Genomic DNA, 72,089 nt, shown 5'->3' on the forward strand with positions numbered 1-72,089 from the left:
TTGTACAAATTTTAAGAAGTGTGATCAAAGAACTGAGTGATAGTAAAACAGCAGTGGAGAAATTTGAAGCAGTGTGAGGCAGAACGATTCATTCATATATATATATATATATATATATATATATATATATATGTATATGTATATGTATATGTATATGTATATGTATATGTATATGTATACATACATGCATATACATACACAGACACACACAAACACGTATATGTGAGAGAGAGGAAGACTGAGAGCAAGCAAGCAAGTGAGAGAATGAGCAAGTGAGTGAGAGAGAGAAAGAGGAAGTGGGAAAGGGAGAGGGAGAGGGAGAGGGAGAGGGAGAGGGAGAGGGATAGAAAATGTTTATGAACTTTGACACTTGCTAGCATTGCATAGAAGAATATTTATGAAATGAAACATCTAATAAGAATTTTTATATTCATTTATATTATTTTTATTATTATATTTTAATATTTCTTTTATTTATGTTCAATCCACGGATCCCACAGCTCCACGGATCCCACAGCCAGCGTTAGCTAGCACCCCCCTTCTGCCCATCTCCCGGATCTGAGGCCTAGACTGGACCTCTGCCAAGTCTGCTGTTGTGTGGACCCCGGATTCCGCCTGAGACATACTGGAAGGTCCACTCAACCCAGAACCACAGAGGAACAACTGAACTCAGATCGTCAGACAACATATCCTGAGATATCCTAGAGGAGACACTGCACCCAGAACAGCAGACACCTAGCTGGACTGCTACCTTGGAGGCACCATATGCTGAGGCATCCTAGAGATACCACTGTACTCAGTGCAGCTGGAAAAGATCACAGAGACATCTGGACCCCTAGAAGACCAGACATAAGTGAGATAACTGGAAAGGCAGGCTTCAATCAGAGACAGAAGTACAGGTAGCACTAGATATAACCAGATGGCAAAAGGCAGGCGTAAGATTGTAAGCAACAGAAACCAAAGTTACATGGCATCATCAGAACCCAGTTCCCCCATCAGAGCAAGCCCTGAACACCCCATCACACCAGACAAGCAGGATTCAGAATTAAAATCACTCCCGGCCTGGAACACTGGTTCCTTCTGGTCTGGGCCAGAGCACTGGGCAGATCTTGGGTGGCAGCTCTGCCCCCAACCGCCAAGAACCCAGAGGAGGCAGGGATCCCAAGCGCTCTAACTTGGACAGTGTCTTAGAAACTAGTTCTCAGATCTGAGGCCTAGATCAGACCTCCTCCAGGTCTGCTGTAGTGTGGACCCCGGATTCCACCTGAGACATACTGGAAGGTCCACTCAATCCAGATCCACAGAGGAACAAATGAACTCAGAGCTTCAGACAACATATCCTGAGATATTCTAGAGGAGACACTGCACCCAGAACAGCAGACACCTAGCTGGACTACTACCTTGGAGGCACCATATCCTGAGGCATCCTAGAGGTACCACTGTAATCAGTGCAGCTGGAAAAGATCACAGAGACATCTGGACCCCTAGGAGTTCAGACACAAGCTAGATAACTAGAAAGACAGGCTTCAGTCAGAGACAGCAAGTACAGGCAGCACTAGAGTTAACCAGATGGCAAAAGGCAAGACCAAGAATGTAAGCAACAGAAACCAAAGTTACATGGCATCATCAGAACCCAGCTCCCCAATCAGAGCAAGCCCTGAACACCCCATCACACCAGAAAAGCAGGAATCAGAATTAAAATCACTTCTCATGATGATGATAGAGGGCTTTAAGAAAGACATAAATAACACTCTCAAAGAACTTAAGGAGAGCACTGGTAGACAGATAGAAACCCTCAAAGAGGAAACACAAAAATCCCTTAAGGAATTTGAAGAAAATGCAACCAAACGGGAAAAGGAATTAAACAGAACCATGCAGGATCTAAAAATGGAAGTAGAAACAATAAAGAAATCACAAAGGGACAATACCCTGGAGATAGAAAACCTAAAAAAAAAGATCAGGAGTCATAGACACAAGTATCACCAACAGAATACAAGAGATGGAAGAGAGAATCTCATGTGCAGAAGATACCATGGAAAACATTGACACAACTGTCAAAGAAAATGCAAAATACAAAAAGCTACTAACCCAAAATATACAAGAAATCCAAGACACAATGAGAAGGCCAAACCTAAGGATAATAGGTATAGATGAGGGGGAAGACTCCCAACTAAAAGGACCAGTAAATATCCTCAACAAAATTATAGAGGAAAACTTCCCTAACCTAAAGAAAGAGATGTCCATAAATATACAAGAAGCTTACAGAACTCCAAATAGTTTAGACCAGAAAAGAAATACTTCCCGCCATATAATAGTCAAAACATCAAATGTACAAAACAAAGAAAAAATACTAAAAGCAGTAAGGGAAAAAGGCAAAGTAACATATAAAGGCAGACCTATAAGAATTACACCAGACTTCTCACCAGAGACCATAAAAGCCAGAAGATCCTGGACCGATATCATACAGACCCTAAGAGAATACAAATGCCAGCCCAGACTACTATACCCAGCAAAACTGTCAATCATTATTGATGGAGAAACCAAAATATTCCATGACAAATCCAAATTTACACAGTATCTCAACACAAATCCAGCACTTCAAAGAATAATTGGTGGAAAACTCCAACACAAGGAGGGAAACTACAACCTAGAAAAAGCAAGAAAGTAATCTTCCAAAAACCCCAAAAGAAGATAGTTACACAAACATATCTCAAAGGATGTTAGCCCAAAAGCTTGGATTAGCGAAGACTCAACCCACAGACCACATGAAGCTCATGAAGAAGGACGACCAAGAGGAGATGCCTCAGTTCTACTTAGAACGAGAAATAAAAATGCTCAAGGGAGCAAATAGGGAAACAAAACATGGAACAGAAACTGAAGGAGGGGCCATCAGGAGACCTTTCCACCTGGGTATTCACCCCATGTACAGCCACCTAATCTGTTATTGACCCCAGGTGGAAAGCAACAATACCAAACAACGAGAGCCCCCCAGGGTCTAAACCCCTAGCCTGGGAACACATAGGGAGGGACCCAAGACTCCAGAGGTATATGTAGGGGAGGATGGCCCTGTCCCATAAAAAAAATGAATGAAAAATGAATGAATGAACACACAGTGGGGGGGGATGTGAGGGCGGGGAGGGGATAATGAGGGGGGTAGGCATGGTCACTGCCTCATAGAAGCATGAGGAGGGGGATGGGATAGGTTTCTGGGTGGTGGGAGGAAGTAGGCTAAGGGGATAAAATCTGAAACGTAAATACTACAACCAATTTTAACAAGCGGGAAAAAAAAGTCTTCAGAACCGTCATCTTTAAAAAAAATGTCAGCCCCCTGGGGGTAGGAAATTTTTTTTTTCTTGATACTAAAACTTATTCTGAGAATTGTATATTGCAGAATACACAGCCTTGGTGTATCTACTCATCAAGCATACTGAGCAGACCTGCCCAAACCTCTGATGTCCTGGAATTCCATCTGGATTCAGTGAAGACACAGCATCAGAGGCTTATCAACTTACTCTCCCCCCACCCCTCTTCTAAAATCTCAATGTCCTTAATCAGCTTGAAGAAGTTAAAGAAGAGTCAGCGCCCCTATTCCCTGAGCTTGGGGACTAATGTGATTAATAATGGTCTGTCTTTCTAGGGACAAGTAGTGGTTTTGTTGGAACAGGGGGGATTAGCTAGGACTTACTTCATAGCCATAACCTACTGGTAAAAATCTGTATAATTATAATCAAGATGAAGTTATAATTTCTTAAATGGTACAAAATTTACTTTGATCTCAAATTTAAGGTTTTCATTGGTACGAGCCTCTTATTAATATAAAAATGAGATGAATATTGATACACTCATGGGCATTGTGCCTGTATAACACATTTAGGAATACAATGCCTAGACCCAGCCCTTTTTTAACTTTTTTAACTGATTTGGGACAGTTAACGTATGAGTTAATGGACTATAGCAAATTCATATTTTTGAGTTTATTGTTAGGGTGTTTTCCATATTTTATTTAGAAATAGCTGAGAGGAGTTAATGGAAAACAGTCCAGGTTACCTTACATGGATAGTTGGTTTTCAAAACATCAGAAATCCATAGAACTGATGCTACAAATATTTATATATTAATGTTCATATTGATTAGAGACCTGTCTGCTCCTGACAGCTTCCTGTCGTGGATTCTAAGAAGAAATTGAGCATCCTTGGAGTTACTCCAGTTGTGTGGTAACAGCCACTAGGCAAGAATTGCCTCTCTCCATCTACAGACAAATTACTGTCCAGAAAAGGACACACATGCAGAATAGTCGACTGATTATATCTGCCTAGACAGAGTAATAAGTCCTTAATAATCCTGCATCACCAAGGTCTGTCAGATGATTCTGGGCCAGAAGGCTGAAGATTTAATGCTCCAACGTTCGGTAGTATAGGGGCTTTTCAGGTGTTCAGAGGTCTCTATAAATTGGCTAAGTTTTAGAAGCTATGCTTTGTGCTTCCCACAATTATAGTTAACTCAGTCATTCTGGATTTCTGACGGGGTTGAAAACTTATAGCTATTTACCTTGAGAGAAAAGATTTGAGTGGATGGTCGGCAGCTGACATTCATCCTAAAGCCAGGTTCAGAACTAAATGTTTTAGTTAGGATAGATGACAGAGGTGCTGGTTAGTCAACAAAAGGATGGACTGGGTATTAGGACTATCTTGTACCTCACTTGTACAAATTGGCATAATTATGCTCTAATTGTATTTTGAGAGAAAAGTTTCATTTTAACAGGAAGGGTGATGTGTAGGAGGAGCTAAGGTTGGGGGAGTACTGAGAGGAAGAAAAGGAGTAAGAAGAGGAGGAGAAGAAGGATAGGAGAAGGTAGGTGATGAAAGAGAGAAAGAGGGGGGAGACAGGGAGGCAGATATTCATGTATCTCCACCAGTCAAAGATAGTTGTTATATCTAGGTTGGTCAGTGGGTTACACCTCTGATTGAACAATTCCAAACTTATAACGCTTATGATTAACATTATTTAAAAAAATGTATAAATGCAAAAAGGAAAAGGGGGCATGGGATAGGGGTTTTCTAAGGGGGGGGAATGAGGAAAGGGGATGGCATCTGAAGTGTAAATAAAATATCTAATAAAAAAAAGAAATTATTAAAAAAAATCTTAAAAATGGATAGGTGGTTGTCTTACCTGTAGATGAACAGAATAACAATTACATTGAATTTTTTCTCAGAAAACATGCAACCACAAGGACAGTAGAATAAAATATTTAAACAGTTGAAAAAAATTTCACCAAAACAAGTGCCTGGATATTCCCTCTTAAAAGGTGAAAGAGACATAGAAACTTAATGAGACACAAAGACAAAATGTCATGTGATCTTGATGCCAGTAGACCTGCCCTGTCAGGTCCCTTATCACTGCTTAGCTTTAGCTGACCTTGAGATACTGAGGCAGCAGCTACCTGGCTAATAACTAGGAGAGATCAGGATAAAGAAAGAGGTGTATTGAGACAAGATCTGTCACCTCAGAGGTAGAGTATCAAAAATCCCAAATATTCTAGGGCACTAATCCAGCTGAAGTCTTTGGAAACAACTCTGGAAGTTGTTGGGAGCTGAGAGCTAAAAATTATCTCTCTTTTTTTAGTTGCTGAATAATCAAGAAATAAGTGTATATCAAGAAATATTCCTTTGTTCATGTCTTGGATCCTCAGATAGTCTAATTATATTTAACCTATTGGCCAATACCTTTTAGGAATGTATATTCTTACTTAACATTAAATGAGTGTCACTTCTCCATCAGTATTTCTCTTCATTGTTTTTATAGAGACAAAATATAAATGGAATTCATAATAGTTTATAAGTGCTGGAGATTGTTACTCAAGCTTTCTATTTACTTATGATTTTAATCATAAAGTCCAAGTATCATGGTGCTATACTTAACAAGTCTCTGTAAAATCAAGGCATGTAATGATCAATCTTTTATAATGGTTGATTGAACAATGATTTCTTTTATTTTAAATGGCACATCTTGCTACAGTGTCTTACATAATATGTAAATTATCTTTAACAAAGTACACATTTTCAATAGTGTCCTGATGATTTAACTTTACTCATACTTTTAATATTTAAATATTGTAGCCCTATCATAGGAAGATTCACACCTCATCAGCTAGGTGAAATAAAGCTGTTACAATAAGAACAATGTACCCAAAGAAATATAGTTAATTGGTCAAGTTCAAATTTAAATCCAAATCATGAGATAAAGAAAAATAAATAGATAAGTGTAAGTGAATAAAGTAATATATTGTATAAAATTTATACACACACACACACACACACACACACACACACACACTCACACTCATACACACATACATGAACACACACAATTAAACTGTTTAAAAGCAATAATACCTGACTTGAGAGTTTGGCAGTTAGAATTAAAATGTGGAAAACTGCATGTATCATCTGGCAAGAAAGTAAAGTTAAAGCTAACATTAAATTCTGATAAGCATGTCTGTTCTAATCCATGAGTAAGCTGTTATGAAGAATAAATACCTATAAATAGGGTAACATAAATAACAGCTTTTAAATATGATGGAATAAACCCAAATGTGCTGATTAATTGAATTAAATATGTAAGGATTAAGTGCATTAATGAAGTGTGAAATAGTCATAATAATAAATACATTATTAAATACTAACAGGATGAAATGACTATGTTCAAGACCTGGGGAACAATTGGTCCCAAGTTTTTAAAATTTTCTGAAGTAAAACACTCGATGATGAAAGACTGTCAGAGAGTGACCTCTAAATTAATTCCTTCAGCATTGTCTGAAATATACTTCGAAACTATGAATGGTAAGTAAATAATTTAGTATTAGAGCTCAAAAATTTTGTGGTGAAGATGGTTTTGTTGTCTGTGTAGATGACACTTCTCCAGTTTCTCCTTCATCCATGAAGAATGATTGCTTCTTTACCCACAACTGAAGCCTGAATGTGAGTAGGAAAATGAGGCCCTTAGGGAATCACTTTGTGAGTTTGTTATGTTTTTTCCCAATGTACATGGAACTCCCATATGTGCTACCTTAAAAGTCCAGAAATCTGAGCCCTTCTGATGGCAAAATTCAGTGTCTAGACAGAAAAATGAATATTCTATGCATCAACTGTAGGACACAGCAGATGATATACCAACAGCACATAGTGAAAGCAATTCTACTCAAATGGAATGCTAGGAAATGCAAGGGAATTTCCTCAGTAGTGGACCTCAAGACAACCAGAGACTGAGAATATAGTTCTGAACCTCTGGCTCCAGACAGTATTAGGTGCAGCTGTTAGCCTAGGGACGTTGAAAGTCACTAATACTAGGATGACCTACCACTTGGAATCATCTATACTCAGGGATCATGAGGGTCTGTTTACAAATGTAGTCAAGTAAGTAACCCAACTTACACAGGAATCACTGTCTTTTCTTGGCTTTAACTGAGGCATAGCTCAATGGATAATAGTCATTGGAGAGGATACAGTAGAAGATTTTGGTGAGGTATTTGGTGAATATGCCTAACACAGAAAATTGAATAGGAAAATTTGTGAGGGTCACATGACTATTAGAATAGACTAAACCAGACAACAAAACTGTGGAAGCTGACAGAGAATTAACTTGGTAGATTATGGAATGAAGGCATGATATGAATTAGGAGAGCAGATTTGAAAGAGCCACTTTGTTAAGGAATGGAGTTATGTTCTGCATTGCACAGAATCAAATTAATTCAATAAGCCAATCAGACTCAAGGTAAGACAGAGAGCATCAAGAGTATGTGCAACTTATGTTCTGAAAGGATCTAAGTCTGTAGTAGCCCAGGAGAGCATGCAAATTTTGTACCTAATGTGAAAAATAAAGTCACAGTAACTCTGGGTCTCCTCTACATTGCTTAGACCAATTTTGGCACAAGAAATATGTGTTCCCTTTATAGAATGAGAGTGCCAAAGCCTATTTAAACAGATAATTGTCATTTTATTATTCAGCATCCTTTCCTATGACATTTCTCTATCTGCTAATTATTGCAGTAGAGATAGGCTTGTATTTTTGGCAAAATGACTGAGATTGCTTTTGAGAAACAGCGTCTAAAGGTGTGAATTATTTTTATTTGCTTATTTATCTACCTAGCAATCTGTGCCTAAAATTACTTTGAAGACTGAATTCAATTACTGATATATCACAAAGGATTATATACATCATTCTATGATTGATCCCTAAGAATTAGCACTGTGAGAATCTTTTTTTTTTCTTAATTCTCTGTGGAATAGGTATGGGATAAATACATACTTAGGACCCAAATAATTGTTTTAATACCTAGAGATAATACCATGAAAACCTAGACTGTCCCTATTAGGAATATTTAAGGACATATCTCCATGCTGTCCCATCAGAACTCCATTGTTGGGATCACCTCTCTGCCTGTATTTACCAGGCAGCCTACTACACCAGAAACATACAGGTTAGGCCCTTCCTCCCACCCACAAATCTCTGCCTGTCATGTCTTGTGGCACACCCAGCTGTTCTGAGAGATGCAATGGAAGTTGAGTTCCATTGTCCAGCCCAAGACTGCCCACCTTAGGCCTCCTAGCACCAGAAACACCTAGGGAAAACTAGATGGCTAAAGGCCAGTGTAGGAACACAGTCAACAAGAGTCAGGGCACTATGACATCTTCAGAGCACAGCTACCTTATTACAGCAAGCCTTGGATATCCTTACACAGCCAAAGCTCAGGATAATGACCTTAAATCCAGTCTTATGAAGATGATAGAGGCCATTAAATAGAAAATGAATAAATCCTTAAATAAATACAGAAAAATACAGTCAAACAGGTAGAAGTCCTTAAAGAGAAAGCACATAAATACCTTAGAGATATCTAAAAAAACACCATTACATAAGTGAATGAAGCATAAATAAATAAAACTGTACATGACCTGAAAGTGGAAATATAAGCAATAAAGAAAATACAAACTGAATCAATACTGGAAATAAAAGTCTAGGGATCAGGGTGGTGGTGGTGCATGTCTTTAATCCTAGCACTTGGGAGGCAGAGGCAGGTGGATTTCTGAGTTCGAAGCCAGCCTGGTCTACAGAGTGAGTTCCAGGACAGCCTGGACTACACAGAGAAACCCTGTCTTGAAAAACCAAAAATCTTAAGGAGAGGTTGTATGGAGACCATTCCACCTGGGTATTCATTCCATGTGCAGTCATCAAAAATAGATGCTGATATGGATGACAGGAAGGGAAAGCTGACAGCAGCCTGATAAGGCTGTCTCCTCAGAGGTCCCCCAGAGTCTGACATACCCAGAGGCAGATACTCACAGCTAACCATTAATCTGATCAAAGGTTCCCAATGGAGAAGTTAGAGAGTAAACTGAAGGTGCTGAAAGGGTTGGTGGTCCCATGAGGAGAGCAACAATACCAACCAGCCAGAGCTCCCCAGGGTCTAAACCACCAGCCTAGGAGCAGATATGGAGGGACACATGACTTCAGCTGTATATGTAGGGGAGGATGGCCTTGTTGGGCATAGGTGGGAGAGGAGATCTTTGGTCCCATGAAGGCTGAGTTGGGGGGAGATCTGTAGGTGGATGCACACCCTCATAGAAGCAGGAAGAGGGGGGATAGGATAAGGGGTTCCTGGGTGTTGGGGGGAATGCAGTAAGGGGATAAAATTTGAAATGCAAATATTATATCCAATAAAAGACTGGAAAAAGAAAAGCAGTTGGAACCACTTTATAAATAAAATAAATAAAATGTCAAATAAAATGTCAGCCCTCTTAAAAATTATCTTGATACTAAAATTTGTTTTGAGAATTGTATATTGCAGAATAATCAGCCTTGGTGTATCTACTCATCAAGCAAGCTGAGCAGACCTGCTCAAACCTCTGAGATCCTGGAATTCCATCTGGATGCAGTGAAGACACAGCATCAGAGACTTATCAATTTACTCTTTCCCCCACTCCTCTTCTAATATCTCAATGCCCATAATTGGTTTGAAGAAGCTAATGAAGAGTTAGCACCCCTATTCTCTGGGCTTGGGGACTAAGGTGGTAAATGTTGGGCTGTCTTTCTAGGGAAAAGTAGTGGTTTAGTGGAAATAGAGATGATTAGCTAGAATTTATTGCATATCCATAACCTATTGGTAGAAATCTGTACAATTATTATCAAGATGAAGATATAATTTGTTAAATGGTACCAATTTACTTTGATTACAAATTTTAAGGTTTTCATTGGTACAAGCTTCTTATTGATATAAAAGTGAGATGAATATTGTTACTCTCATAGGCATTGTACCAGTATAACACATTTAGGAATACAAGGCTTAGACCCAGTCCTTCTTTAACTTTTGTAACTGATTTGAGATGGTCAGCCTGTGAGTTAAGGGACTATAGCAAATTCATGGCTTGGAGTTTATTGTTAGGGTGTTTTCAATGTTTTATTTAGAAATAGCTGAGTGGAGTTAACAGACAACAGTCCAGATTACCTTACATGGATAGTTGGTTTTCAAAACATCAGAAGTCCACAGAATTGACGTGACAAACATTTCTGTATTAAAGTTCATTTTGATTAAAGACCTGTCTGCTCCTGACAGCTTCCTGTATTGAATTCTAAAAAGAAATTGAGCAGCATCTTTGGAGTTACTCCAGTTGTTGTGAGACAGCCACTAGACAAGAATTGCCTGTTTCCTTCTACAGACAAATTACTGTCCAGAAAAGGACACACTTGCAGAATAGTTACTGATTATATCTGCCTAGACAGAGTAATCAACCCTTAATAATTCTGCAGCACTAAGGTCTGTCAGATGATCCTGGGCCAGAAGGCAGAAGAACAGATGCTCCAACATTTTGTAGTAGAGGGAGTGTCCAGGTGTTCAGAGGTCTCTATAAATTGGCTAAGTTTTAGAAGCTATGCTTTGTGCTTCCCACAATTATAGTTAACTCAGTCATTCTGGATTTCTGATGGGGTTGAAAAGTTATATCCTCATAGCCAATCCTGGCTATTTACATTGAGAGAAAAGATTTGAGTGGATGGTCTTCAGCTGACATTCATTCTAAAGCCAAGGAAAAAGCCAGGTTCAGAACTAAGTGTTTTAGTTAGGATAGATGTCAGAGGTTCTGGTTAGTCAACAAAAGGATGGACTGGGTATTAGGACTATCTTGTACCTCACTGGTACAAATTGGCATAATTATGCTCTAATTGTATTTTGAGAGAAAAGTTTGATTTTAACAGGAAGGGTGATGTGTAGGAGGAGATAAGGTGGGAGGAGTACTGAGAGGAAGAAAAGGAGTAAGAAGAGGAGGAGGAGAAGGAGAGGAGAAGCTAGGTGATGAAAGAGAGAAAGAGCGGGGAGACAGGGAGGCAGATGTTCATGTATCTCCACCAGTCAAAGATAGTTGATATATCTAGGTTGGGTAGTGGATTACACCTCTGATTGAACAATACCAAACTTATAAAGCCTATGATTAACATTTTTTTAAAAAATGTATAAATGTAAAAAGGAAAAGGGGGCATGGGATAGGGGTTTTCTAAGAGGGGGGAATGGGGAAAGGGGATGGCATCTGAAGTGTAAATGAAAGATCTAATAAATGAAAAAAAAGAAAGAAAAAAAAACAGAAAAAAAAAGAAAAATCAAAAAATGTCTAGGGAAGAAATAAGGAACAACAGATACAAGCATCACCAACAGACATAAAATACAAGACATAGAAGAGAGAATGTCAGGCATTGAAGATGCAATTGAAAAAATTGAGACATCAGTCAAAGAAACTGGTAAATCTAAAAAATTTCTGACACAAAAAATACAGGAAATCTATGATACCATGAGAAGACCTAACTTAAGAATAATAAGCATAGAACGAGGTGAAGAGTTCCAGTACCAAGGCCCAGAAAATATTTTCAAAAAATTATAGAACAAAATCTCCCCAACTTAAAGAAAGAAATTCCTATAACCATACAATAAGCTTAAAGAACATCAATTAGATTTGGCCAGAAAAGAAAACACTGCAGGCATGTAATAATCAAAATACTAAATCTCCAGAACAAAGAAAGACTATGAAAAGCTGCAAAGGGAAAAGGCCAAGTAATATATAGGCAGACTTATCAAAATTACATCCAGCTTCTCTATAGAGACTCTGAAAGCTAAAAGGGCCTTTACCCACAGGTTCCAACCTAGACTACTATACCCAGTAAAGCTTTCAATCATCAAAGATGGAGAAGAGAAGATATTCCAAGACAAAGCTAAATTTAAACGCTTATTCACAAATCCAGTCATACTAGAAGAAAAATTCCAACCCAAGGAGGTAAATTACATGCAAGAAAAATCAGAAAATAAATAGTTATACATCATAAGCTCTCTCTCTCTCTCTCTCTCTCTCTCTCTCTCTCTCTCTCTCTCTCTCTCACACACACACACACACACACATTAACACCACCAATATCAAAATAACAAAAATTTACCATCATTGGTCATTAGTATCTGTCAACATTAATGGACTCAATTCTTCAATAAAAAGACATATGGTAAGAGAATGGATGTGAAAGAAGGATGCATCATTCTGCTGGTTTCAAGAAACACATTTCAGCAGCAAAGATAGACACTACCTCAGAGTAAAGGGCTGGAGAAAAGTTTTCCAAAGAATAAGGGATTAGGAGGTAATTTAATACCATGTTTCTTTAGTAAGAAAATAGTATAGGTTCTTCCTTGGGACCTATGACCTACCTATCCATAGTTCTTGGCCTGATAATGGTGACTGTTATGGGTTTCATATTGAGGAGTAGGACTTAAATACAAATAGAAAGTGATTGGACACTCTTATAATGTTTATGCCACGAATGCATGTGTTATTCCAGGCCAGTTATTATTGAAGTGTGTGGGTTTCATACATGGGTATGACTAATAAGAATTGGAAGTTTTTTTTCCCTTTCAGTGCTATGCAAGGCAACTGTATTAGAGTTCTCTACCATGTGCATGCAATGCCCATAAAGGCCAGAAAGAGGTGTCATATCCTCTGGAACTGGAATTACAGATGTCTGTGAACCACCATGTGGGTACTGGGAACAGTCTTTTCCTTGAAAAGAGCAGCCAGTGTTGTTATCATCTGAACCATCTCTCCATCCCCAAGAGATTATTTTTACAGTAAACCCAGCAATATTAATTTTGGAAGCCTGATTTCTGCTCTTTGGTCTCCCTTATCACTACCAGCTTGATGTTAGATAGTCTGTCTGTTTTAAGAAAAATTTAACATATGGAGATGTCAAATCAATGCAATAGAAAACTCTGGAGCAATTGTAACTTTTGATGATAATTTTAACTCTGTAGTGGCCCTTTAAAAATAATAGCCTTTCCCTTCTGTTCTTCCTTTAAATTGAATTAATTTGTAGAAAGTAAAATGAGCTACAAGCTTTTCTGAATACATTCCTGGTGACAATTCTGGGCTGAGGGCCAGGGCCACTTGTTCGTGCTTCAGGTCAGGCAACCATCTTTGTGTTTGTAAGCTGTGCCTGGAGCTGCTCATTCAGATATGTGAAATGCAGAATTGGACTGAGCTCAAGCTGGCTCCTTGGGGAGACTCCAGAGTCCCTTCTCCCCTGACAGTCAACCTCAGAGACAACTTTATTTCCAACTTTAATATCTTCATTGTGGCTCTTTAAATTCAAGCAGGCTTCTGGCAATGTTTACTGCAAACACACCCATTATGTGTTTGTGGAGACTCATAAGTGGACTCAACCCCTTATCACCTGCACCAGGTGCCACAGATAGCTTTTCATTTACTACCTATTCCAGGAAAGAGTAGTGTCCAAGGACTCCTGAGGGTCAGATGACAGGGAGCCTGTAGGCCAGGGAAGGAGGGATGTGTGGAAGCCTAGAATTGGAAGCAGTGCTGTTAGCCCAGAGCCATTTGTATCTTGGGATCTGTGGCTAAGGTGGCACCAGACCAGGAGGCCCTAAGGAAAAGCTGGAAGAATTTGGGACAAGGACTTTCCTATTTTGTGCAAGATGCTGGGTTCAACCTCCAGTAACAAGGGAAAAGCAAAAAGCCAGCAGCAGAGAGAAAGCATCATTGAACTTTGGAATAGTGCTAGGAGGTAGTGGAATACACTTTTTTTTTCTCTTAAGTGACATTAGATTTTTTAAAAAATTTATTAGATCTTTTATTTACACTTCAGATGCCATCCCCTTTCCCCATTCTCCCCTCCTTAGAAAACCCCTATCCCATGCTCCCTTTTCCTTTTTGCATTTATACATTTTTTTAAAAAAATGTTAATCATAGGCTTTATAAGTTTGGTATTGTTCAATCAGAGGTGTAACCCATTACCAAACCTAGATATAACAACTATCTTTGACTGGTGGAGATACATGAACATCTGCCTCCCTGTCTCCCCCCTCTTTCTCTCTTTCATCACCTAGCTTCTCCTCTCCTTCTCCTCCTCCTCTTCTTACTCCTTTTCTTCCTCTCAGTACTCCTCCCACCTTAGCTCCTCCTCCACATCACCCTTCCTGTTAAAATCAAACTTTTCTCTCAAAATACAATTAGAGCATAATTATGCCAATTTGTACCAGTGAGGTACAAGATAGTCCTAATACCCAGTCCATCCTTTTGTTGACTAACCAGCACCTCTGTCATCTATCCTAACTAAAGCATTTAGTTCTGAACCTGGCTTTAGGATGAATGTCAGCTGCCGACCATCCACTCAAATCTTTTCTCTCAAGGTAAATAGCTATAAGTTTTCAACCCCATCAGAAATCCAGAATGACTGAGTTAACTATAATTGTGGGAAGCACAAAGCATAGCTTCTAAAACTTAGCCAATTTATAGAGACCTCTGAACACCTGGACACTCCCTCTACTACAAAATGTTGGAGCATCTGTTCTTCTGCCTTCTGGCCCAGGATCATCTGACAGACCTTAGTGCTGCAGAATTATTAAGGGCTGATTACTCTGTCTAGGCAGATATAATCAGTCGACTATTCTGCAAGTGTGTCCTTTTCTGGACAGTAATTTGTCTGTAGAAGGAAAGAGGCAATTCTTGCCTAGTGGCTGTCTCACCACAGCTGGAGTAACTCCAAGGATGCTCAATTTCTTCTTAGAATTCAGTACAGGAAGCTGTCTGGGGCAGACAGGTCTCTAATGAAAATGAACATTAATACAGAAATGTTTGTGATGTCAATTCTAAGGATTTCTGATGTTTTGAAAACCAACTCTCCATGTAAGGTAATTTGAACTGTTGTCTGTTAACTCCACTCAGCTATTTCTAAATAAAACATTGAAAACACCCTAACAACAAACTCCAAGCCATGAATTTGCTATAGTCCCTTAACTCACAGGCTGACCTCAAATCAATTTAAAAAAGTTAAAGGACTGGGTCTAAGCTTTGTATTCCTAAATGTGTTATACATGTACAATGCCTATGAGAGTAACAATATTCATCTCACTCTTATATCACTAAGAAGCTCATGTCAATGAAAACCTTAAAATTTGTAATCAAAGTAAATTGGTGTCATTTAAGAATTTATATCTTCATCTTGATACTAATTATACATATTTCTACTAACAGGTACAGCTATGCAATTAACCCCTAGCTAATCCTCTCTGGTGGAATACACTTTTAACTCCAGTAATTGGGAGGCAGAAACAGGCAGATCTCTTTGAGTTCAAGGTCAGCTGGTCTATAGAGTGAGTTCCAGGACAGCTCGGGCTACAAAAAGAAACCCTTTGGAAAAAAAAAAAAAACCAAAATGAAAACAATAAAAAAATGAAGAAGCCAAAGAAGACAGTGTACACTTTTGTTACATTGTTACAAGTACCTGATCAGCATGGTTTTATGTAAGCAATTGTAATTATTTTAATTTATTATTTGATATGTAGTATATTGTGTATTAGTACATTTATGTGTGTGTGTGTGTGTGTGTGTGTGTATACATACATGCACACCCATCACAGCACACAGGTTAAGGTCAGGAGCTTGCTGTTTTCTTTCATCCCCTGTGCTCTGTGTATAACATGTCATCAGGTTTCCAGGAAATGCCTTTCCCTACCCACCAGCCATTTCACCAGCCCAAACACTTCCATTTTATACATCACTTTTAAGTTGATTTAGTTTCCTTTTTTCTTCCCTGTCTTGGGAACTAAACTAGGAGGATTTTGAGCCAAGCTAGAAAGGCTCTCTACCATGAAGCAGCATACCTGGCCCCAGAAATCAATTTACATGAATTGAAAATGTGCAAAGATTTATGTGACACGTGCCACAGGTGAAGAGCAAATGAATAATATTTTCACGTACTCCAGAAAAGGAATTCTGATTTTACCCTCTGAAAATTGATCCCAATTTAAGAATATTTCCACTATCCACCAAAAAAAACCTTATTCTTTTGACAAGAAATGCAGGGATTGTGGGATGGAGCAGAGACTGAGGGAGCGGCCAGCCAATAATGGCCAAACTTGAGATTCTCTGTTATGCTTGCAGGCTTCTTCTCTGAGAGGTTCCACTCACCAATTGACTCCCACAGATGTAGACAGTCAGAGACAAACACTGGATGGAACTTTGGGACTCTAATGGAAGAATAACAGGAAGAATTGCAGCCCCTAAGCAGATAGAAGTTACACAGGAAGACCAACTCAATCAGGTAACCTGGACTCTTGGGGCTCCCAGAGTCTGAACCACCAATCACAGAGCATACACTGTCTGGACCTAGGCTTCCCTGCACATATGTAGCAGATGTGAAGTTTAGTCTTCAGGTTGTTCCCAAACAACTGAAACTGGGGCTATCTGAAAAGTTGTTGCCTGTATGTGGGATATGGTCTCCTCTCTGGGCTGCTTTGTCTGGTGCCAGTGTGAGAGAAACTGCCTAGCCTCTCAGAGACTTGAAGTGCCAGAGTGGGTGGGCACCATTTCAGAACAGAAGGGGAAGGAGAAAGGATTGTGGGAGGGGGTGACCAGTGCAGGGCAGTGAATGGTATGTAAAGAGAATAAGTAAAAAAAAAATCTCCAGCTGGGGAGATGCCTCAGATAGTAAGGGTACTTGCTGCCAAATCTGACATGCAGTCTATGTTTGATCCCTGGGACCCACATGATGAAAGAAGAGAACTGGTTACTGCAAGTTCTTCTCTGACCTTCACATGTACCCTATAGCATGGGTGTCTGCCCACTCTAGATCCCTGTCTTGTAGGGAAAAAATGGTGCTATCTGAAGAACTTTCTCCCAAATCAAGGAGGCTTGCTTTTTGCCTATTCTTATTCCATGGGTCTTTAGTAGGGAATATATTTGCCTGGCCTGGGGTGAATTTTTAAGTGACGTGGTGGAGTTTCCCATGATAGGAAAGAGGAGAAATGCTTTGTCCAATGGGAATGTTCCCTTGGCCTATTGGCTTTGGGGGGATTCTGCAGAGATCCAGAGCACTAAGCCTTCCTGAAGATTTAAGAACTGGCAGCCATCTTATGGCTTTTAATTGGTTGCTGTGTTACCAGTTTTCTTTTCTTTTTGTTTTAAAGAAAGTCTAGATAGAGAGTCTTTGCCAACACCCATTGCAGGCTGTTGGGATTTAAGCAGAGGCCAGGGAAGCCTTGAACCAACACCAGAGAGTGGCCCTGGCCAGGAGGTAGCAAAAGCTCCTTTGGCTTACTTAAATCCACTCTATGGCTTCCGACTGAAACACAGGAGGAAAAAACAGATTGCTTGTTTCAAGAGTTGGGAGGCTTACCTTCCCGTGGTATCAGTTACTTTGGCTGCATGGCTTCCAAGGCCCGACTTTTGAGGGCACCAGCTGTAGGGAAAAAATAAGGCTGGGGATCCCAGGGTTTCTCCAGCCATGTTGTGGGCTGGGAATGCTCTGGGTTCCTCCAGCTGCAAGTTGGGCCCTGCTGCACATTAACTAAAAGCCTCTCCCTGGCTCCTCATGGTTCCTCATGGAGGCTCGGTCCCAACACACGAGGAAGTCCTTGGGTTTCCAAAACCAGTTTATTCACATGGCAGAAGGATGGTGGATGGATCTGATGCATACCCCCTAAAACCCAGGATCGACCTGAGTTAAAAGGGGGAGGGGAGAAGAGGGAGGGGCTGGAAAGAAATGTTTAATCGGCTCCACCTCTGGCCTTCAGGTACCTCATTAGTATGTAAATCTCTCTAGGGCCTGTTCACGCCCTGTTCACATGACTGAAGGGTGAAGGTGGAATGGAGATTAGACCTTGTGTTAGGCCTGACACTGTCTCTGCTTCCAGAGTGCTGGGATTAAAGGCATGCACCACCAGGCTCACCCAGACTCTTTTGTTTATTTATTTTTTTAATGTCCAGGAGTTGTTAAGCAAAACTCTTCATTTTATTTTGTAATAAATAATTTGAGGGGGTGGTTGGCTGGAGATACAGGGCTCAGCTGTTTAGAACATTTGATTCTCTTCCAGAGGATCCAAGTGTGGTTTCCTGCACCCACTGCATCACAACTGTCTTCAACCTTCTTCTGGATTCCTTGGGCACCTGGACACATGTGGCAGACATACATAAGTATTTTTGGAGTTAGCTGTATCTCTCGCTTTTCTTCAGAACTGGGGTGAGCCAATGAGGTTTAATGCCCACAGCAAGCAGAAGCAGATACCTACCCACAGCTCTGGGAGTGAGGTCACCACCCCCACAGTTATTAAGGGCATCATTTGATTTTGGTAGAAGCAGGGCCCAGATGTGCTGGAAGAGGGCTTATAAAAAGATCAAACCATGGCTCAAGCCACACTTCTCGGTGTGTAGGGATTCGATGTCCAACAAAGCTTTGTCTTCTGAGACTCTTTCCAGGAACTTCTATTGCCATGGCCTGCTCTCTTACCTCCACAACAGGGACACTAGAACCTTCAGTTCTCTCAGGGATCTGTAGGCTATGAAGTCTACCAACCAAATGGCTGTGGGTGGCATCAAATAACCTATGACTCTGATGACAAAGTGTCCCTGTCCTTATACTTGCTGCTTCCCAGCTACCAGATGGTCCCACCAATGTGTTACCAACATATCCTTGATTTATTGCTCTCTTTGCTCTGTTATTATAAAAAGTAATCAAACTGGAACAATACTGTAACAAGACATTTTTTGTAACCTAATGTTCTTAAACCCCATTCACTCATGATCTCTGTGGTTGTCTCTACAGCTTGTTCAGGTGGAGGAGCCCTTTGCCCCAGCAGCAGTTACCAGAATATGCCATAAGCATCTCGCCACCAAGTCAGCAGGCTGAGAGAAAAAAACAGCAGGCTCATTTTCCATGCAGCCTCATGCTTGGTCTAAAATAACTTTACTATATTCCACTGTGAATATAGTAGAAAAAAGAAATATTTGTGGAATAAGGGGGGGGGGCAAATTAGCTATCACTGCGAGACTCTTCTGCCTCCTTTTCCCTCAGACATTAATGACACATAGATATTTCAAATTACTAGACACAGAAATTATTGTAAGTTATTGCAATTATTGTAAATGGCACCTAATGGACATAGTGGTAACAGGTCACTCTGAGGCCTGCTGATGCATTTCATCATATGCTAAAGTCTCAAAAGATGTCCAAGGATGAAAGCCATACAGAGAGATGGCTTCTCTTACTAAAGAATAATTAGTGACAAAAATCAGGACATTCTTACCTTCTAAGAAGTGAAGAGTTAATTTCCTAAAGAGACTGAAAAAAAAATACCCTCATTAAATTCAGAAATAATTTAAATAATTATTGAACATTAATTAATAATTGACAATTAAGTAATTAAAATAAATAAAATTAGTTAACTATATTAATTAGTTGTTAATTGATATTGTTTCATAGCATCTAAAATTATTGATAGTAATAAATTATCAGGTGTAAATTAATAATTAATTGTTAGTTAACACTTCATAGATGATTATTAATTGTTGATCAATAATTATTTGTTAATGTTAACTAATGCTTGTTAGTCAATAGTTAATTAAGAGTCAATAATATTGATCATTATCAATTAATAATTGTTTATTGGTTGTAAATTAATGAATTATTATTGTTATTATTATTATTACTATTACTATAACTGGAGAGACTGTTCAAAAGCACTGCTGCTCTTGCAGAAGACCCATGTTTGGTTCCCAGCACCCACATGGCAGCTTACAGCCAGCTGTAACTCTGTTTCCATAGAATCAGATGCCCTCTTCTGGCCTCTGTGGGCACTGCACAAATGTGGTGCTATTCATACATGTAGGCATAAACCTCATAGCACATCAAATTAAAAAAATTTTAATGTCAAATTTAATATCAAATTTGAGGTGCAGAGAAAGTCACACTGGAAGGAAATATTAAAGGCTTATTTTAGGAAAGAAGAAGGCCCCAAACTGAGGAAGTAAGAATCTGTCTGAGGAACACTTAGAAGAACAGAAAGTAAAGACAAAGAAAGAAGCTGGGATTAGCCAAGAATGGGAAAAATATCAAAAAAGTCATGAAAGCCAGAACTCTGACAAAACCAGTAAGAAGGTAAAATTATGAATTAAAATAAAGAATTGTATAGCTCCTAGACATTAAACAAACAAACAAACAAACAAACAAACATCTGGGCATTGTGGTGAATGGCTTTAATTCCAGCATTTAGGAGGCACAGGCAGGGGATTGCTATGAGTTTGAGGCCAGCTTGGTGTACATAAAAAGTCCCAGGCCAGTCAGATCTACACAATGAGACCTTGTCTCAGGAGAAAAAAAAATCCAATTTCTGACAAAGCTTGTAAATTCTCAGAAACAAGATGGAGTCTCAGAGTGCTACAGTTGATGAAAGTGACTATGTTTATGCTCCATTACATTATTTAGGCACCTCAGTGTTCACAAGAGAAGATTGCTTGGATACAGATTTTAGCCAATAAATTTTAGTCTCTATTGCCTGGCTGTTGACTACACTGTGTGTTTGAGATCCCAGTGTAGCCCCAAGCCTTTCTCAAGGTGAGCTTTAAAGATTAGAAACCCACAACTGTGTTGACATATTTCAGTTAACAAGAACAGTTAACCAGAAGCAGAACTATAGAATCAAAAAGCAAGGTTAGTACAGACTTTCTCCGAACTTTGGACATCAATGGATTAGGCTTTTGTTTTTTCACAGGTGGTTCTGTCTATATGCTGAGTTTTATAGCCTGAATGGTACTGTCATCATGGAATCAGTTGCACTAGGGTCTGGGGCCCTGCTACACCAGGATGTAGTTGGTCTGCTTTGATGGACTCTGTCTCTATGTTGGAGATTGGTGCTAATGCTTTAAATCTGTATGTCCAGACACTGAAGGTCCTTGGTTTTTGATCTGTCACTAAAGAAACCAGTGACCAATGTCTGGGCATGGGGTGGGACACTTAGAGTCGAGCTGGTAGGATGCAGAGAGAATTACCTGGATGAAGAATGGGGCTCTGCAGCAGCAGGAGATAAAGACAATTGTCCATGTGAGTTTTCAGGTAAGGGGCCACTGGCCACTTTCTCATTGGGTCTGGGATAGCAGAGGAAGGTTCAGGAATACCCAGCCTTTGAATTAGGGAAGGCATTTTAAAATTAACTGGTGTGTGTGTGTGTGTGTGTGTGTGTGTGTGTGTGTGTGTGTGTGTGTGTTTTCTATCCAAAATCTGAGATAGCTCTTGGGTGAGAGGTCCTCTGGGAGCACAAAGGGATTCAGCCAAACACCACAACATCTCAACAGTGGATCAGGAGTAGGAGCTTGTGTTGGTAATATTGTCATGTAAAGGTATAAAATGTGGACAAATATGAAAAAGTCCTATCAGAGCATCTGGACTTAAATGTTTCCAGGCTGGAGGGTACCTGCTCCATCCGTGGTAGCTGGTGGATTCCAAGAAGCACAGAATAAAAATATTCCCCTGCAAGAAGAGCTGTGCTCAAATCCTGCCTGTGTTGCAATCCATGTGGGACTCCAGCAAGTTCCTCAGCTTCTGGGTTCCACTTTTGTAACTGATGGGGGGCATTACAGATGACTTAATGAAGGACTGTCCTAATTCAGGGGGCTCTGTGCTCCATGTTGGATCCTTTAAATGCCGTTTGGGGAACATCTCATGGTTGAAGTTCAGGAAAAGGACAGCTTGGCAAGATGCTGTGTCCTTGTCCAGCTGACTAGGGATGCAGGGAGGGGAGGATGCCCAAAGAGTTTAAAACACATGAAGAATCTGGGCACACCGTAATGAATAAGATTAGAGAAAAACAGACAACTCTGCTTTTCAAAGTTGGCATTCTAAAAGGCAGACAGACTCCTCAGAACCCCATTGAGGCTTGACTTGTGGGTTGTGGTGATCGTCAGTTGATGGGGACTGTAGTGGGTGTGGGTAGAAGGGAGGTAGGGGCTCCTGAAAAAGAAAAGTACATTATCTTAGGGTGAACCCACATTCCTGTAGGTCCTAGCTACATCCCTGACTTGCTGCACTGGCCAAACCCTTTACATGAATAAACAGGGCATGTCTACACCTAGAGAGAGATTTCACTCTTTGCATTTAATCTTTTTTGTTTTTCTAATACTTATTTTATATTTTGTGTGTATGAGTGTGTGGTGGCTATTCTTACTTAGGTATTGTACCACATGGAAAATGAACTATATCATTTAATACTAATAAACAATTCATTTTAATTAATATCCAAACAGAAATGGAATACCTAACAATAAAAGCAACAATGAGAAAGAATCCAACAAAGTAAAAGGAGATATTTTCTCTAAAAAAAGAAAGAAAGAAGAACAGCTTAGGCAGGGAATCATGGCTGGGTGGAACTCAGTGGATAATTCTCCTAACTATATGTTAACCTCAGGCAAAGGGAAAACAAACTCTGGTGCACCTAACCTCACAATGGCAGATAGAAATAGCTGCCTGGCTGCAAGAACATTGGCAGCCACATCTTCATTTACATCTGCATCCACATTTGCACCCACATTGGCAGCCACATCTGTAGCAACATCTCCAGCCACATCTGCAGCCACATATCTAGCCACATCTCCAGTCACATCTGCAGCTACATCAGCAGCCACATAGGCTGCATTTGGCAGCCTCAACTAGAGGTGACGTTGTATCAGCTGATGTGGGCAGAACTTGATCTACAGCCAGAAGCTGCACTGGTCTAGTTCTGGCACAAAGGGTTCTAGCAGTGCAAGTTCCATGAGCTCAGTGTCCTCTTGGGGTTGCAGGTCTCCCTGTGGCTCTGGCACAGAAGCTGGCCTCAGAGCCAGAGTCTCTTGCATCCCGGAAGCCTCCTGCACTGGGGGTTCTGGAGTTGTTGCACAATCTAAGGGCAGAAGGAGATGGACTTTTAGTAGAGGCAGCCTAGAAGCTTCCAGGATGGGGTGAGCTTCCCCAAGATGGCCTTGATGGTCACACAGGGCTTTTCATGCCAGAGAATCTCCAGTCCTCTCCTCACAGTGGGACATCTTACCTGACTGCTGTCTAGCCCTGGCTTCAGGCCAAAGCTCTGGAGAATTCCCTGGTGGAACCCATCACTAAAACCAACTTCTCTTTGACAAGCAGCTGACCCCAGGCCTCTCACATTTCTCTAGCTTTAGCTTTTTAGTCTCTTGCTCCTCCAGCACTGAAAGCAGCTCCCTGGCTTTGGTGTTTACATCTTCAGAAGGTACATGGAGCCTCAAGTAGTCCATCAGTGGCCATGTATGGGTACTCACAAAAATCCTAGGAGTCATTTCTGAAGCCAGTGGGACAGAAAGCTAAATATGGTGCTACCAGGAAGAGGAGGTTGAATCAGAAGCCTGGTCTTGCATCATCAGCATAGCATTGGGCCCCATCAGATGAGACAATGGTTGCCAGTCTGTGTGCTGATGGGCAAAGTGGTCAGGAGTGTGAGGCTATGTGTGGAGAACACTTTCTGTCATTTGGAGGACAGACAGGGCTAACTGGGCTGGGTTGTAGTGGGGATGGATTCTCTCAGGATCCTTCAGCTTCTATCCTTGTCTCTCCTCCTCAGAACCAAGGAGCCCATTGGAGACATCTGTTTTTCTCCACCTGCAGGTAAAGTCTCAGGTACTATCCCTTTAGTGGGAATCTCCAAGGCAGGGCATCTGGCAATTGTTTAGTCCTCAGCCCTAGCCCCCATCCTACTCTACAGATGGGTTCTTCCCTCTGTCTTCCCTCTCCATCCCACTGCAAAGATGGTCTCTTACCTCCCTCTCCCCCCTCTATCCCACTGCACAGATGGGCTTTTACCTCTGTCTTCCCTCTCCCATTCTACTGCACAAATGAGCTCTCATCTCCCTCTTCACCTGAAGCCCACTCACCTCTTTATTAGCTGGTCATTCCCTGAGTCTGGCCATAAGGATCCATACCTGTGCCATTCCATGAGAGTGTCACCACTAATGCCTTGGTTTTCCAACCTACTGGAGGAAGCTAGAGGATCTAGAGGAAGCTACTTGAGTCTGAGAGTGAGCACAGATCCTGGGGGCTCTCTGCACTGTTCTGACTTCCATGCTGAACTCACAGGTCTTCAGAGATCATCACACAATGGGTGGAAGCCTAAGTGTTCCATGACTGGGCTCTTCATTGGTTTCAGACATCTTGGATAACCCCCCAGAAAACCTTGTCTGGTTCCATTAATCCCATATAAGTCATATGGGGACTAGAATTTTGTATACTAATGGGAAAAGAACTCTGCCCAAGGCTCAAGAAAGAGTAGTGTTTGAAACTCCCTGGGGACAGAGAAAGACACAAACTAGAGTCCTCCCAACCCATATTGGGCCATGCCACTTTGCAGGTTCTGATCCAGAACCAACACTGCCAGGGTACAATCATACTTGCTCTATAAAGTACAGAGTCCTGGAAAACAGCAGAGCCTTTCTAAACCTATGTTGGATGTAGCCACTCATGTTTTCATTATCAGGTCCAGCACCTCCCAGGTGGTTGCATATCTATGATATACAGTCAGAAAAAGGCCGATGGAGAGGTGGTCATGGTTCTGCATAGCAGTTGGTAAATAGTGGACCATTTCTTCAATGTATTGTATGCTGCAGTAGTTGAACATGGGGGGTTGTTGCAGAGAGCATGGCATCAGTTTATTCTGAGGGCAGACTTAGGAAGGTTTGTGGAAACTCTGAGAGACATCAGCAATCCATTACCATAGACTGAGGACTGAGCATAAAGAATATTCCTCAGTGTCTCACAGGAACACACACACCCAGGCAGGGCCTCAGAGGATCATGGGAACAACTAGAAAGTTCCCTGCTGCCCATGTTCCCTTGGGATTCCCGTGGGAAATGTGCTAGAATTGGGTCAGAGGGCTTATCCAACATCTTCAAAGGTGGCCAAGCCAAACATTCTTGGCTTTTTTTGTGGCCTGAGCCACTGGAAGTCTGGAAACAAGAGAATATCCTGCTCTCCCAAGCACCTCCAGACAAGTAAGTCACGTAAGGCTACTTACAGTTGGCCTCTAATTACATGGTAACCAGTATTCTGAGTTCCATCTGGACTATTGTTAAGGAAGTGGGGTCACTTCCTAAGGTCCTCCAGTGTGAGCCCCTCCTCAGGCATTTTCTAGGGATTACTAGTACTTCCAATTTCTGTCCTGTCTTCCATGTGTACAAGGGAACACAGTGGCATCCATGAGCTCATGCTGCTACACTGACCTGGGAAGCCTGGCTTCAGGGAGACCCTTAGATTTGATTAGGCAGACAGAAGTTTCCAAACTATCCCTTCTGTACCATAAGCATCTCCAGAAAAAGTAATTTCCCCTTAGGGTCTTCTCACTGTCCTGACCTGCCCCATGAAGATCATTCTAGCATGGGTTTCTTAGTATGTCATCATGTGTGTATAATCACAGATGCCCTATACCTGGGAAACCTCATAACAGTGTTACCAGAGGTGAAGGCACACATAAGCACTTGTGCCCATGCACACACATGCACAGGAAAGCATATGCCCACACAAACACACAGACAGGTACACCACAGGTCCAGGCCCAAGGACACACTGAGGATCCATTTACAAATGGCCAGGAGCATGTCAGTGTAGTTCCATCAGAGGGGATGGTTATTTGGCTGAGGTTAGTGTTGGGATATCCAACTTTAGCAAAGTGTGTGTATTCATCTTTAATTGAGACTTTCTCTTAGGGCAGTGAGCGAGGCTCCTCTCCTTTTCTATGCATTCTACTGTTTACCCTTTGGGCTTCCAGGCTACAGTGTGCTGATTCTGTGTTCCCCACACTATGGCTGCCTGGGTTCTGGTTGGCAGGGTGTCCCATGCTGCTCACAACTTTCCCTATTCTGAGGAAAATGTACACACTAACATTAAGACATTGGTGGAGTTTCCATATCCTAATTCTTTGATGAGTAGTTTAAAATGCATTCATAGGTCAGTTTCAGATTGTTGAAGGAAAAATGAAAAACGTAATACTTTTATTTAACAACGACAAAGAAGAATGGAAAAAGGAGTTTATGGTTTCTAGATTTTATTGAAATATCAAAAAATCATATTGTTATACACAGCATGAAACTCTCTAGGGAGGCAAATGGAACAAATGGAATTCAATGGGGTTAGAAGAATGTATGGGAGGAGATCTGCCCAGTGCAACTATGTACTCATATGACAATAGCCTCCTGTTCCACATTACCATGTACAATGAACTTTTAAATAGTAAAAAATGTTTTGTTTCTTTGAAAAAAATCTTAGTATTTTACATGTACGAGTGGATGTGTTTCTATGACTGCATCTGTGCAGTGCCTATGAAAGCCAGAAGAGTGTGTGGGATCCCTGTACCCAGGTTCTGCACAGTTGCCAGCCACCTTGTGGGTGCATGGAATTGAACCCAGGTCCTCTGCAGGAGCATCCAATGCCCTTAATAGCTGAGCCATCTGTCAAGACTGTTTTTGGTTTATTGCTGATCAGAGTAGCTCATTGTAGAAACCATGATTAGTGTTCAGTGCTACCCAGTAGAAAGTTTTCAGATGGGTTATCAGATACAACCTGGTAGTGAGTGTCATTAAGTTCTGTCCCCTTAATTAAATTATTATATCACAACCATCAAATATTAGCAACTTCAGGTGATGGCCACACTTATTTTGGCTACAGCTGTACAATTTCCCTGACAGCTCATTGGGGATTGGTGGAACAATATCCAGGATACAGGTGGGCTCCCCACCTGATGAGGTCTCAAGGGCCTGAGGTCAAGGTCTTCCTATCCCAGGCCTGCCAAAATCTGCTAAGCTGTCTGGTAGCTGGGAAATCTGTGCTTTGGCTTCCCCACAGCAGGGTGATGGAGACCCAGCAGAAGGTCTCTCAGAGCCTGTTTTTAAAAGCCAGTGATGTAGCAGGGCAGTACCTAAAGCCCAACAGCCTCAAGGGGAGGGAAGCACAGTCCACCTGGTCATAGGCAGTATAAAGTTCTAGAAGAAATGCTCTTGTCAAGTCTACTCTGTTTATACTGTTAGAACCTGACATATTTTGGAAAGCATATGTTTTTTATTTTTAAGTGAGGTTTGCTAAATTGTGTTCCAAAGCAATTGCACAAATTTTGTCCTAGAAGCAAAGTGAGGAGGAATATAAATTTTTAACAAAAAGTTAATTGACCTAAATGGATTGAGTGCCTGTGAGCCCCTTCCCAAGGATATGATGCTGCATCATGAGCACACTAGAGAGTGGTTATTCTTCATGGAAGCACAAGGAGGCCCTTCCTGACCTGTGTGCTGGCATCTCAGTGACATTTCAAAAAGGGATGGGGGTTAGGGAGGCTACTGCAGTTAGCTCAACAGAACAGGATTGGGGTCAGAGACTTTATTCCTATCTCAGATGCCCTACACAGGACATTTATTTTGTAAATAAAATCTGTGTAGCTTTCCAGTTATATGATTCTCTGCAGAGCTAGGGGCCCTGCCTCAGTGAAAGGTGCCCCTTACTACTTCCTGCAGAAGCATGGGCCAAACTAAGAATGACAGTTCCTTTTCTGGACCAGAAGGTAGTAAAGGGTAATTAATAGAAGTTCTTCAGAAGCTCATTTTCAGAGAGCTTTAGCTTTACTTAAGAGTGCTGGGACTTGTCCCATGTTCTTAAGTACATCCAAGCCCTGTGTATTCTGGGTGGCCCTGAATGACAGCCTCTTTCCAAGCTGTGTTTACCTACAGACCATGTTCACTTAAGTAGGGTGGGAGTGACACATCAGCTCCATCTTGTCTGGGTCCTCCTCTTCACCAAGGTGAGCATTCCAGGGACACTGTTAGGGTTTCTCCATCTCAGGAGGCCACCACCCTAACCTGCTTGTCTCCTGACACCCCAGCTCCTTAAAGTTCTGCTCCTGTCTCCCTGATATCCACCTGAGGGCATATAGGCAAGGAAGCCTCCAGCAGTGGTTAGGGTCAGAGCCTGTGCCTGGAAGCCTTAACAACCTAGACTGTATCCACTCATTTCCCATAAGCCTGTTAGACAGAGTGAAAACCACAGAAGGCCTAGATATGGTGGTGCCTGCACTCAAGAGGCAGAGGCAGGTGGATATCTGTGAGTTCAAGTGAAGCTTATCTACATAACCAATTCCAGGAGAGTTGGGATATACAACAGAGAAACTATGTCACTAAATCAAATCAGGAAAAAGAAAGAAAGAAAGAAAGAGAGAGAGAGAGAGAGAGAGAGAGAGAGAGAGAGAGAGAGAGAGAGAGAAAAGAAAGGAGGGAAGAAAGAAAGAGAGAAAGAGAGGGGGAGGGAGGGAGAAAGGAAGGAAGGAAGGAAGGAAGGAAGGAAGGGAGGGAGGGAGGGAGGGAGGGAGGAAGGAAGGAAGGAAGGAAGGAAGGGCAGAGAAAGGAGATTCTGTCCAAGTGGACTCATGGGGAAGAGGAGCAGATCCAAGGTCACCCCATCCCATACATAGGGTCTTCACATGATGGTTCCTTTGCAATAGAAAACAAGAAGTGTACAAAACTAAGCAGTCTCAAGTGAGTCCAAGTCTGGCTAAGCCACCACAGTCTCTGTCCAGTGTCTCCTGTGAGGTGATCTGACAAGTGACCAGAATTCTGTGAAGCTTTTATGAGATCCAAGTTTTTCCTCCTCCCAGCACCAGCCTTGGCCCTTTGCCTGCAGAAAACTCTCCAAGGGATTCCAATCATTTCTGGTGTGTCTGCATCAGTGTCCCTGTGTCCAAGGAGAGGGGTGTAGTGTGTCTTTGGAGTATCTTCACTTTTTCCAGGTCAGTTATATTTCCCCAGTCTTCCTTTGTACAGCTCAGTCTTGAGTGAAGATGCCCCTGTCCAAAACTAACAACATAAATGGAATAAAAGCAGGAGCCAGGGTTAGTGTAAAATAATTTATTTTTAATATTAATCTCAGTAATAAATTAATCTGAAAGCTGTATTTCTTTACCTTTAGTAGTCCCCAACAACCACACAGAGAACTAAGATTATTAAAATAGCCTTGAGCTAAATATTCAGCAAATATTACTCCATTTTAAGTCCTCAAGCTCATCATGATTCCTCCCAGACAATACCTCCACATTACTTGCAGTTTTTGGTTCTTTCTTGTTCCAAATCTCTTCTTCTGATGTTTCCTGGACCTCTCCTTGTGGCTCCAATCCTTCACATACTGTCTCTTTCCCAACCCCTCCTGGAATAGGAAGTCCCACCTTATCCTCTCTAAAGCTTTTTATTAGCTCATTGGCTTTTATTGATGAGGCAGAGAATAAATGAGGAGCAATGTTTACACAAACTTGAGACAGGAGTTTCTAAGAATAAACATAACAGAGCTACGTCCAGATCAAACTCAGATAGTAGGATAGAGAAACCAGCATTTGAAATAATACAAAAGTAAACTTTACACAGGACAAAATTATTACACCTATAGATTAGAGCACATTCATCATGTTGCCAGGCAACCATACCTTAGAATCATTTCTCTATACTCTTTTGGTTTAAGCTGTTTTTGAAAGGGCTGGCACTGTTGTCTCTGTTTTGTTATTCACTTAGAGACAGTTTGAGTCATGAAGCACTTGCTGCCTCCAAATCCTTAGTTTTCTCTGCCCTGGCTTCTGAGTGCTGAATCACAGCTATGCTGGTTATTTTCTTGTCAAGTTGACACAGCATCTGGGGAGTTAGACTTGATAGTCATGGGGAAGACGAAAGCTCAGCTGAAGAAATATCTCCATGGGGTGGCTTTCAGGCAAGTCTGTGCTTTGTTCTTGGTTAATGATTGACATGGAAGGACCCAGCTCACTATAGGAGGTATCACCCTTGGGTCTGTGATTTTGGGATGCATAAGAAATCACACTGAGAAGCCACATAAAGCAAGCAAGGAAGCCGAACTCACTCATGGCCTCTGCATCAGTTCTTGTTTCCAGGTTCCTGCACTGAGTTCCTGCCCTGGCTTTCCTCAGTGATGAACCATGTTTGAAAAATGGAAGTCAAATAAACCCTTTCCTCCCCAAGTTAGTGTTAGTCGGTGTTTCATCACAGCTATAGAAACATAAGGAAAATAGCAGGCAAAGGTTACTTTGCCCAGCAAGATTTCCTCGTTATTGGTCTTCCCTTGTCCTTGAGCAACAGTTTCTGGATACATCATAGAGTCATCATCTTGTTTATCTTGTCTGTCTGTCTGTCTGTCTGTCTGTCTGTCTGTCTGTCTGCCTGCCTGCCTGTCTTTCTGTCTGTCTGATTGTCTTTCTGTCACCACTGAGAAGAGATCTGTTCCATCTAGTCTGATCTCATGCTGAGAAAGAAAGTGCCAGATGTCAAGGAGCTAGTGCCAGGAAAACTCTCCAGCCAGTTTTGAGCACCCAGCAGTTATGGCAGGAATAGCTCTTAGGGTAGGCCTATCTGGAGTCCATTCCTAGGGTAGATTCTGTCTGTCCTGTGGGTGATGTCCTAGTATCTCAAATGGTGCTCAGCCTCTTTCTCTATATGATGCTTTTACTCATATTTGTCCCAGACATCAGTTAAAACTTCACAAAAAAACAAATGACAGTATCAATATTTATTTTATTTCTTTTAATTCCTCTGTGTGTATGGTAGCTTGGGTGCCTATGTCCTTCTTGTGTGTGCATTTCCTGTAGAGGCCAGAAGAGGGCATGGGACCCCCTGAAATGGATTACATCAGGTTGTGAGCATTCATGTGGGTGCTGGAAACTTAACCTGGGTCCTTTGAAGAGCAGACACTGCTCCAAACCCCTGAGCCATCTCTCCAGCCCCTAAGCACAAACACTTAAAGAAAACTGCAGGTGTCCTCCTTAGGTGTCCTGTACCTTTTAACTATTTAAAGGTTCTACTTGAGTGCACCCTGTGAGGGCATGTTAGGTTACCTCTGCTCAGAGATTGATGGGACATTTGAGACACCTTACATATTTAGTGCTGTTGTCAAGCAAACTATTTGTTGTTGTTATTTCGAGACAGGTTTTCTCTGTGTAGTCCTAGCTGTTCTGGAACTCACTCTGTAGACCAGGCTGGCCTCAAACTCAGAAATCCGCCTGCCTCTGCCTCCCAAGTGCTGGGATTAAAGGCATACACCACCACTGCCCGGCAAGCAAATTATTTTTAAGGTAAAAATTATATTATATGTACACAATACCATAATTGTTTGCTCAAAGAGAGTAGGTATAGAGAGGACAACCTGAATGTCAGTTTTCTCTCTGAATAGGATTGATGAGGAAAAGGAGAAATGCCCAGAAAACATCACTGGCCATTTTGTAGGTTGAGAGTCCAGGTATAATGCAGACTTTCACATATTCATAAAATAGAACTCACTAGTTTCTTATCATTTATTAAGCTTACACAGAATCATATAAACTTGAGCAAGAAATATAAAGTTCAGATGCACAGCCTCACCCATAGCTATTCACAGAGACATAGGGTATTAAAGCAGTTGCTTATAGAAGTGTATTCAAATACCTCAACAACATATAGTTAAACAAAGCATGACAAGATAATTTCCAAATAGCCAAAAGCCTTTGAAGAACTTAAATGATAATTTTTTTTTTAATTTCAAAGCATTTCTACTGGTTCTAAGAGAATTTCACAATATACCCTGTTGTCTACATGTTTTTGCTTGCAAGTGTTCCTTGCAATGACTTCTTGATCTGGGTTAAGGCCTCTAGCTTCTGATACTCTATCAATACAAGAACCTCACTGGGACTTTTCTAAGATACACTGTGTTGCCCTGTGCCACACAGATATTGTAGTCCTGGATTTGTAGGACCAGCCACTTTGTGCACTCCAGCAGTTCATTGATGAAGTAGATGTTGGGGTGGGTGAGCCAATTGAAAGCCTGAGAGGTATCTGAGGTGGTCAGCCTCCTGACCTTCACACACACACACACACACACACACACACACACACACACACACACACACTACCAGAGCAAGCTCTGCTGTTCAGCCCTAGCTGGACATCAGCCTGGTGCTTTGGTGGTAATAGACCCTGCTGCTACAGAGCCAATCCATGGCCCTTGGTGGCGCATAGGCCAGAACCCCACCAGGGTTTTGGGTGGTATCACTGTCTACTCACATCAGGATGTTTCTCACTGCCCTCAAGTCTCCAGTTCTGCCTCTCTCATTGTGTAAACATCCTTCTTAATCCTCTTAATGATGCTGAAGTCTTTCAGTGTCTGGGATCATATCAGCAGTGCTCTGCCCCATTCACACACTATGGTGCTGGACACTGGTCACCAGGCATGGAGTATGCCTCTACCCACCCTCAAGTGACTGGTGGTCATTTTAGGTTAGTTCCCTGTCTGAACCCCTTGGCGCTGGACTGGTGGCTGGACTGGTGGTCATCTCAGGCTCTCTCATTGCTTGGCTGTTCAGATGGCCCCATGCAGAGGTTTTCTGTCTCAGACTCACTCCCACCCTGGGCCTGCAGTCTTTGCCCTGGGAGCCTGTTCTGGCCTGGGTGGCTGGTGGTCATTTCAGGCTCAATTTTTTCAAGGAGTGTTAGGCTACTAATCATTCAGGTGTTCACAGGTTGGAACACTGAGGACAGACACAGCCTCTCTCCTCTCTGTCACCTCCTGACTCACAGGTGACACAGCAGCAGCACCTCCAATGTCTCCAGGGGCAGGAAGTTTTTTGTTTTAAATTAAATTAAATTAAATTAAATTAAATTAAATTATTTATTTATGTGTGGTCACACAGGCAAAATCCTGGGTATGTGGGCATATATGCACATATGTGTGTATGAGCCAGAGGGCAGCAGGCTCAGGTGTCATTCCTCAGGTGCTATTTTGGGGTCCAAGTTCCCTCACTGACCTGAGAGTGCCTAAGGCTGGACTTGCTGGCAAGTGAGCCCCAGGGATCTACCTCTCATGGTTTCCTATCTAAAATAAGTCCAGCTTTTGTCTGTTTGGTTTCAAGTGGGCTATGGGGATCATACTCAGGCCCTCACATTTACATGGTGAGTGCTTTATCCACTGAACCATTTCCTTAGCACCCAATTATCAGATAAGCATGGATTATTTTCAATTGTCTATACTGTCAGTAAAAAATGCAGAGGGAGATATACCATCCTTTGAACCTTCCAAAGGCCAATCAACTAATGAGCTTTAATAACTGCAGAAAGGTGGGGATGGTGGGAGGCCAGACCCAAATTATCTTCAGGCAACTATAGCACCCATCATAGCTACTCATTAACATTTTTTTTTCTTCCCAATCCCACATTTTTGTGACCATTGTGTAACTCTTTGGTTTGTGAAGACAGAGCACTAGTTTCCAACTAATCATTAGCTGAGAATGTTGTTAGCCCACATCTGAGGCCTACAGATCCCCTGCTTTGCTTTAACCCTCCTTCCAAATGTTTCCATCCCTGTATGTGACAGGCACCTCATTTATGACTCTTTATTCTGTTACTGTAAACACTTCACGAAGGTGGCAATCAATTGATCAATCAATAAAAAGCCAACAGCTAATGGCTGGAAAGAGAAACAGAGAGAGAGAGAGAGAGAGAGAGAGAGAGAGAGAGAGAGAGAGAGAGAGATGGTACCTCTAGGTTGCCTAGGCTAGGACACAAGAGAGAAAAACAGAATTGCCATAATATGGTAGGAGACAGTTCAGGTTTAGAGCTGAAGGAGAGAACTGGCAACCATTGAGGTAGAGGGCATGTTAAGGATAAGCTAGTGTGTGTGTGTGTGTGTGTGTGTGTGTGTGTGTGTGTAGGGAGCTGCTTGGCAGGTGGCTGGGGGGGCACTATCCTCCAGAAGCATAAAGTGGAGTAGCCAAGCTTCATGCTACAGAAAGTTACATCTGCATTCTTCAACCATGGCCACTCATATTTGGTGTCGATAATTCACATCGAATTACATATGAAGATATTCAGTCTCATAGTATTTATAACAAAATGCAAAGGACGAGTATTGGCATAAGACACTCTAAGATCAAGTTCTCAGCACAAAGATTTAGTTGCCACATAAGGACTGGGCAAAGATAAGGAATAAAGACAGGAGATGAGAGATTCCGAGAATACTGTCACCTTTACCTATGTCACGCTAGTGTTCTGGGGAACCTCCATCTGCCTGGGGCTGCTGTCTGTCATGGATTGAAACTGCCTGAGAGACAAGTCCATCTACAGTGTGGTCAGACCTCCCACCAAGAACAATGCTGCCATTCTCTCCTTCTTTTTCCTCTTTATGTTTGCCATGATGTGTCATCTCTAAGCCCAGATTTGTAAGACTGTAATGAGGCATGCCTATCAGATAACCCTGCAGCATCACTTCCTGGCTACATAGCACTTCGTGACTGCCCAGAAAAGGGTCTGGACCCTGGCTCTCATCCTGGTGACCTTTGCTGCCTGCTGGATGCCATTCACCCACTATTCCTTCATCACTGTTTACACCTACCCCTCCATCTATACCTATGCCACCCTCCTGCCCTTCACCTACAATTCCACCATCAACCCTGTCATATATGCTTTCAGAAACCAAGAGATACAGAAAGCCCTCTGCCTCATTTACTGTCTATGCATTCCTTCCACACTGTCTCAGAGAGCACAGTCGCCCAGCAATGTATAGCAGCCTTCTCCCTATAGGCCAGTGCATCTACCAAGTGCCCTCACTGCTCAGGGCTGCCAGTGATTTCCTCCCCTTAAATTCTTTGTACTGGATCTCACAAGGAGAAGTGATAATATCTTTTAGACTTGTGTTGGCAGTGGAAATCATGTTGCCAGTGTTTAAAAAAAAAAAACAAAACCAAACCAAAACAAAAAAAAACCCTCAACTTCTTGGCTCAGCATTCCATTGTTTGGTTTGGGAGTTAGGATTTGTTTGTTCTTTTGTTTGTTTGGAGAGTATAGTGGGACCTCATGTGGCCATGAAATTATGCACAAGTTTTGGGATTTTTGACCTAGACTTGAAAATAAATCAGAGTTTTTTAAAAAAAAAACTAGAGAAACTACTTTTTTCTGAACTTTTTTTTAACATCATGGTAGATCTTCTTTTTGTGTGTTTCTAACAGGATAGAAGGTTTTCATACAACCAAATTAGGTTATATATTTCCATTTGGAAGGTCTTGTGTTTATTTCCATGAACTCAGTAATAAGTGACCAATATCTAAGACACAGACTACTCCACTCTTTCTCTACTCTCAGCAGCAGTGACCACTCTTTAGAGCCACTCTGCAGTTTCTCTGTGCTACAGTTTGGTATGTGATAAGTTAGACCACAAATTGCAATATTTCCATGTTAAACCCAGAATTAAAAGAGTCATTTTTTTAAATACACTTTTTGAAATATCCTTTCCAAAGTGAGTAGTGAAAAAAAAAACCTGTTTCTATTGACATATGAGATAGAACTGTTTAGAGTTGTCACTGTGATTTTTAAAACTCTAGTCTGGTCGTTTTCAGAAAACAAAAGAGAAAACATTAACAGTATCTATTGGAAGTAGATTATATTTATTTTTAATATATTCTGAGAGAATAAATGGGTGTGACACTATTAAGAAATACACAAACATCACTTTTCAAATCTCTTTCTGTGAATAAATATATTGTTATTTTTGGTTAATATGAATAGAATTGTTTTTCAGCATGAAGAACAAGAAAACTGGGTAAGGCAGAGAAAAGTGACGTCTCAATCAGAAGTGAATTCTGTTGACTGTGTGGCATCGGATAGAGCTGGAGATAGATATGGAAACCAAAGTGATGATTCATCTGATAGCAGCTTATTTAAAACACAGTGTGAACCTTCACCTACACAAAAGCAAAGACACCCTACTGTGAAATGTGTTACTTCACCTGCAAATGTTGAAACAGATTCATCAAGTGACTCTTCTCTAGAACCAAGGCCTTTGACTTTAAAGGCTATTTTTGAAAGATTTAAGAAAAAGAAATAGAAAAGGAGAAAAAAGAGGAAATATAAGCCAAAATTAAAACCAAGAGGAAGACCATATGGATCAAGGAACACTAGAGGGTCACAAATAGATGCAAAACAAATTAAAAACAAAGGAGCTGTGTTTCCATTCTTAGAATCTGAAAGTGGAAGAAAACCTTTACTTTGTAAGCAAATTTTAACATATGAGCAAGCTGTTGCAAGAGGATTTTTTCACCACATTGAAAAACTCAAGTATGAACACCACCTTAAAGATTTAGAAAAGGGAAAGATTTAGAAAAGGAAGACCTTGACAGCCATAGATACAAGTATATGGAGGATGATGGTCTGCTCTCTCCTATTGAAGAGCCATTAACTGAAGACGAAGCAACAAATCCTCAGTCTGAATGTGATATCAAGTTGGTTGAAGACAGTTGCTTCATAATAAGTTCAAAATTCTCAAGGAAGAGAAACTTAGAACAAGAGAAGATTAAGAAAGAATCTACATTCTAAAAAAGCCAAAGCCAAAGATGCCATACAGGGCACAGAAGGACCTGGAAAGGAGATGAACATGTGACTATCAAAGAAGGTAAAGAACACAGATGACTGCATATGCCAAATAGATCAAGAAACATAAGAATCGCTGAACCAGTCTGGGAAAGAAGATAAACTTGCTGGGGAGAAGCTAATAAATACTCAGTAAAGCTCAAAAAAAGATGACTAGAATTAAGTATTATAAATTGAAATTTTTCTGGTTCATGTTGTTGTTAGCTCAAAATGGATGTGAAGGTCTGTGGCATGCCCAGCTAACATGAGTGGTGTGTACCAGCTGTGTCCTGTGTGTTCACAAGAAGAATGACCACATGTCAGCTGGTGAAAAGTTTAATTTCCTTTCACCAGAAGACATTCTCAGTGCAACAAGGACTCTGATGCCTGCTTTCAGACAGCAAAGGTTTACCTGAAAAATTACTATAAGAAGTGACTTAAAACACTATATAAGGTCATTTTGCCTGAGTGTCATTTTCTGTGAAAGCAGACAGATGCAGACCTAACTACTGTTGCTCTGTGTGCAATGGGCTCATGGCTGTGTTTATACAGGAAGTGAAAGAATTCCTGAATGGTACATCAAGATCAGTATTTCACAGTTCTTGGTGGAGGATCATTTGTAATAGGTCCCCCCCAAAGGCTTGTCCTAATTGGTAGGGCCATGGTGATTTTGGGACTAGTTTTCAAAGCCTGCATGCCAAACCCATTCCTAAGAAGTTGCTTCTCAAGTGTCTCAAGTGAGAATACATCTCCTACTTGAATCTGTATCTCCTCTCTGAGACTATTTATGGTTTCATGAGAGGAAGTAAAATATAGTGTATAATCACCTCACTCCCAATCCAGCTGACAGCTTTAAAACATTTATATTGAATATCAGGATGGGCTTGGTAGAAAGAATGGGTTGGGTCTTTTTATTTATTTATTTAAATGTCTTAATCATGTATTTGTTTTACTTACATATATGTACATACGTGTGCAGGTACTGTGAGAGGCCACAGGTATCTAACTGGCCTGGAGTTACAGCTGGTTGTGAGCCACCAGGTGCTGGGATAGAACATGGGTCTTCTAGCAACAGCAGTCAGTGCTCTTAACCACTGAGCCATCTCTCCAGCCGCAATAATTTAGTTTAGAGATGAGCATGGAAATCTTGTAATGGGTCCTTAAAGCAACAGATGATGTTTGATGGGAAGGAGAGCTCTCATTTGCACATCTCTGGTAGGAAATACAGGAGAACAGTCAGTTTGCCTGTCCCATGTATGTTCTCAACCCAATGCCTGCTGTTTTACCAGCTTTTTCTTCCTGTCTTTCTTTTTAAATATAACTGTGAAAATAGATGTTTGTGGCAAGAAAATCAGAGCTTCAGAGAGAGGTGAAGAAGCAGGCTGAGGCTTCAGACTGTAGAGTGGGGCTAGAGCAGAAGGCAGGCTTTCCACTGTTTTTTCCCTGCCCCTCCATAATGTTGTCTTTGATCCCTCACTCCACAGAAAGCTGCCTTTGAACAGGTCACTGTCACACAATCTGGGTTCTATAATTAAGAAAAAGGTTCTCTTTTTAAAATCACATGTGGACCAACAACCAGTGTGGGTAAATGTTTGTGTACACTGGGCACTGGGTAAAATGATCTTTTTTTTCTTTTTTCTTTTTTGGATATTTTATTTACATTTCAGATGTTATTCCTTTACCCCATTCCCCCCCCCCAGAAACTCCCTATCCCATTCCCCCTCCTCCTGCTTCTATGAAAATGTGGCCTTATTCCCCATCACCCCCACACACTTTCACCTCCCCACCCTTGGATTCCATCACATTGGCTTCCAGCCTTCATGGGACCAAGAATCTCTTCTCCCACCTATGCCCAACAAGGCCATCCTCCCCTACATATACAGCTAGAGCCATGGTTGTCTACCTATGTGCTCCCAGGCTGGTGGTTTAGACCCTGGGAGCTCTGGTTGATTGGTATTGTTGCTCTCCTTATGGGGCCACAAACCCTTTCAGCTCCTTCAGCTCCTTCTCTCTAACCCCTCCATTGGGAACCCCTTGAACAGTTCAGTGGTTTGCTGTGAGCATCTGCCTCTGAATATGTCAGACTCTGGCAGACCTCTAAGGAGATGGCCACATCAGGCTCCTTTCAGCATGACATCCACATCAGTATCTACCTTTGGTGACTGCACATGGGATGGATACCCAGGTGGGATAGTCTCCAGATGGCCCCTTCTTCAGTTTCTGTCCCTTACTTTGTCTCCATACTTGCTCCCTTGAGAATTTTGTTACTCCTTCTAAGAAGGACCAAAGCACCCACACTTGGTCTTCCTTCTTCATGATCTTCATGTGGTCTGTGAGTTGAATCTTGGGTATTGCAAACTTTTGGGCTAATATCCAATTATCAGTGAGTGAATACCATGTGTGTTCATTTGTGATTGGGTTACCTCACTCAGGATATTTTCTAGTTCCATCCATTTACCTCAGAATTTCTCAAACTCATTGCTTTTAATAGTTGAGTAATACTCCATTGTGTAAATGTCCCACATTTTTTGTATTCATTCCTCTGTTGTAGGATATCTGGGTTCTTTCCAGCTTCTGGCTATTATAAATAAGGCTGCTATGAACATATTGGAGCATGTGTCTTTGTTATATGTTGGAGCATCCTCTGGGTATATTTCCAAGAGTGGTATAACTGGGTCCTGTCCAATTTTCTGAGGAACCACCTGACTGATTTCCAGAGTGTTTGCACCATCTTGCAATCCCACCAACAATGGAGGAGTGTTCCTCTTTCTCTACATCCTCACCAGCATCTGCTATCACCTGAGTTTTTGATCTTAGCCATTCTGACTGGTGTGAGGTGGTATCTCAGGTTTGTTTTGATTTGCATTTCCCTGATGACTAAGGATGTTGAATATTTCTTTAGGTGCTTTTCAGCCATTCGAGTTTCCTCAGTTGAGAATTCTTTGTTTAGCTCTGTACCTCATTTTTATCATTTTTAATAGGGTTATTTGGTTGTCTGGAGTCTAATTTCTTGAGTTCTTTCTATATATTGGATATTATCCTTCTATCGGATGTGGGTTTGGTAAAGATCTTTTCCCAATATGTTGGTTGCTGTTTTGTCCTATTGACAATGTCCTTTGCCTTACAGAAACTTTGCAATTTTATGAAGTCCCATTTGTCAATTCTTGATCTTAGAGCATAAGCCATTGGTGTTCTGTTCAGGGACTTTTCCCTCATGCCCAGGTATTCAAGGTTCTTCCCCACCTTCTCTTCTATTAGTTTCAGTGTATCTGGTTTTATGTGAAGGTCTTTTATCCACTTGGACTTGAGCAAGGAGATAATAATGGATCAGTTTACATTCTTCTACATGTTGTCCTTCAGTTGAACCAGTGCTATTTGTTGAAAATGTTGTTCTTTTTCCACTGGACAGTTTTAGCTCCTTTGTCAAAGATCAAGTTACCATGGGTGTGTGGGTTCATTTCTGGGTCTTCAATTCTATTCCATTGATCTTCCTGCCTGTCTCTGTACCAATACCATGCAGTTGTTTTTATCATTATTGCTCTGTAGTGAGGTCAGAAATGGTGATTCCTATAAAAGTTCTTTTATTGTTGAAGATAGTTTTTGCTATCCTGTGTTTTTTGTTATTCCCAATGATTTTGAAAAATTTTCTTTCTAACTCTGTAAAGAATTGAGTTTGGATTGTAATGGAGATTGCATTGAATCTGTAGATTGCTTTTGGCAAGATGGTCATTTTTACTATATTAATTCTGCCAATCCATGAGCATGGGAGATCTTTCCATCTTCTGAGATCTTCTTCAATTTCTTTCTTCAGAGGCTTGAAGTTCTTGTCATATAGATCTTTCACTTTCTTGGTTAGATTCACACCAAGGTGAAGATACATTATTCTGAACCTTCCTAGAGCAGCTGATAAAAACCCTCCCCCACAACCCTAAGCCCCTGAGCTGCAACCAACCCAAACCCCACCCCTGCAGAATACTACACCCCTTCCACTCCTTGGTTTCTTTTTTTGCTGGGGCAGACACATAGCAGGTCTGCTTCTGTGAAGACACAATATCTTGAACCATCTTAGAGCAGTGGTGGAACCACTACACTTGGAGCAGCTGAGGGGCCACAGCAGTCAGAACAGCAGAGGAACCACTGCACTCAGAGCAGCTAAGTAATCAGAGCAGCAGGAGTTCAGGATCCCAGGAGAAGCCTGAGTCCCAGGAGCTCTTCCACCCAGGAGCTCAAGGTCATAGGATCACAGAGACATCTGGACTCTGAGGAGTTCTGACACAAGTGAAATAACTGGAAAGACATTTTCCAGTAGAGAAAGTGAGTGCAGGTAGCACTAGAGTTAATCAGGATGGCAAAAGGCAAGCACAAGAATATAAGCAACAGAAACCAAAGTTATCTGGCATTATCAGAACTCAGTTCTCCTACCATAGCAAGTGCTGGACACTCCATCACACCTGAAAATCAGCATTCAGATTTAAAATCACTTCTCATGAAGATGACAGAGGACTTTAAGAAGGACATAAACAACTCCCTTAAAGAAATACAGGAGAACACAGGTAAACAGGTAAAAGCCCTTAAAGAGGGTGTAACGGTCTTATAGATATGTATTGGGTGGTTGCTCAAAATTTTCCTACATTAATTTGTTTGTGTATGTGTGTGAGTGTATATGTGTGTACCATGGTACAATATGGAGGCCAGAGGAAAATCTGTGAGAGTGTTCTCAGTTCTCTCCTTCTACATTTAGGTTGTGGGTATTGAACTTGGGTTCTTAGGCTTGGTTGGCAAGCACCTTTTACCTGATGAGGCATCTTGCAGGGCCAGCAGTTGCTTTTGCTCCATGTTCTTAAGAAAAATACCTGATTTTATTTGACAGGTTTTCTTCAGATCTTCTTGTTTAAATTTTGAAGAGTTTTTGGACATAAGTCATTTCCTACAAGATTTCTTGTCTTTAATAAAGGTAACCACTAAGAAATTGGCACCTATTTCAATATAGGTACATGTGTATAAGGATGTGTGTGTGTGTGTGTGTGTTTAAATGTGTTTACATCATGGAAAATTGTCATTCCAGGACACTCTAGGACAGCAGAGAATCTTTTACAATTACTACTTGCCAAGGAATTTATAATCTATTCAGTAGAAATAGTTGTATTTGTTTGACAATTTAACAATTTTACCAGATTCCTTAATTAGTTCTGATTATTTACCCAGGTGGTGACTACTTGAATTCTGTCTCATTTTATTTATTTATTTATTTATTTATTTATTTATTTATTTATTTATTTTTAACTTCAGTCAAGTCAGCTTGGTTTTCCCTCTGTTTCTTTTTCCTTTGTTGAGGATTAAACCCAGAGCTTTGCCCCTGGTAGGCAAATGTTTGACACTAGCTACATGCTCCTGTTTCATTCAAGTTGCATATGGTAGAGAAGCCCTCCTTCCTGCATGGTAGCTGACATGGGGTCCAGGGACCTCCTTACTTAGACACAAAAAGCAAAGAGCCTTGTTGGGGAGCAGAAACAGCCATAGATTTCCCCAGGATTTGAAGCAGAATAGAAACATAATGCATATAAAAGAAGTTGGTAGGCAGAAATATTTCATACCCAAGAATGTAGTACAGAGATTCCTTAGAGTTAAAAGAAGTGTTACTCATCCATTACTAAAATATTGGTTGCCTTCATGTCAACATCTCCATATGTATCACTTGAAGGTGGATAGTGGGCCATTTCATGATGGAAACACCATAATTTCATATATTGTTAGTTAAATTAGCAGATATATCTGCCTTCTAGGAAATGATGAATGGAGATAAGGGTGTCTGGAATTTTTCTAGAATGTTTCATATTTGAGAGGCATATGAATCCCCAGAAAATCTTGTTAAAATTCCAGATTCTGGTCCCAGACACTGGCCTGTGGCTGAGCATGTCACTAACTCACACTGATTCTGTTCCTGAGAGTCTGTAAGTGACACTTTAGGGTCTCACAAAGAGAAGTGTCAAATTTTCAATGTTTGCAAAATGTAAAGGTAATTTGTAAATATCACACAATAAATAAATGTCTCCATGTTCATTCTCATGAGGGTTAGTGAATAAACAGAATGTGTCCAAAGGACATTAACCTCAACCCTTCCCTAGAGTTTCCCAATATGTACCTGTGAAGGCTGGGGACCATATGGGTTCCATGTCAGGACCTCACTGTTTATGATCTAATTGTTATGATCTGAAGCAGTAATTTTTAGAAACTCCACCATGTGCATGTGCATGTGCGTGTGTGTGTGTGTGTGTGTGTGTGTGTGTGTGTGTGTGTGTGCTGAACACATGAATTTATCTTGGAGTAATTAAGATGAAAACCTTCTGCTCTCTGGGCTCAGCACTCCAACTGAATTCACCACAAAGCAATCTTTCTTGATAGGGACATCAAAGACATTTTAATCCACATCACTTCCATTTGACATTTATCTGTAACCTTTTCTTTTGCAGCATTAAAAATCCCATTAACCTTAACCCAAAACATTTGATCTACTGTGCTTTCTTTCTGTCCAAAAAGGTGACAGTTTCACATTTTATTTTCCCAGACAGAAGTGAGTTAAAGCAAATAGGTAAGGTGAGTGCCAGCACACAACTGAAATATCTTCTCTGTAGAAAACCTGTTTGTGTGTGTGCTGTTTTGTTTCTGGTTTTGGTTTTGCTTTGTTGAGACAGCATATTTCTATGAGTCCATGCTAGAATCTTATTTGTTTTTCTAGATTTTAAGTCCACTATGAAAGTGCAGGCCTGGCATGCAGAAACAGGAGGCTCACGAGTCTAAAGTTATCCTGAGTTACATAGCATGTACCTTCTTTCTCTCTGTGTGAATTTTATTCTAGAGTTGGGCCATTGAAAATAAGTTTAGAGAAGAAATGAATATTTACTTGGGCACAGAGTATCTTGGTATTGGCTCTTTGGACAGATCATTTTGAGTAGAATATTTTAAACACACACATACACATCACCACAACCACCACCACCAGCAGCAGGAGCACTACAAAAACCTTATGGAATTTTCAGTTTAGAGTTTCATTTTTTAAACAAGAAAAAATTTTATTTTGAGTTTAGGGAAGTCCTACTTAGGTGGTTTTTCCCACAGAGAGGAGCAGTGACCAATCTTCTATACTCATCAGGAAGTTATTGTGGTGAGAGAGAGAGCGAGAGTGAGAGTGAGAGAGAGAGAGAGAGAGAGAGAGAGAGAGAGAGAGAGAGAGAGAGAGAGAGATACAGAGAGACAGAGAGAGAAACAGAGTGATAGATAGACAGACAGACAGATAAACAGACAGACAGACAGACAGACAGACAGACAGACACAGAAGATACTCCTGATGCAACTATACCCTCCTTCTATGGGCCATTTGAACCACAGTAAATTTACTCTTGGATTCTACAGTCTACTACTTGGAAAAGAATCAACAAAGCTGAATGTGTCTAAATCAAACATGATTCTGGGTCAAGGTATTTTTGTAAACTAAGACTGTGAACTCGCCTTCAACATGTAGCAGTATTTTAATATACTCAAGCTCAGGTTTTTATTACTGCATTTAGTTTTTATTATTATTTATTATTATTTATTATTATTATTTTATATTACTGCATTACTGGTTTTATTACTGGACTTAGCGTTTGGAGGTATAGAGACACTTCATAATCCCAGGAGTTACAGTGACATTTTTATCTTAAAAAGATGTAGTGAGGTTGGCTGGGAACATAGGTTAGTGGTTAAGGTTATCTACTGCTCTTCCAGAGGACCTGAGTTCTTTCCCAGATCCTATATCAGTTGGTTCCCAAACACCTGAAACTCCAGCTCTATGGGTATTGGGCACTCTCTTCTGGACTCTGTGGGCACTGCACCCATGTGCACATACCCACACAGACCTCACACATGCACATAATTAAAAATCTTTTAAAAATATAGTTATTGAATATTATTTTTTCTCCTTCAAGAAAATTACCCACAAATTACCTGAATCATTTATTATTAATTTAATTATATGCATTTCTGGTTATTTTCCCAATTCTTTGTTACTTGTTATTTATTCTTCCTTTAAACATTTCCTGGCATCAAGTGATTAAAATGGGCACCGGCACTCACTAACAGAATATTTCATGGCTAGAGAGAATTGTGAGTTACTTAGTGTTGTGCTGAACAGTGGCTCCTTAGGAGTGGCCCATCATTACCACCACCGTCACTACTGTCACCACCACCACCACCACCACCACCACCACCACCACCACCTCCATTTCATGGGGGAATACTTCAGTAATACTAGGGACTGACCCAAGACTTACTGCTTAAAACTCAGAGTAGGGCCCTATGATCCACAGCTAGCACCCCAATGTCTGGTGTCCCTCAGATGGAATGCAACTTGGCAGTGAAAGTCATTAGTACTGCAAAGCATAGTTCTTCTCTTTTCTTGCTGTCTGTGAGTGGCTGGGCATTCTAATTGGACTTCATTCAGTCACCTTCCATCCACCAACACCTGCCTTCCTTATTACAGAGATGGTGTATACATGAATGCACATATGTGCATGGGTGTGGAGTGGTAGCTTCATAGTGATTTGGGGGTGGGGACACCTTGGCAAGTCTGGGTCAGGAGAACATGTGTGGTAATTTACACTGAGCCCCAGAAGATCTAGATCTGTTCCATATCACCAACCTCATGTCCCCGTCACTTATAATCCAGAAAGAGCAGTAAGCAGCAGCGGTGAACAGACCTAAGGCAAAGCTTTTCTGGGTTGTATGGCCACCTGGAATGTACCTGTTGCCACTCAGCTTTGAAGCTTGACATTTTCAGTAAGCCTCTTCATTCTTCCAATCATGACACTGTTTCAGACAGTTTCCTCTATGAAAAGCTTGATGCCAAGAGTCCATGTTCAAGTGCTCAGAATGGCTATTGTTAAAGCTGCTCTCTTTTTGTGAGTTTTTGGTCTCAACCACCAAGGTGGTGGCTGGGCTTCCTTCTTGCTCCTAATGTGAGCAGCTAAGATGTGCATTCTAATATGGGTTAGAATAAGAGTAAGGATTAGGATTAGGGTTAAGTGTTAGGGTTAGGATTAGGTTTAGGTTAAGGCTTAGGGTTAAGGTTAAAATTAGGGTTAGGGTGTTAGGGTTATGGATATGGTTAGGGTAAGGATTAGGGTTCAGGTTAGGTTTAGGGTAAGTGTAAGGGTTAGGGTTAGGGCTATAGTTAGGGTAAGGTTTAGGGTTATGGTTATCCTAATGTCGAGAGTTTGGTAAGGGTTAGGGTTAGGGCTAGAGTTAGGTTTAGGGTGAGGATGAGGGTTAGGGTGATGTTTAGGGTTACTGTTAGGTATAGAGTTAGTGTTAGAGTGTTAGGGTTAAAGTTAGGGTTAGAGTTAGAGTTAGGGTAAGGATTAGGCTTAGGGTTAGTGTTAGGGTAAGGTTAAGTGCAAGGAATGTGTTAGTGTTAGGTTTATGGTTAGGGTTAGGGGGTTAGGGTTAGGGTTAGCATTAGGATTAAGGTTAGGGTAAGGGTAAGAGTAAGGTCAATGGTTAGGGTAATTTTTAGGGTTTGGTAAAGTTGAGGATTAGGGTTGGGGTAAGTGTGAAGGTTAGAGTTAGAGTTATGCTTAGGATAAAGGTAAGGGTTAGCATTAGAGTTAGTGTTAGGGTAAGTGTTAGGATTAGATTTGGTGTTACATTTAGGGTAAGGGTTAGGGTTAGGGTTAGGTTAGGGTAAGGGTAAGGTTAATCATTAGGGTTAGGGTTAAAGTTAGGGTTAGGGTTGAGGTAAGGATAAAGTTTGGTGTTAGGTTTTAGGATCAAATTTAGGCTTAGGCTTACAGTTAAGGTTAGAATTAGGGTAAGGGTAAGTTTTGGGGTTAGGCTTAGGGTTAGGGTGTTAGTGTTAGTCATCCCAGGGCTGGACGTGGAGCCCAGACTTAAACCTACTGCCGTGGCCTTGCCTCCTGCACAACTAGTGTTTTCCTCTTTGAGCTGCAAGTTCTGATTTGCTAAACTGAGCATGTTCCATGAACCCATCTCAATATTAGGTGAGACAAGACACAATAAATGTTTAATATGCACAGTACAGAACCCCTTCTCGATTCAGCCCAGTGGGTGAGGGGATCACAGCCCAGAGGTATCTAAATGCAAGCTCAGGAGGGGTCTATTCTTCTTAGCTCCTGTAGCAGACTGCAGGCTGCCAAAGCTGAAAACACTAAGTATATGTTCTATGTGATGTTTGAGTTCAGAAGTGTTCTTGGGATTTTTAAACATTGTACTACCCAGACATGCATGTTTCATTGTTTTGTGTAGTATGTACAAGTAAGTACCTGTATTACAGCTAAAACGCATTATACGATGTAATGCAGTAACTCACTTTATAAATACACAAAGAGAAAAGCATTTGTAGTTCCTGAGTTAAAGACAACTATTAGAAATCTGAAAAGACTAAGTGCATGTTCCATGTAATGTTTGAGTTTAGACATTTCCTTGGAATTTTGGCATAAACATTGTACTACCAGGCCATGCACGTTTACTGTTTTGTATATTATGTACAAGAAATTACCTGTATTACAGGAAAAAAGCATTATACATGTAATGCAGTTACCATCTGTATACATTCACAAAGAGAAAAGCAGTTATAGTTCCTGAGTTAAAGACAACTATTAGAGAGCTAAAAACACTAAGTGCATATTCCATGTGACATGTTTGGTGAGATGTGTCCTTGAGATTTTTACATAATACTGTATACTACACAGCCATGCATGTTTAATTGTTTTGTACAGTATGTACAAGTAAATACCTGTAATACAGCTAAAATGCATTATACAAATTAATGCAGTAACCATCTGTATAAATACACAAAGAAAAAGCATTTGTAGTTCTAGAGTTAAAGACAGCTATTAGAAAGCTAAAAACACTAAGTGCGTGTTACATGTGATGTTTTAGTTGAGATGTGTCCTTGGGTTTTTTGCATAAACATTGAACTACACAGCCATGCATGCTTGATTGTTTTGTATTTTATGTACAAGTAAGTACTTGTTACAGCTAAAAGGTATTATACCAAGTAATGCAGTAATCTTCTGTATAAATACAAAACAGAAAAGCATATGTAGTTCCCATTAAAAACTATTAGAAAGCTGAAAATATTAAATGCATGTTCCATTTGATGTTTGAGTTGAGAAATGTCCATGGGATATTTGCACAATACTGTACTACTGGTTCATGGATGTTTATTTTTTGTTATTATGTACAAATAAGTACCTGTATTACAGCTAAATTATACAATGTAATAAAGTAACCATCTGTATAAGTACCCAAAGAGGAAATCATTTGTAGTCCCTGAGTTAAAAACAACGGTTAGAAATTTGAAAACACTAAGTCCATGCTACATGTGATATTTGAGTTGAGACATGCTCTTGACATTTTTGCATAAACACTGTATTACCCAGCCATGCATGGTTCATTATTTTGTATACTATGTACAAGTAAGTACATGTATTACAGCAAAAATGCTTTATAACTGTCATAAAGTAACCGTCTATATAAATAAACAAACAAAAAAAGTATTTGTAGTTCCCAAGTTAAAGACAACTATTAGAAAGCTGAAAAAACTAAGTGCATGTTCTATGTGGTGTCTGAGTTAAGATGTGTTCTTGGAATTTTCAAATAAATATTGTAGTACCTGGACACGCATGTTTCAATGTTTTGTGTAGTATGTACAAGTAAGTACCTGTATTACAGCTAAAATACATTATACAATAAAATGCAGTAACTATCTTTATAAATACACAAAAAGAAAAGAATTTGAAGTTCCTGAGTTATAGACAAGTACTAGAAAGCTGAAAAGAGCCAATTCATGTATTATGTGATGTTTGGGTTAAGACATGAATGTGTGATTTTCACATAAACACTGTTACTAGTTGGCAATGCATATTCCATTGTATTGTATAGTATGCACAAGTAAATAGCTCTATTACAGCTAAAAAACATTATGCAATGTAATGCAGTAACCGGCTGTGTAAATAAAGAGAACAGCATTTGAAGTTCCCTAGTTAAAGACAAGTACTAGGAAGCTGAAAAGAGCAAATGCACATTATATGTGATGTTTGAATTAAGACATGAACGTGTGATATTGGAGTAAACACTGTTACTAGCCGGCCATGCATATTTCATTGTTTTGTATAGTATGTACAAGTAAGTAGCTCTATTGTACTGAAAACGCATTATGCAATGTAATGCAGTAATTAGCTGTATAAATAAACAAAGGAGACATAATTTGTAGTTTCTGAATTAAAGACAAGTACTAGAAAGCTGAAAGTAGTAAATGCATGTTATATGTGATGGTTGAGTTAAGACATGAACGTGTGATTTTGGCATAAACACTGTTACTAGGCAGCTATGCATATTTCAGTGTTTTGAATAGTATGTACAAGTAAGAAGTGCTATTACAGCTATAATGCATTATTCAAAATAATACAATAACCAGCTTTCTAAATACACACAGAGAAAAGCATTTGAAGTTCCCAAGTTAAATACAAGTACAAGAAACCTGAAAGTAGTAAATGCACGTTATATGTGATGTTTGAGTGAAGACATTGAACATGTGATTTTGGCATAAACAGTGTTACGAGGTAGCCATGCATATTTCATTATTTTGTATAGTACATACAAGTAAATAGCTATATTAGAGCTAAAATGCATTATGCAATGCAATGCCTTAACTGGCTATCTAAATACACAGAGAGAACAACATTTGAATTTCCCAAATTAAAGACAGGTACTAGAAAACTGAAGAGAGCAAATGCACGTTGTATGTAATGTTTGAGTTAAGACATGAAGGTGTGATTTTGACATAAACACTGTTACTAGATGGTCATTCATATTTCATTGTTTTGTATTGTATGTACAAGTAAGAAGCTCTATTACAACTAAAATGCATTATGAAATGAAATGCAGTAACCAAGTGTCTAAATACACAAAGAGAACAGCATTTGAATTTCCCAAGTTAAAGATAAGTACTAGAAAGCTGTAAAGAGCAAATGCATATTATATGTGATGCTTGAGTTAAGACATGAATATATAATATTGGCATAAACACTGTTCCTAGGCAACCATGTATATTTCAACGTTTTGTATAGTATGTACATGTAACTGGCTCTATTACAGCTAAAACACATTATGCAATGTAGTGCAGTAACTGGCTGTCTAAATACACACAGAGAACAGCATTTGAAGTTCTCAAGTTAAAGACAAATACTAGAAAACTGAAAGTAGTAAATGCACTTTATATCTGAGGTTTGAGTTGAGACATGTACATATGATTTTGGCATAAACAGTGTTAATAGACGGCCAGGCATATTTCAGTATTTTGTATAGTATGTAAAAGTAAGTGGCTCTATTACAGCTAAAAGACAGTATGAAATAAAATGCAGTAACCTGCTGTCTAAACAAACAAAGAGAACTGCATTTGAAGTTCCTGAGTTAAAGACAAGTACTAGAAAGTTGAAAAAAGTAAATGCATATTATATTTGATGTTTGAGTTAAGATATGAACGTGTGATACTGGCATAAACACTGTTACAAGACAGCCTTGCATATTTCATTGTTTTGTATAGTATGTACAAATAAGTAGCTTTATTATACATAAAATGCATTATGAAATGTAATGCAGTAACCAGCTGTATAAATAAACAAATACAACATTATTTGAAGTTCCTGAGTTAAACACAAGTACTAGAAAGCAGAAAGTAGTAAATCCACATTATATGTGGTGTTTGAGTTAAGACATGAACTGTACTTTTTACATAATGTTAGTAGGTGGCCATGCATATTTCACTCTTCAGTATAGTATGTACAAGTAAGTAGCTCTATTACAACTAAAATGCATTATATAATGAAATGCAGTAACTGTCTGTGTAAATAAACAAAGAAACAGCTTTTGAATATCCCAAGTTTAGACAAGTATAATAAAGCTTAAAAGAGTAAATGCACATTATATGTGACGTTTGATATAAGACTACCCAAGAAGAAAAGCCTGGGTACTTCCTCAGTGCCAGGCAACTCTTAGAGAGTTGAAAACACTAAATGCACGTGACTTGTGCAGTTTGGGTGAAGACATGTTATTTTGAGTTGGGTAGCCACAGGGGACTAGCGGGCCCTGCACTGGTCTCTGTTTTGGAAACCATGTCCAAAGAAGTAGCTGTATTGCAGCTAAAATGCATGGAAAAAATGTAAGGCAGTTAACGTCTGTAAGGCTATCCAAGGCGAAAAGCCTGGGTACTTCCTGAGTGCCAGGAAACACTTAGAGAGCTGAAAACACTAAATGCACATTACTTGTGCAGTTTGGGTGAAGACATGTTATTTTGAGATGGGTAGACACAGGGTACTAGCCGGCCCTGCACTGGTCTCTGTTTTGGAAACCATGTACAAAGAAGTAGCTGTATTGCAGCTAAAAAGCATGGTAAAATGTAAGGTTGTTCTAGTCTGTAAGACTACCCATGGAGAAAAGCCTGGTTCCCACCTTAGTGCCAGGCAACTCTTAGAGAGCTGAAAACACTAAATGCATGTGAGTTGTGCAGTTTGGATGAACACCTGTTATTTTAAGTTGGGTAGCCACAGGGTATCAGCTGGCCATGCACTGTCGTCTCTTTTGGAAACCATGTCCAAAGAAGTAGCTGTATTGCAGTTAAAACGCATGGTAAAATGTAAGGCAGTTCCTGTCTGCAAGCCTACCCAAAAAGAAAAGCCTGGGTACCCACTGAGTGCCATGCAAGTTTAAGAGATCTGAAAACACTAAATGCACGTGACTGGTGCAGTTTGGGTGAAGACGTGTTATTTTGAGTTGGGTAGCCACAGGGTATTAGACGGCCCTACACTGGTCTCTGTTATGGAAACCATGTACAAAGAAGTAGCTGTATTGCAGCTAAAACGCATGGTCCAATGTAATGCAGTTCCCATCTTTAAGACTACCCAAAAAGAAAAGCCTGGGTACTCCCTGAGTGCCAGGCAACTCTTAGAGAGCTGAAAGAACTAAATGCATGTTACTTGTGCAGTTTGGGTGAAGACGTGTTATTTTGAGTTGGGTAGCCACAGGGTATTAGCCAGCCATGCACTTGCCTCTGTTTTAGAAACCATGTCCAAAGAAGTAGCTGTATTGCAGCTAAAATGCATGGAAAAATGTAAGGCAATCAACGTCTGTAAGCCTACCCAAAATGAAAAACCTGGGTACCCCCTGAGTGCCAGGCAACTCTTAGAGATCTGAAAACACTAAATACACTTGACTTCTGCAGGTTGGGTGAAGACGTGTTATTTTGAGTTGGTTAGCCACAGGGTATTAGCCGGCCCTGCACTGATCTCTGTTTTGGAATCCATGTCCAAAGAAGTAGCTGTATTACAGCTAAAACACATGGTACAATGTAAGGCAGTTCCTGTCTTTAAGACTACCCAAGGAGAAAAGCCTGGGTACTCCCTGAGTGCCAGGCAACTCTTAGAGAGCTGAAAACACTAAATGTATGTGACATGTGCAGTTTGGGTGAAGATATGATATTTTGAGTTGGGTAGCCACAGGGTATTAGCCGGCCCTGCACTGGTCTCTGTTTTGGAAAACAAGTACAAAGAAGTAGCTGTATTACAGCTAAAACGCATGGTCCAATGTAATGCAGTTCCCGTCTTTAAGACTACCCAAGAAGAAAAGCCTGTGTACTCCCTGAGTGCCAGACAACTCTTAGAGAGCTGAAAACACTAAACACACATGAGTTGTGAGGTTTGGGTGAAGACCTTTTATTTTGATTTTGGTAGCCACAGGGTATTAGCTGGCCCTGCAGTGGTCTCTCTTTTGGAAACCATGTAGAAAGACATAGCTGTATTGCAGCTAAAAAGCATGGTACAATGTAAGGCAGTTCCCGTCTGTAAGACTACCCAAGGAGAAAAGCCTGGTTCCTCCCTGAGTGCCAGGCAGCTCCTAGAGAGCTGAAAACACTAAATGCACGTGATATGTGCAGTTTTGCTGAAGACGTGTTATTTTGAGTTGGGTAGCCACAGGGTATTAGCCGGCCCTACACTGGTCTCTGTTTTGTAAACCATGTTTAAAGAAGTAGCTGTATTGCAGCTAAAACACATGGTACAATGTAAGGCAGTTCCCGTCTGTAAGACTACCCAAAAAGAAAAGCCTGTGGATTCCCTGAGTGCCAGGAAACTCTTCGAGAGCAGCATACACTAAATGCAGGTGACTTGTGCAGTTTGGGTGAAGACCTGCTATTTAGAGTTGGGTAGCCACAGGGTATTAGCTGTCCATCAACTCGTCTCTGTTTTATAAACCATGTACAAAGAAGTAGCTGTTATGCAGCTAAAATGGATGGTAGAATGTAAGGCAATTCCAGTCCTTAAGACTACCCAAGAAGAAAAGCCTGGGTCCTCCCTGAGTGCCAGGCAACTCTTAGAGAGCTGAAAACACTAAATGCACATTACTTGTGCAGTTTGGGTGAAGATGTGTTATTTTGAGTTGGGTAGCCACAGGGTATTAGCCGGCCCTACGCTGGTCTCTGTTTTGGAAACCATGTACAAAGAAGTAGCAGTATTGCAGCTAAAATGCATGGAACAATGTAAGGCAGTTCCCGTCTGTAAGGCTACCCAAGGAGAAAAGCATGGGTACTCACTGAGTGACAGACAACTCTTAGAGATCTGAAAATACTAAATGCATGCGACTTCTGCAGGTTGGTTGAAGACTTGTTATTTTGAGTTGGGTAGCCACAGGGTATTAGCCGGCACTGCACTAGTCTCTCTTTTGGAATCCATGTAAAAAGAAGTAGCTGTATTGCAGCTAAAACGCATGGTACAATGTAAGGCAGTTCCAGTCCTTAAGACTACCCAAGAAGAAAAGCCTGGGTACTCGCTGAGTGCCAGGCAACTCTTAGAGAGCTGAAAACACTAAATGTATGTGACATGTGCAGTTTGGGTGAAGACGTGTTATTTTAAGTTGGGTAGCCACAGGTTATTAGCCGGCACTGCACTGGTCTCTCTTTCGGAATCCATGTACAAAGAAGTAGCTGTAGTGCAGCTAAAATGCATGGAAAAATGTAAGGCAATTAACGTTTGTAAGGCTACCGAAAAAGAAAAGCCTGGGTCCTCCAAGAGTCACAGGCAACTCTTAGAGAGCTGAGAACACTAAATGCAAGTGACTTGTGCAGTTTTGTTGAAGACGTGTTATTTTGAGTTGGGTAGCCACAGAGTATTAGCCGGCCCTGCACTGGTCTCTGTTATGGAAACCATGTCTAAAGAAGTAGCTGTATTGCAGCTAAAACGCATGGTACAATGTAAGGCTGTTCCCGTCTTTAAGACTACCCAAGGAGAAAAACCTGGGTACTCCCTGAGTGCCAGGCAACTCTTAGAGAGCTGAAAACACTAAATGTATGTGACATGTGCAGTTTGGGTGAAGACGTGTTATTTTGAGTTGGGTAGCCACAGGGTATTAGACGGCCCTACACTGGTCTCTGTTATGGAAACCATGTACAAAGAAGTAGCTGTATTGCAGCTAAAACGCATGGTCCAATGTAATGCAGTTCCCATCTTTAAGACTACCCAAAAAGAAAAGCCTGGGTACTCCCTGAGTGCCAGGCAACTCTTAGAGAGCTGAAAGAACTAAATGCATGTTACTTGTGCAGTTTGGGTGAAGACGTGTTATTTTGAGTTGGGTAGCCACAGGGTATTAGCCAGCCATGCACTTGCCTCTGTTTTAGAAACCATGTCCAAAGAAGTAGCTGTATTGCAGCTAAAATGCATGGAAAAATGTAAGGCAATCAACGTCTGTAAGCCTACCCAAAATGAAAAACCTGGGTACCCCCTGAGTGCCAGGCAACTCTTAGAGATCTGAAAACACTAAATACACTTGACTTCTGCAGGTTGGGTGAAGACGTGTTATTTTGAGTTGGTTAGCCACAGGGTATTAGCCGGCCCTGCACTGATCTCTGTTTTGGAATCCATGTCCAAAGAAGTAGCTGTATTACAGCTAAAACACATGGTACAATGTAAGGCAGTTCCTGTCTTTAAGACTACCCAAGGAGAAAAGCCTGGGTACTCCCTGAGTGCCAGGCAACTCTTAGAGAGCTGAAAACACTAAATGTATGTGACATGTGCAGTTTGGGTGAAGATATGATATTTTGAGTTGGGTAGCCACAGGGTATTAGCCGGCCCTGCACTGGTCTCTGTTTTGGAAAACAAGTACAAAGAAGTAGCTGTATTACAGCTAAAACGCATGGTCCAATGTAATGCAGTTCCCGTCTTTAAGACTACCCAAGAAGAAAAGCCTGTGTACTCCCTGAGTGCCAGACAACTCTTAGAGAGCTGAAAACACTAAACACACATGAGTTGTGAGGTTTGGGTGAAGACCTTTTATTTTGATTTTGGTAGCCACAGGGTATTAGCTGGCCCTGCAGTGGTCTCTCTTTTGGAAACCATGTAGAAAGACATAGCTGTATTGCAGCTAAAAAGCATGGTACAATGTAAGGCAGTTCCCGTCTGTAAGACTACCCAAGGAGAAAAGCCTGGTTCCTCCCTGAGTGCCAGGCAGCTCCTAGAGAGCTGAAAACACTAAATGCACGTGATATGTGCAGTTTTGCTGAAGACGTGTTATTTTGAGTTGGGTAGCCACAGGGTATTAGCCGGCCCTACACTGGTCTCTGTTTTGTAAACCATGTTTAAAGAAGTAGCTGTATTGCAGCTAAAACACATGGTACAATGTAAGGCAGTTCCCGTCTGTAAGACTACCCAAAAAGAAAAGCCTGTGGATTCCCTGAGTGCCAGGAAACTCTTCGAGAGCAGCATACACTAAATGCAGGTGACTTGTGCAGTTTGGGTGAAGACCTGCTATTTAGAGTTGGGTAGCCACAGGGTATTAGCTGTCCATCAACTCGTCTCTGTTTTATAAACCATGTACAAAGAAGTAGCTGTTATGCAGCTAAAATGGATGGTAGAATGTAAGGCAATTCCAGTCCTTAAGACTACCCAAGAAGAAAAGCCTGGGTCCTCCCTGAGTGCCAGGCAACTCTTAGAGAGCTGAAAACACTAAATGCACATTACTTGTGCAGTTTGGGTGAAGATGTGTTATTTTGAGTTGGGTAGCCACAGGGTATTAGCCGGCCCTACGCTGGTCTCTGTTTTGGAAACCATGTACAAAGAAGTAGCAGTATTGCAGCTAAAATGCATGGAACAATGTAAGGCAGTTCCCGTCTGTAAGGCTACCCAAGGAGAAAAGCATGGGTACTCACTGAGTGACAGACAACTCTTAGAGATCTGAAAATACTAAATGCATGCGACTTCTGCAGGTTGGTTGAAGACTTGTTATTTTGAGTTGGGTAGCCACAGGGTATTAGCCGGCACTGCACTAGTCTCTCTTTTGGAATCCATGTAAAAAGAAGTAGCTGTATTGCAGCTAAAACGCATGGTACAATGTAAGGCAGTTCCAGTCCTTAAGACTACCCAAGAAGAAAAGCCTGGGTACTCGCTGAGTGCCAGGCAACTCTTAGAGAGCTGAAAACACTAAATGTATGTGACATGTGCAGTTTGGGTGAAGACGTGTTATTTTAAGTTGGGTAGCCACAGGTTATTAGCCGGCACTGCACTGGTCTCTCTTTCGGAATCCATGTACAAAGAAGTAGCTGTAGTGCAGCTAAAATGCATGGAAAAATGTAAGGCAATTAACGTTTGTAAGGCTACCGAAAAAGAAAAGCCTGGGTCCTCCAAGAGTCACAGGCAACTCTTAGAGAGCTGAGAACACTAAATGCAAGTGACTTGTGCAGTTTTGTTGAAGACGTGTTATTTTGAGTTGGGTAGCCACAGAGTATTAGCCGGCCCTGCACTGGTCTCTGTTATGGAAACCATGTCTAAAGAAGTAGCTGTATTGCAGCTAAAACGCATGGTACAATGTAAGGCTGTTCCCGTCTTTAAGACTACCCAAGGAGAAAAACCTGGGTACTCCCTGAGTGCCAGGCAACTCTTAGAGAGCTGAAAACACTAAATGTATGTGACATGTGCAGTTTGGGTGAAGACGTGTTATTTTGAGTTGGGTAGCCACAAGGTATTAGCCGGCCCTGCACTGGTCTCTGTTATGGAAAACAAGTACAAAGAAGTAGCTGTATTGCAGCTAAAATTCATGGTACAATGTAATGCAGTTCCTGTCTTTAAGACTACCCAAGAAGAAAAGCCTGTGTACTCCCTGAGTGCCAGGCAACTCTTAGAGAGCTGAAAACAGTAAATTCACGTGAGTTGTGAAGTTTGGGCGAAGACCTGTTATTTTGAGTGTGGTAGCCACAGGGTATTAGCCAGCCCTGCAATGGTCTCTCATTTGGAAACCTTGTCCAAAGAAGTAGCTGTATTGCAGCTAAAACGCATGGTACAATGTAAGGCAGTTCCCGTCTGTAAGGCTAACCAAGGAGAAAAGCCTGGGTACTCCCTGAGTGCCAGGCAACTCTTAGAGATCTGAAAACACTAAATGTATGTGACGTGTGCAGTTTGGGTAAAGACATGTTATTTTGAGTTGGGTAGCCACAGGGTATTAGCAGGCCCTGCAATGGTCTCTGTTTTGGAAACCAAGTACAAAGAAGTAGCTGTATTGCAGCTAAAACGCATGGTCCAATGTAATGCAGTTCCCGTCTTTAAGACTACCCAAAAAGAAAAGCCTGTGTCCTCCCTGAGTCACAGGCAACTCTTAGAGAGCTGAAAACACTAAATGCACGTTACTTGTGCAGGTTGGGTGAAGACCTGTTATTTTGAGTTGGGTAGCCACAGGGTATTAGCCAGCCCTGCACTGGTCTCTATTTTGGAAACCATGTACAAAGAAGAAGCTGTATTGCAGCTAAAACGCATGGTACAATGTAAGGCAGTGCCCATCTGTAAGAGAACCCAAGGAGAAGAGCCTGGGTACCCCCTGAGTGCCAGGCAACTCTTAGAGAGCTGAAAACACTACATGCACGTTACTTGTGCAGTTTGGATGAACACCTGTTATTTTGAGTTGGGTAGCCACAGGGTATCAGCCGGCCATGCACTGTCCTCTTTTTTGGAAACCATGTCCAAAGAAGTAGCTATATTGTGGCTAAAATGCATGGTACAATGTAAGGCAGTTCCCGTCTGTAAGACTATGCAACAAGAAAAGCCTGGGAAATCCCTGAGTGCCAGGCAACCCTTAGAGATCTGAAAACACTAAATGCACATGACTTGTGCAGTTTGGGTGAAGACGTGTTATTTTGAGTTGGGTAGCTACAGTGTATTAGCTGGCACTGCACTGGTCTTTGTTTAAGAAAGCATGTACAAAGAAGTAGCTGTATTGCAGCTAAAATGCATGGTACTATATAAGGCAGTTCCCGTCTGCACACCTACCCAAAAAGAAAAGCTTGGGTACCCCCTGAGTGCCAGGCAACTCTTAGAGATCTGAAAATATTAAATGCACATTACTTGTGAAGTTTGGGTGAAGATGTGTTATTTTGATGTGGATAGCCACAGGATATTAGCCGGCCCTGCACTGGTCTCTGTTTTGGACACCATGTCCAAAGAAGTAGCTGTATTGCAGCTAAAATGCATTCAAAAATGTAAGGCACTTAACGTCTGTAAGGCTACCCAAGGAGAAAAGCCTGGTTCCTCCCTGAGTGACAGGCAACTAACTCTTAGAGATCTGAAAACACTAAATGCACATTACTTGTGCAGTTTGGATGAACACCTGTTATTTTTAGTTAGGTAGACACAGGGTATCAGGCGGACGTGCACTGTCCTCTCTTTTGGAAACCATGTCCAAAGAAGTAGCTGTATTGCAGCTAAAATGCATGGTACAATGGATGCAGTTCCCGTCTGTAAGACTACCCAAGGAGAAAAGGCTGGGTACTCCCTGAGTGCCAGGCAACTCTTAGAGAGCTGAAAACACTAAATGCATGTGACTTGTGCAGTTTGGGTGAAGAGGTGTTATTTTGAGTTGGGTAGCCACAGGGTATGAGCTGTGCCTGTACTGGTCTCTGTTTTGGAAACCATGTACAAAGAAGTAGCTGCACTGCAGCTAAAACACATGGTACAATGTGAGGCAGTTCTCGTCTGTAAGACTACCCAAGGAGAAAAGCCTGGGTACTCCCTGAGTTTCAGGCAACTCTTAGAGAGCTGAAAACACTAAATGCACGTGACTTGTGCAGTTTGGGTGAAGACTTGTTATCTATAGTTGGGTAGCCACAGGGTATTAGCCGGCCATGCACTTGTCTCTGTTTTGGAAACTATGTACAAAGAAGTAGCTGTATTGCAACTGAAAGGCATGGTGAAATATAAGGCAGTTCCCTTCTGTATGACTACCAAAGGAGAAGAGCCTGGGTACTCCCTGAGTGCCAGGCAACTCTTAGAGAGCTGAAAACACTAAATGGATGTGACTTGTGCAGTTTGGGTGAAGACGTGTTATTTTGAGTTGGGTAGCCACAGGGTATTAGCCGTGCCTGCACTCGTCTCTGTTTTGGAAACCATGTACAAAGAAGTAGCTGTATTGCAGCTAAAACGAATGGTACAATGTAAGGTAGTTCCCATCTGTAAGACTACCAAAGGAGAAGAGCCTGGGTACTCCCTGAATGCCAGGCAACTCTTAGAGAGCTGAAACACTAAATTCACATTACTTGTGCAGTTTCAAAGATGACATGTTATTTTGAGTTGGGTAGCCACAAAATATTAGCTGGCCCTGCACTGGTCTCTGTTTTGGAAACCATGTACAAAGACGTAGCTGTATTGCACTAAAATGCATGGTACATTGTAAGTTAGTTCCTGTCTGTAAGACCTCCCAAAAAGAAAAGCCTGGATACATCCTGAGTGTGAGGCAACTCTTAGAGGGCTGAAAACACTAAATTCACATTACTTGTGCAGTTTGGGAGATGACAAGTTATTTTGAGTTGGGTAGCCACATGGTATTAGCCGGGCCTGCACTGTTCTCTGTTTTGGAAACCATGTACAAAGAAGTAGCTGTATTGCAGCTAAAATGCATGGTACAATGTATGCAGTTCCTGTCTGCATGACTATCCAAGTAGAAAAGCCTGGGTACTCCCTGAGTGCCAGGCAAGTGTTAGAGAGGTGAAAACACTAAATGCTTGTTATTAGTGCAGTTTGGGTGACGATGTGTTAGTTTGAGTTGGGTTGCCACAGGGTATTATCCGGCCTTGCACTGGTCACTGTTTTTGTTTTGTAAACCATGTACAAAGAAGTAGCTGTATTGCAGCTAAAATGCTCTCCCTGTTTAAATTATTAATATGAAACAGCCTTTTGCCTATAAAATGCAGTACCAATCAAGATTCGAACTCAAACCCAGTCAAGCAAACTCCATCTTGAGGGAATAAGCGATCAAGAGCTTATAGCTCGAAGATTTTCCCTTACCCTTCCAGGTGCGATGGAAACAAGTCCTCTGGGTGCAAGGGCTAAGGGGAAGTAAAGAGGAATTGACACCCATCCCTGTGCAATGGAGTATAGCTCCCAGGGGTGCAAGGGCTGTCAACCTACTATTCAGGTACCACAGTTATTCAGGCAAGGGCTGGCTGGACTTAGACCTCTCATCTACCCCATGCAATGGGCTGAACCCTTGGGGTGCATAGACTGAGGGTCTCAGTCATTGGCTACTTTCTTAGCCTAGATAGTCAAATTTTGGGGAGGGATGCTTGCTCCAAGGCTGCGAGTGCTTGGGCGCTAAAGCGGCCTTGTCATGTTTTTGCTGGGCTTTGAGCTTACAGACCAACCATCTATGAACACAAATCCACAACATAGGGCTGTATCAAAACAGGCCTACCTTCCCTTTTAGAAAGAAAGAAAGAAAAGGCAGAAGAAATTCAAGTAAAATCTCCAGGGGTAACAGGTTCCACTCGTGTTCCAACAAGGCTCGAAATCCGGATCTGCAATTGGTGTTGTACCTGGTCCAACTTCCCATTCCGCTTTCCTTTTAAATAAACAGAAAGATCATGGCTTTAAATAAATGTATCATTCACAAATCTCAGAGGTGTAATACCTGGATGTGGGGTTGCTGACACTCAGCTTATTTGAACCACATCCGTGAGCTGATCCACATGGGCTTGGAGCCAATCAACTCTCTGATTGACCAAAGTCTCTTTTAAGTCTCAATAATGATGTACTGGGATGGGCACAAAGGTAGGCACATGCACAACCAAGGCTAGGTCTAGTGATCCATTCTAGCCTTGTGCTAAAAAGCACGTAACATTCTTACAATCTAAGACTTCAGAATTATTCTGAACATTGGATAACCTAAAGAAAAATGGAGGGTCTACACACACCGACACCGGTTGTGCAGATGCATTCCTAAACACCTTATTAATTTTAATGTCATCCAAATGGCTAGAGATATTAAATCGTGTAGCCGAAACATTCTGCACTTCATGAAATATATCATTTAACAAGACAAATGCAGACACACCCTTTTTTAACATTCTAAACAGTGGCTGCAACACATAATTTAATTGTGTTGAAGCAGGGTAAACTCAAGAAAATACACATATGATTTAATTTAGGACTTACATCTCTTTGAAAACATTAAACAGAGGTTTAAATCCTCTTATGGTAAGCTTAAAATGAGGTTTTAGCCAAATAATATCTCTTAACAACTTTTAAAAATCACTAAGAGCAAATCAAGATTAAAAGTAAAGTATTTTCCTTTGCAAGTACACTCACAAGCCAGAAGATGGCGTTAGATCCCCACCACAAATGGTTGTGAGCTACCATGTGGTTGCTGGGAGTTCAGCCTTTATATTTTAAAAATCTAGCCTTTAATGGCTGAGCTATTTCTCTAGCCCCAACCTGTCTCAAATATTGAAAAGACACTGTCTTTGAATCTTTTTTGAAGTAACAAGTACCTTAAAATTTTTTAAAGCTCGTTATATTGGAGCAATGGCTTGCAGAAAAATTTTCTTTAGAGAAATCCACTAATAAAGCATCACACAATGAATAATATATACCAAAGGATTTAACCTCTTACTTTTTTGTAGTAAAGCAACAACAATATTTGTATATATAAAATGTAAAACAATTAACCATTTTCTGAAGCAATTATTTTTAACAAATATCACTTCATGGGCTCTTAAAAATTATGAATAAATTTATTAACTGTAAATCTTTCACCTTTACCAGAAATGTAAAGGGATAATATAAAAACATCTTTTATATCTATAAAATTCTATAAGCATTTATTAAAATGGCAGCTGGAATAGACAAGTTAGGCTGTATAAATCTTAAATTTGAACTTTATTTTGGATTAACTTAATAACCAATCTTTTTTGTCCAGTGAATATATCGGATAAAAGCCAATCTTATTCTCTAACAATTGTTACACACATTAAAGGAATCTAAAGCATCTCATTTTTAACAACTTTGAATATAAAGGAAATAAAATCATTTGAGCCATATTTTATAAGCACATTTCTAGGACTTGGTCGGTGAAGACCCAAGACAAAAGGAACTCTTGGCTCCTGAGCTGCAGAGCTCAGACTGCATTGTCCTAATTCAAATGTAAATGTTCTTAATCTCAGGCCTGTTCTCTGAGCCTGGCAAGGCCTGAACTGCGCATTTTGATTTTTAACTTTAAACCTTAAATTTAAACTGTAAACCTTAAAAGACACATGTTGTATCTTTTCTCTATAAACATAGGCAAATCAAAAATTTTCAAACTCTCGGTTGAGCTACCAACTGTAGCCAATGGAATATTGGCGGTTTAACTATGTTTTTAAAGCCTCTAGAACAGTTCAAGATCTGACCATGGCCCACAGCGGTATACTTATCACCAAATGGAACTTTAGTGTCAGGAGACTCAGAGCTGTAATCTTGCAACCTAGCTTTATTCTTTCACTATCTTCAGACAGCTCCAGCTCCAGCTCCACCAGCTGCGCCCGCACCTCGGAGGGGCAGCGCGGCCACCGTGGCCGGCGACAGCTCCAGGCCTTGCTCCGCCATCGCGGCTGCACCAACCGTGTAGGGACCCAAATTGTTTTCACCTGTGGAATAAGCACAAACAGCCTCCCTCCCTGGGCCGCAGCAAGCCCCCAGCCAATTCTGCAGCCTCCCGTTCCCACGAGGGGCTACGGCTGCACGGCCTTCAGCCGCGGCATCCTCAAAAATCATCCGTTCTGTCACTGGCATTGCCTGCTCTAAGCCCGAGGGGCACTCGGGGTGTGCCCGCCGTGCTTTCCAGGGCAGACTATCTCTCTCCTCTGTCTGCTTGTATGTCTGCTCTGCCTGCCACAGGTAGCAGAGTGCAGACGCTTCTGTAACCGGTCTGACCCGGGCGCCGCAGCGTCTCTGTTCCCATAGCCCGAGCAGAGCTCTCCCCTTTAGCTTAATGGACTCTGCAGCAGTCCTTGTTCCTTTCGAGTACTCAATATCTCCAGGTTCTCTGACCTGACCTCCAGACCCCTTGGCCTGACCCCGGCAATGACACCATGGTTCTGGTATGCTAGAGTGGCCCACCCTCTCACAACACACATAAGTTAAAAACGAATGCAATGCAAGCAAGAGATTAGCTAGTGAAGTGGCAGCGGTGAATTTAAATCCACTTGCCACAACCGCCACCCCAGGCATATCTTCCAAAGGTGTACCTCGAACACCTGCAGTCTTTTAACCCTTCTCGAGTCTCCGGGGCCTCCGCAGCGCCTTGAAATTCCTGGGTTCTCGGCGCCAGATATAACTCGTGCCTCCCGTGTCACCCCACGCCGGTGGAAGAGAAACACGAGAGACGCAGTTCGGGTAGTTACTGCAAAATGAGGACTTTACTCTGTAACACACACGTGGAAAACGCGGAAGGACGCGGGAAGAAGCGGAAGGGCTGAGACACGGAAGGGGCCTAGCCCAAATACAGCCTAGAGTGAAATATTCACTTCTGATTGGCTGTTTGCTCACCACCCAATATTATGCCTCGGGATTGGCAGTGACTTTGGCACGCCTTTTGCCTATTGCAACTGTGAAGTCAGCTGTTTACAAGTGGGAGGACAGGATGTCCACGCCCTCTTGGAATGGCAAATCACTGCGGCTCCCAACACATGGTACAATGTAAGGCAGTTCCCGTCTCTAAGACTACCCAAAAAGCAGAGCCTGGGTACTCCCTGAGTGCCAGGCAACTCTTAGAGAGCTGAAAACACTAAATGCACCTGACTTGTGCAGTTTGGAAGATGACATGTTATTTTGAGATGGCTAGCCACAGGGTATTAGCCTGCCCTGCACTGGTCTCTGTTTTGAAAACCATGTACAAAGAAGCAGCTATATTGCAGCTAAAATGCATGGTACAATGTAAGGCAGTTCCCGTCTGTAAGACTACCCAAGGAGAAAAGCCTGGGTACTCCCTGAGTGCCAGAAAACTCTTAGAGAGATGAAAACACTAAATTCACATTACGTGTGCAGTTTGGGAGATGACGTGTTATTTTGAGTTGGGTAGCCACAGGGTATTACCTGGCCCTGCACTGGTCTCTGTTTTGGAAACCATGTACAAAGAAGTAGCTGTATTGCAGCTAAAACGCAAGGTACAGTGCAAGGCATTTCCCGTCTGTAAGACTAAGCAAGGAGAAAAGACTGGGTACTCCCTGAGTGACAGACAAGTGTTAGAGAGCTGAAAACACTAAATGCATGTTACTAGTGCAGTTTATGTGAAGATGTGTTATTTTGAGTTGGGTTTCCACAGGGTATTAGCTGGCCCTACACTTGTCTCTGTGTTGGAAACATGTACAAAGAAGGAGCTGTATTGCAGCTAAAACGTATGGTAAAATTCAAGGCAGTTCCAGTCTGTAGACTACCCAAGGAGAAAAACCTGGGTACACCCTGAGTGCCAGGCAACTCTTAGAGAGCTGAAAACACTAAATGCATGGGACTTGTGTAGTTTCAGTGAAAATGATTTTTTTTTTTTTTGAGTTTGGTAGCCACAGGGTATTAGCTGTGCCTGCACTGTTCTCTGTTTTGGAAATCATGTACAAAGATGTAGCAGTATTGCAGCTAAAACGCATGGTAAAATGTAAGGCAGTTCCCATCTTTAAGACTACCCAAGGAGAAGAGCCTGGGTACTCCTTGAGTGCAAGGCAACTCTTAGAGAGCTGAAAACACTAAATGCACCTGACTTGTGCAGTTTGGGTCAAGACGTGTTATTTTGAGTTGGATAGCCACAGGGTATTAGCTGGCCCTGCACTGTTCTCTTTTTTGGAAACCATTTACAAAGAAGTAGCTATATTGCAGGTAAAACGCACTGCACAATGTAAGGCAGTTCCCGTCTGTAAGACTAACCAAGGAGAAAAGCCTTGGTATTCCCTGAGTGCCAGGCAACTCTTAGAGAGCTGAAAACACTAAATTTCCTTGACTTGTGCAGTTTGGGGGAAGACGTGTTATTTTGAGTTGGGTTTACACAGGGTGTTAGCCGGCCATGCACTGGTCTCTATTTTGGAAACCATGTACAAAGAAGTAGCTGTATTGCAGCTAAAACGCAAGGTACAGTGCAAGGCATTTCCCGTCTGTAAGACTAAGCAAGGAGAAAAGACTGGGTACTCCCTGAGTGACAGACAAGTGTTAGAGAGCTGAAAACACTAAATGCATGTTACTAGTGCAGTTTATGTGAAGATGTGTTATTTTGAGTTGGGTTTCCACAGGGTATTAGCCGGCCCTACACTTATGTCTGTGTTGGAAACATGTACAAAGAAGGAGCTGTATTGCAGCTAAAACGTATGGTAAAATTCAAGGCAGTTCCAGTCTGTAGACTACCCAAGGAGAAAAACCTGGGTACACCCTGAGTGCCAGGCAACTCTTAGAGAGCTGAAAACACTAAATGCATGGGACTTGTGTAGTTTCGGTGAAAATGATTTTTTTTTTTTGAGTTTGGTAGCCACAGGGTATTAGCTGTGCCTGCACTGTTCTCTGTTTTGGAAATCATGTACAAAGATGTAGCAGTATTGCAGCTAAAACGCATGGTAAAATGTAAGGCAGTTCCCATCTTTAAGACTACCCAAGGAGAAGAGCCTGGGTACTCCTTGAGTGCAAGGCAACTCTTAGAGAGCTGAAAACACTAAATGCACCTGACTTGTGCAGTTTGGGTCAAGACGTGTTATTTTGAGTTGGATAGCCACAGGGTATTAGCTGGCCCTGCACTGTTCTCTTTTTTGGAAACCATTTACAAAGAAGTAGCTATATTGCAGGTAAAACGCACTGCACAATGTAAGGCAGTTCCCGTCTGTAAGACTAACCAAGGAGAAAAGCCTTGGTATTCCCTGAGTGCCAGGCAACTCTTAGAGAGCTGAAAACACTAAATTTCCTTGACTTGTGCAGTTTGGGGGAAGACGTGTTATTTTGAGTTGGGTTTACACAGGGTGTTAGCCGGCCATGCACTGGTCTCTATTTTGGAAACCATGTACAAAGAAGTAGCTGTATTGCAGCTAAAATGAATGGTACAATGTAAGGCAGTCCCTGTCTTTAAGACTACCCAAGGAGAAAAGCCTGGGTACACCCTGAGTGCCAGGCAACTCTTAGAGAGCTGAAAACACTAAATTTCCTTGACTTGTGCAGTTTGGGGGAAGACGTGTTATTTTGAGTTGGGTTTACACAGGGTGTTAGCCGGCCATGCACTGGTCTCTATTTTGGAAACCATGTACAAAGAAGTAGCTGTATTGCAGCTAAAACACATGGTACAATGTAAGGCAGTCCCTGTCTTTAAGACTACCCAAGGAGAAAAGCCTGGGTACACCCTGAGTGCCAGGCAACTCTTAGAGAGCTGAAAACACTAAATGAACGTGACTTGTGCATTTTGTGTGAAGACATTTTATTTTGAGTTGGGTAGCCACAGGGTATTAGCTGGCCATGTACTTTTCTCTGTTTTTGAAACCATGTACAAAGAAGTAGCTGTATTGCAGCCAAAACACATTGTAAAATGTAATGCAGTTCCCGTCTGTAAGTCAACCCAAGGAGAAAAGCCTGGGTACTCCCTGAGTGCCAGGCAACTCTTAGAGAGCTGAAAACTCTGTTTTTGAAACCATGTACAAAGAAGTAGCTGTATTGCAGCCAAAACACATAGTAAAATGTAATGCAGTTCCTGTCTGTAAGTCAACCCAAAAAGAAAAGCCTGGGTACTCACTGAGTGCCAGGCAACTCTTAGAGAGCTGAAAACACTAAATGCATGTGACTTGTGCAGTTTGGGTGAAGACGTGTTATTTTGAGTTGGGTAGCCACAGAGTATTAGCCGGACCTGCACTGGTCTCTGTTTTGGAAACCATGTACAAAGAAGGAGCTGTATTGCAGCTAAAACATATGGCACAATGTAAGGCAGTTCCCATCTGTAAGAGTATTCAAAAAGAAAATAATGGATACAACCTCAGTGTCAGGCAACTCTTAGAGAGCTGAAAACACTAAATTCACATTACTTGTACAGTTTGGGTGAAGACGTGTTATTTTGAGTTGGGTAGCCAAAGGTATTAGCCGGCCCTGCACTGGTCTCTGTTTTGGAAACCATGTACAAAGAAGTAGCTGTATTGCAGCTAAAACGCATGGTACAATGTAAGGCCGTTTCCGTCTCTAAGAGTAACCAAGGAGAAAAACCTGGGTACTCCCTGAGTGCCAGGCAACTCTTAGAGAGCTGAAAACACTAAATGCATGGGACTTGGGCAGTTTGGGTGAAAACATGTTATTATGAGTTGGATAGCCACAGGGTATTTGCTGTGCCTGCACTGTTCTCTGTTTTGGAAACCATGTACAAAGAAGTAGCTGTATTGCAGCTAAAACGCATGGTACAATGTAAGGCAGTTCCCGTCTTTAAGACTACCAGAGGAGAAGAGCCTGGGTACTCCCTGAGTTCCAGGTAACTCTTAGAGAGCTCAAAACACTAAATGCAGGTGACTTGTGCAGTTTGGTAAAGACTTGTTATTTTTAGGTGAGTAGCCACAGGGTATTACCTGGCCATGCACTTGTCTCTGTTTTGGAAAACATGTACATAGAAGTAGCTGTTTTGCAGCTAAAACACGTGGTAAAATGTAAGGAAGTTCCAGTCTGTAAGACTACCCAAGAAGAAAAGCCTGGGTAGTCCCTGAGTGCCAGGCAACTCATAGAGAGCTGAAACCACTAAATGCACGTGACTTGTGCAGTTTGAGTGAAGATGTGTTATTTTTAGTTGGGTAGCCACAGGGTATTAGCTGGGCCTGCACTGGTCTCTGTTTTGGAAACCATGTACAAAGAAGTAGCTGTATTGCAGCTAAAATGCATGGTACAATGTAAGGTAGTTCACGTCTGTAAGACTACCCAAGCCTACGAACCAGTGTACTCCCTGAGTGCCAGGCAACTCTTAGAGAGCTGAAAACACTAAATGCACATTAGTTGTGCAGTTTGGGTGAAGACGTGATATTTTGAGTTGGGTAGCCACAGAGTATTAGCTGGCCCTGCACTGGTCTCTGTTTTGGATACCATGTTCAAAGAAGTAGCTGTATTGCAGCTAAAATGCATAGTACAATGTAAGGCAGTTCCTGTCTGTAAGACATCTCAAAAAGAAAATAATGGATACATCCTCAGTGCCAGGCAAATCCTAGAGAGCTGAAAACACTAAATTCACATTAGTTGTGCAGTTTGGGTGAAGACGTGTTATTTTGAGTTGGGTAGCCACAGGGTTTTAGCCGGCCCTGCACTGGTCGCTATTTTGGAAAGCATGTACAAAGAAGTAGCTGTATTGCAGGTAAAACACATGGTACAATGTAAGGCAGTTCCCGTCTGTAAGACTACCCAAGGAGAAAAACCTGGGTACTCCCTGAGTGCCAGGAAACTCTAAGAGAGCTGAAAATATTAAATGCATGGGACTTGTGCAGTTTGGGTGAAAATGTTTTATTTTGAGTTGGATAGACACAGGGTATTTGATGTGCCTGCACTGTTCTCTGTTTTGGAAACCATGTACAAAGAAGAAGCTGTATTGCAGCTAAAATGCATGGTATAATGTAAGGTAGTTCCTGTCTTTAAGACTACCCTAGGAGAAGAGCCTGGGTACTCCCTGAGTGCCAGGCAACTCTTAGAGAGCTGAAAACACTAAATGCACATGACTTGTGCAGTTTGGGTCAAGATGTGTTATTTTGAGTGAGTAGCCACAGGGTATTAGCTGGCCCTGCACTGTTCCCTGTTTTGGAAACCATGTACAAAGAATTAGCTATATTGCAGCAAAAACACATTGTACAATGTAAGGCAGTTCCAATCTGGAAGACTACCAAGGAGAAAAGCCTGGGTACTCCCTGAGTGCCAGGCAACTCTTAGAGAGTTGAAAACACTAAATGCAGGTGACTTGTGCAGCTTGGGTGAAGATGTGTTTTTTTTGAATTGGGTAGCCACGGAGTATTAGCTGGCCCTGTACTGGGCTCTGTTTTTGAAACCATGTACAAAGAAGTAGCTATATTGCAGCTGAAACACATGGTAAAATGTAAGGCAGTTCACGCCTGTAAGACTAACCAAGGAGAAGAGCCTGGGTACTTCCTTAGTTCCAGGCAACTCTTAGAGAGCTGAAAACACTAAATGCATGTTACTTGTGCAGTTTGGGAGAAGATGTGTTATTTTGAATTTGGTAGCCACAGGGTATTAGCTAGCCCTGCACTGGTCTCTGTTTTGGACACCATGTACAAAGAAGTAGCTGTATTGCAGCTAAAACCCATTGTACAATGTAAGGCAGTTCCAATCTGTAAGACTACCAAACCAGAAAAGCCTGGGTACTTCCTGAGTTCCAGGCAACTCTTACAGAGTTGAATGCACTAAATGCATGTGACTTGTGCAGTTTGGGTGAAAACCTGTTATATTGCATTGTGTAGCCCCAGGGTATTATCCAGGCAGGCACTGGTCTCTGCTTTGGAAACCATGTACAAAGAAGTAGCTGTATTGCAGCTAAAACGAATGGTACAATATAAGGAATTCTCATCTGTAAGACTACCCAAGGAGAAGAGCATGGGTACACCCTGAGTGCCAGGCAACTCTTAGAGAGCTGAAAACACTAAATGCATGTTACTTGTGCAGTTAGGGTGAAGACGTGTTATTTTGAGTTGGCAGCCACAGGGTATTAGCCGGCCCTTCATTGTTCTCTGTTTTGGAAACCATGTACAAAGAAGTATCTGTATTGCATCTAAAACACATGGTAAAATGTAAGGCAGTTCCCATCTGTAAGACTACCCAAGGAGAAAAGCCTGGGTACTCCCTGAGTGCCAGGCAACTCTTAGAGAGCTGAAAACACTAAATACAGGTGACTGGTGCAGTTTGGGTGAAGACGTGTTATTTTGAGTTGGGTAGCCACAGGGTATTTATTAGCTGGGCCTGCACTTGTCTCTGTTTTGGAAATCATGTACAAAGAAGTAGCTGTATTGCAGAGAAAACGCATGGTACAATGTAAAGTTGTTCCAGTCTGTAAGATTACTCAAGGAGAATAGCCAGGGTAGTCCCTGAGTTCCAGGCAACTCTTAGAGAGCTTAAAACACTGAATTCACATTACTTGTGCAGTTTGGGTGAAGACGTGTTATTTTGAGTTTGGTAGCCATAATGTATTAGCCGGCCCTGCACTGTTCTCTGTTTTGCAAACTATGTACAAAGATGCAGCTGTATTGCACCCAGAACGCATGGTACATTGTAAGGCAGTTCCCATCTGTTAGACTAACCAAGGAGAAAAGCCTTAGTACTCCCTGAGTGCTAGGCAACTCTTAGAGAGCTGAAAACAATAAATTCACATTACTTGTGCAGTTTGGGAGATGACCTGTTATTTTGAGTTGGGTAGCTACAGGATATTAGCCAACCCTGCACTGGTCTCGGTTTTGGAAACCATGTACAAAGAAGTACCTGTATTGCAGAGAAAACGCATGGTAAAAAGTAAGGAAGTTCACATCTGGAAGACTACCCAAGGAGAAAAGCCTGGGTACTCCCTGAGTGCCTGGCAACTCTTAGAGAGCTGAAAACACTAAATACAGGTGACTTGTGCAGTTTGGGTGAAGCCGTGTTATTTTGAGTTGGGTAGCCACAGGGTATTAGCCGGCCCTGCACTGGTCTCTGTTTTGGAAACCATGTACAAAGCAGTAGCTGTATTGCAGCTAAAACGCATGGTACAATGTAAGGCAGTTCCTATCTGTAAGACTACCAAGGAGAAGAGCCTGGGTACTCCCTGAGTGCCGAGCAACTCTTAGCAGCTGAAAACACTAAATGCATGTTACTTGTGCAGTCTGGGTGAAGACGTGTTATTTTGAGTTGGGTAGCCAAAGGGTATTAGCCAGCCCTGTACTGGTCTCTGTTTTGGAAACCATGTACAAAGCTGTAGCTGTATTGCAGCTAAAACACATGGGACAATGTAACACAGTTCCCGTCTGTAAGACTACCCAAGGAGAAAAGCCTGGGTACTCGCTGAGTGCCAGGCAACTCTTAGAGAGCTGAAAACACGAAATGCACATGACTTGTGCAGTTTGGGTGAAGACGTGTTATTTTGAGTTTGGTAGCCACAGGGTAATAGCCGTGCCTGCACTGATCCCTGTTTTGGAAACCATGTACAAAGATATAGCTGAATTGCAGCTAACACGCATGGTACAATGTAAGGCTGTTCCCTTCTGTAAGACTACCCAAAGAGAAGAGCCTGGGTACTCCCTGAGTGTCAGGCAAGTCTTAGAGAGCTATAAACACTGAATTCATGTGACTTGTGCAGATTGGGTGTAGACGTGTTATTTTGAGTTGGGTAGCCAGAGGGTATTAGCCTTCCTTGCACAGGTCTTTGTTTTGGAAACCATGTACAAAGATGTAGCTGAATTGCATCTAAAATGCATGGTACAATGTAAGGCAGTTCCCATCTGTAAGACTACAAAGGAGAAGAGCCTGGGTACTCCCTGAGTACCAGGCAACTCTTAGCAGCTGAAAACACTAAATGCATGATACTTGGGTAGTCTGGGTTAAGACATGTTATTTTGAGTTGGGTAGCCAAAGGGTATTAGCCGGCCCTGTACTGGTCTCTCTTTTGGAAAAAAAGTACAAAGCAGTAGTTGTATTGCAGCTGAAATGCATGGGACAATGTAAGGCAGTTACTGTCTGTAAGACTACCCAAAAAGAAAAGCCTGGGTACTTACTGAGTGCCAGGCAACAGTTAGAAAGCTGAAAACACTAAATGCATGTGACTTGTTGTTTGGGTGAAGACATGTTATTTTGAGTTGGGTAGCCACAGAGTATTAGCCTTCCCTGCACTGGTCTCTGGTTTGGAAACCATGTACAAAGAAGTAACTCTATTGCAGCTAAAATGCATGGTACAATGTAAGGCAGTTTCCATCTGTAAGACTACTCAAAAAGAAAAGCGTGGCTACATCCCGAGTGCCAGGTAACTCTTAGAGAGCTGAAAACACTAAATGCA

At 41.4% G+C, this 72,089-nt stretch overlaps 1 non-coding gene and 3 pseudogenes across 1 annotated transcript; 2 read left to right on the plus strand and 2 right to left on the minus strand.

Annotated features, from left to right (window-relative positions):
• Positions 1-22,751: 22,751 nt before the first annotated feature.
• LOC143438745 (uncharacterized) lies at positions 22,752-25,187 on the minus strand (annotated as a pseudogene).
• A 6,544-nt stretch (positions 25,188-31,731) lies between these two features.
• On the plus strand, positions 31,732-34,917 carry LOC143438746 (G-protein coupled receptor 12-like; annotated as a pseudogene).
• Positions 32,845-32,976, minus strand: LOC143439497 (small nucleolar RNA SNORA17). The gene has a single exon (XR_013107718.1). It is a non-coding gene; the product is annotated as a small nucleolar RNA SNORA17 (small nucleolar RNA).
• A 990-nt stretch (positions 34,918-35,907) lies between the features above and the next one.
• On the plus strand, positions 35,908-36,924 carry LOC143438747 (TATA box-binding protein-associated factor RNA polymerase I subunit D pseudogene; annotated as a pseudogene).
• The last annotated feature ends 35,165 nt before the right edge of the window (positions 36,925-72,089 follow it).

Source organism: Arvicanthis niloticus, chromosome 26, assembly GCF_011762505.2.
Source record: "Arvicanthis niloticus isolate mArvNil1 chromosome 26, mArvNil1.pat.X, whole genome shotgun sequence".
Classification (NCBI taxonomy): domain Eukaryota; kingdom Metazoa; phylum Chordata; class Mammalia; order Rodentia; family Muridae; genus Arvicanthis; species Arvicanthis niloticus.